Raw genomic sequence first — 72,089 nt, 5'->3', positions numbered from 1 at the left:
TTTTTTTTTTTTTTTTTTCATAGTTTATTTTATAGATGATTCCTTTGCTTACAGGTCGTCGATCACACTACTTACCTGTTTCTCGTACAGCGGCGATATCATTTTCATTCCTTGTGACTGTAAATCGTGATATGTATGAAAGATATAGTTTTGACATGATTTATCATTTCATGTTTCAAGTGTGTAGAGTAATCCATACCTTCCTTCTGCATACATGAGTGAAGCATCGCTAATGTTGCACTTTGTATCAGGTTTTTTGTATTTTCTCGTAAACTCGTAGAGTCTTACGGTTTTAATTGTTTCTTGACGTTAGGTATACCTGTTTATACGAAGTTGTCTTAGAGTTTAATTTTCCTTATACACTTTTGTATTCTTCAGGTTCCGTACATGTACAGAGCTTCTTTCGCCTTTCACACATTCATACATACGTTTATACACACAAAAAATATCTACCACTTAATCTACACATTGCTGGTGAGGCCCTTTTTCGGTACCTTGCACCATTCCTTCAATATTCCAAAATAGTTCAGGGTGTGCTGAGCATCGTCCCTTCTACTAATAATACTTACAACTAAATATTTCTTCCTACATACATAACTGCCTTACGGTCCATTAATGCGCAATCATTCCATATTTTCCTCCTTTACACTTTAGCCTTCGTACATATAACCTCGTGTATAGCTTATATATTCTACAAAGTTGTTTGCTGAGTGCTTTAGGTGTTTCCTAACGTTAATGTGTTTCAAATCCCAGGTATTTGCTTTGAGAGCGATTCAGTTCATTGCTCACGCTGCATAAATCTGTTTATTATTTTCCTATTTTAACGCTTGTGTCATTCTCTTCCTTAGTCACAAAAATTCACACGTTTACCTTATTGTTCATTCTGAAAATCGCTAGCTACTGTGTAATGTAAATATATGCGTTATCTCTTTGCTTTCCTCTCTGCTGCTTTTTCCCTATATGTAATGGTGTGTTGTTCTCGTGTACATAGCCTTTCTTCCGGTTATCTATCTGCAGTATTTATTTTTTTTATTTTTTTTTCTATTTTCTTTCTCCTTCTGTACAAGCTAAGATTTTACTCAATATAATATAATATTATAATATCGTCCATGACCAGTATGTACTTGTATGTTCACTTTTATTACGTAGTACCAGCTTATAATTAAATTTTCTAAGCTACTATTTACAAGACTTGTGTACCCTTTTCTTTCTTGTTTTTGAATGGCTTTCGTCTCTGTGTCTCATAGTAAGCGTGGTCTCAAAACTTTTAAACGTTCCGCGCATCCGCGCTTATGTACCATGACTGGACTGCAGGCGCGGGGAAAACTCTGCATTGTTGGTGAACATTATTCGTGATAGCCGCCATCGTGTAATATGAGTCACGTGTCGTCTGGACTCGACCGCGCATGCGCCTTCGCGCTTTGTATACACTCAGCTGATCGGACAGGGAAGGGGGAAGATTTCTCCCCGGCTCGCTGCCTACAGCGCGGCCAATGACCTTGTCTTGACATGCAGCTATCGCGTGCACATCAGCTGAGCGTTGAATTGCAACTTCGACGCGTGGCTTGTTGCTCGTCTCAAGCGAACAAACCCTGGCCTTCGCGTTAATTTGTCTTCGTTCCTCTCTCTTAAATAACTGAGTTAGACTACAAAAGTACCGTATGGTTTATTTTATAGCGTTAAGACTCACAGTAACACATGTTTCATTAGGTGTAGTTGACTATGAGTTTTTTAGCTGGCATATGCCCCCAGTTGGTTACTACTTTCGATGTTTACTTTACGCTGCCGGAAAACTTCCATACCTAAAATACAATTGACGATTAATTTCTCAGCGATTAAGAATGTACAGTTTATCGTGACATCGCTAATGGTAACAGGTATTTGCGTCTGCCACTTAATACTTTTTGACTTGTTACCTACAGCTGTCAAGATTTTACAATTTTCCATTGGCAACACTGGTACTTTTAATGCTTTCGAAACTTCTTTGAATAAACTGTTAGAAATAATATTCGTAGATGCCCCTGTATCTAAAATTACGTTGGTAATTATAGTTCCTATCTTTGCTGTTATTACAGCCTGCACGAGGTCACTTACCTTGTCCGGTGCTTTCCTCTCTTCTTCACATAGATCATCTTCTACGGTCGCATCCTGATCATATCTTAAAAATAATTCTCTAAGATGTAATGTGTGCTTGTTTGTGCCCCCTGTCGTCAAATCGGTCGGCCGGTGGGGGCTCATTACGACCGATTGTTGTTTACCGGGGGAGACAACGGCGTTGCTTCAGTACTGTCCGTTACCTCTACAAAGTGTACTGAGTGGTTATTCTGTGGCCAATTAGTTTCCGGACCGCTGCGTGCAACATTTTCTTGCGACCGGCCGTCGCTATTCCTCCTTGGTCTGTCATTCCTATTACTGTAACTATTGTAATTTTCATTTGTGTGCCGCCTTTCATCACGCGGGCCTGACCAATCATTCACGTGATTTCTATCATTTCCATACCGCCGTGGACCGTAATCTGTACTATACCTTCGGTCTTCACGTCTCTGTGGCGCCGAATTCCTCCGATTCCCGTAATTCCAGGTTCCATTACTTGGCCTTGTCGGATACGGATGCCAACTGTGTTGGTTTTGTCCATTGCCATTAAAATGATTCCCGTTACCGTTGTTTTGATTGGTTACGGAGTGTTCATTCCGATTACTTGTGCTCGGCTCTTCTTCGTATATTAGATCAATTGAGTCAAGCACGGAAAGAAAGTATTCAAGGTCGTTCTCCGGTATGGTTACCAATTTTTCGCGTAAGTTCGCGGGTAGTTTGTTTTTCAGAATTTTGAGAACATCTACGTGCGGTATTGGATTGTTCCAATAGCGCGTCTTATTCAAGTACTTTTCGAAATACTTTCTCAACCCGCCGTTTTTGAGGTTGAACGGTTGTGGGTTGAATACCTCACGGCGCAGTCTTTCTTGGACCCCAGCAGACCAATATTTCTCCAAGAAAGCCCGTTCAAATTGTTCGTAGGTGACGCACTGTTCAGCCATGTCTGTGGCCCACAAAAGTGCGTCGCCTTGTGTGAAGCCTACTACATATCTAATCTTCTGTGCCTCAGTCCAGTTTCTTGGTAAGACATTTTTAAATGCTCTTACAAATACGACTGGATGAGTTTTTCTGGATTCTGTGGAGAAAACTGGAAACTGTCTATGTTTCAACAGGCTCTCATCGACTAGAATCGTCGAGATGCAAGGCGACACACCTACTGCCTGTTGCAGCACCGCGTTTGGCGAATAGCCATTGTTTGCCTGTGCCGGTGCGTGCACATACGCCGGACTGGGCGCCTGATGTTCTGCGTTATTGACATCGTAATCTGGCACGGGCGAATAAGTGTCGCGCTGCCTGCTGCTTGACGTAGGCAAGTCATTTGAAACATTCAGTCTACCAGCAATTTCCTTGCGTATTCTGTCCTCGGCTACTTTGATTTCATTACCTAATTTTTCAAAAAGTTTTGTTTCCCGGTCAGTTATTGATTCATTTACATTACCGTTTTCTAAAGTTTCATTTATTTTGATAATGTCCGCGTTGATACGTCGAGTCTCCTGTTTCAGAAAACCGACTTCTTCGTTAACTTTATTAACTTGGTCAGGTATTTCTTCACATGCGGACTGTACTCTTGTTAAATTTAATTGAATAGCCTGTACGTTTTCATGTATTTCTTTTTGTACGGTTTGTGTTTGATTGTGTGTTTCTACTATTTCTGACAGTTCCTGTTCCTGTTTGTTTGTAAGATCTGACAATTTCTTTTCTAAGTCATTTGCCAATACATTGTATACACTATTGACGGTTTTGATGACTTTGTCTTCGATCTTTTGATCGATTTCATTGGTGAGTTTATTTAAGCGTTGATCGAAATGTCTGTGCATGTTCGCCAGTTTTGTGTTCGTTGTGTTGTGGCTGACTTCTAGATTCGCCAGTTTTGTGTTCGTTGTGTTGTGGCTGATCTTTAAATCAGATAATTGCTCGCTCACGTTTGACATCAGACTATATAATGCCTCAAGCGTAACTGACGAAGCTTGTGTGTTTGTATTTATGCCATTATTTGTAGCCATTGTTTCTCTACCACGATCTGATTGAATCGAAACCGGGCTAGGTTCACTGATTTCACGCGAAATATTTTCATCTGATCTGGTAATCGATGCTTCATCGACTGTGCACAAGGTTTCATTTGCAAGTGGTTCATTATTGTTAATCCCTGTGGAGTGCAATTGAATCGTATTTACTTCTACATTATGTTGTGCTGAAAAACTAATTGCGTCATCATTTACGTCACTATTGTCAGAATCGGTGACGTGTCCATGAACATTTGTCAAATTAAAGTTCTCCGATTCCATTGTGGAGATAGTATTTTTATCTGTACTTTAATGTTAATCTAAATCTTTAAATTCTCTCGCAGTTGAATTAATAAAAATATCTCGCGATTGTTATTTGTTGCGCGTCGGAAATTTTCAAGATGGCGCACTACGTCTTCTAATTCTGCGATTGTTGAACATAAAAAAGTAATTATCAAAGTGTAATTGTGTGTTGCCACAAACACTACCAGGATTTTAATATGGAAAGGAAAAGGTTCTGCTTTAAGTGGAGCTAAGCCAAGGTGCAGCCACTGCATGCGTTTGCGCTTTCCTACCTTAATTCCGGCTGAGCTGCGTCACTCACGATTACGTTAGTTTTGTAAATCCTTGTCCTTGTTCCTTCTGGTTATTGTGCCATCTGTTTATACAGTTAACATTGTTTCACCTTATTCATCATTTTCCATGTGCGTCATGTAACAGAGAAACAGTAATTAGTACAAGTACATTTGTAGCACAACAATGAAGTACTTACTCTTTGTTCCACCAGCACTGTCCCTGTCAGCGGTCGCCAGTGTGGCGAAATAAATAAAAAAACATTTGTCAAATTATTGTGTTTTTTAACTTTAGAATTTTTGAAAGGCTTTTCTACGGATTGTATTGACCGGCTTGAATGCGGACAAATACAGTGCTGCGTGAAATATGCCTGTAATATAATTTACCATTCCGATTAATTACATTTTGAATTCTACGTCATTGTTGATTTAATCAGAGTTCTCACCTTAGACGTAGAATTAGTCCTTCTGCCACAATATTAATTCATTAGTCGCCATCGGTGTTCTTCTCTTTGTTGACCGTGTGTATCTTCCTAAGTCGGCATCGGTTCACTTCACGAAGACGGTGGAAACCAAGGAATACAATGCTACGTCGCTATAAATAATTTTCGTAACACTTCGATACTTTTCACTATTTTTTATTCACAAGACAATAAGACTTGCTCTGCTCGTCGCACAAACCATAATTACTAACTATATGGCTGCCTTTCCGCAGACACCAAAAATCACGTCCATCCTCCACGAGGCAACAATCGAGAGTGTCCCTTAGCTCCTTCTTGGAGTATGAAACAAAAGAGAATCCAATGTGAACTTTACAAAGATTATAATATACATGCCTCTCAATTTATCTTTGGCGCAGCTTTTAAGATATTGTATGTCTCTGCATAGGAATGTGTCATTACAGTAGGTCCAACATTACACCTCGATGCAAGTCATGCAGCTCAGTAAAATATTCAGTGCTAAATTTTTTTGGCATTTTTCTAAATATTTCCCAGCTTTCAGCAGCGATGGGTTCACTGTCCAGTAAAGAGTAAATAGGCCCTGCATTTCACCTCGACGTAATTCGTGCAATTCTGTAAAACACTCAGTGCTAAATTTTGTTGTAATTTTCTCAAAAGATTCCCCCTAGCTTTTAGCTGTGCTGGCTTCACTTCATGTGTGTATCACTCTGCCTTAATGGTTGATAGGAATACTTAAAATTAGTTGAGATGTAAATAATGTAAATAAGTTTGGAATTCAGTCCTAATAGCTCATTTTACTTTGAAATAGAAGTATTTCATCGTTTGTAATTATGTTATCAGCAATGGTCCTGAAAACTATATTTACGTCTTAATATATACACCGAAAGTCTTAGCACCGTACGTGTAAAAGTGCACTTATACCAGTGTTATCAGAATATCTGTAGTATTGTATTCGCGTATTACTTGAGGGAAAATAGCAGACTATAGCGTTTATACGGGCACTAATCTCTTTCATTGTTAGTTTATTCCGATTTTCTTGATGTGAGATACTGGATGGTAGCGTATTCTTCCTGAAACAACAGTGTCTTCAATTTTCTCAAAGGGGCTACACGAGAGTAACAGCTATCTTCGAGGGTGTAACGGAAGAGAAATAACTTGAATGTGGTTCGATGAACCCTCTATCAGGCACATAATAGTGACTTGCAGAGTACTAATGTAGGTGCACATGAAGATTCCCGCTCTTCGAGCACCTGTGTAACACTCTCATATAAGTAAATACAGATAACCGTTTCTACAATATCCTCTGCATCTCTGTAATTATACTGTCATAATTCTTTGGTGCAGATAAACTTTCATACTGCTTAATGCGAACTGGACATTGTTCCCTGCGAACGAAAATCAATGTTGTAAACTGGCCTGCAGTGCTAGAAACTTCGCGAAAGCGCCACTGGAAAAATATAACAAAATGGTGTGGGCCACCTCTAGTAACTTCCAAGTAGGGATACACAAAGGTGACAAAACATGTGTCTCGATATGAATTTTGACGTGAACACCTAAACATCGATGAGCCATGATAATCGACGAAGGAACATAATTTCTGCTTAATATCGAGCCTAAATAGTCAGTTCATAGAATGGCGTAGAAAGCAGTGTAAAAGTTCGTCTAACATGGTGTCATTAACCAATGAGTAAAATGAAAAAGTCTAGAGCGCTTCTTCTATTTACTGCATAAGTAATATTTTTGGAAGAGGTTCCCTTAAATTGGAGTATGTTCTATTTTAGATAAGTCTATTATAAGATGAAATATTAAAGTATTGCTTCCATAGCTTTCGCTAAGTATAACCAGTTATTTAGTTTCACATGTGTAATGTATGTTGTTCGCGACATAGAAGACTAAGTTATAATAGTAGTGTAATTTTTCTTTGAATTTGCTTATTATCTTTTCCCTGTATTATTTCACGGTATTTATCGAAAACATCAAATATAGATTTCCATTTCTGTTGTGTAATATCAGAATGTTGCTTAGTTTTATTAACCATCACTTCTGCTACACAAGAAAATCTATAAATTGTTAAATTGGCGTAGAACATTATAAAAAATTCTGAAAGTGTATAATCTCCACTCTTGGATGGAACAGCCTTGACACGGCTAAATCATAAATTGTTGCGGTGGGATAACAAAACTCTTCAGTCTTTTCAAAACTGTCAGTCTTGGCTGCATTCCTGGAAATTTTTGGTCAGTATCCTAGTTAGAAATATTACTCACATCGTTACATAAACTGAAAAATATCCCTGAAACTAACAAAAAAAAATGTTGGTATCTTTTTTTCGCCAGCATTGAAGGTGTGTCATGTTTATGATGTCAGGACAGTGTATATAAAGATTGCAGTGCCGATACTGCCATATCACTGTTTAAAATCCAAGAATCGATTTTATGTAAATATCGATGACCGTCGTTCATCGCTATTGAAAATTCCAACACGCTTACCATATGCATCGCGTAATTACATAGGACTCATTGCGTCTCTTACGTGACACAGTTTTTGACGTCCAGTTTCTACGTAAGCAGTTAATATTGAATTTCTTCCTGTCTGTAACCATCCCTGAGTTCTTCCTTCACCCGGAGTGTGAAGATATGGGAACATGCTGAATAGAATAAGTAACGAAGGACTGTACGTATTTAAACGCTTCTACTTCGAAAATAAGTCGAAACCAATAACATTTATTTGACTTTGGCTGTATTTTAAAATTAAATGTCTGCTCAACTTAGGTCGCTGGATAGTTTCTTTGACATTGTGTGATGGTACAACGCGGTTCTGTTACACTGTGACAACGTATTACCAATTCGGAGACGTCAGATTACATTTTATGGTGATCTGTAGTTATTTATGAATTCTAACACGAGACTGCAAAATATTACAGCTTTCACCAACCTACATGAAATAAACTAAAACCTCTCCACAGAACTACAGTCATATATCATTCTCACCTGTCCTCGCCTTCTCACGCATGTTACCCTCATTGTAATGGATAGACATAATCAGCTTGATTCGTTGTATTTACACTTTCGAAGTTTCGAGAACATACCTTCAACGAGGAGTCAAGCAGTATATTGCTCCCTCCTACGTACATCTCGCGAAGAGACCTTGAGGATAAAATCAGAGAGATTAGAGCCCAAACAGAGGCATACAGACAATCTTTTTTTCCAGGAGCAATACGAGGCTGGAATTGGAGGGAGAACCGGTAGAGGTACTCAAGGTAGCCTCCACCACACACCGTCAGGTGGCTTGCGGAGTATGGATGTAGATGTAGATCACTTGATTCACTAGTAAATTGACGCAAACTACAGAGAAGACGTTCCGGTGCTCCTAGGGCAAGGGTGGATTCAGGGTCTGAGCTAAGGTGAGCAAATGGCGGAGGGGGAGGGGTGGCGACAAATCATGTCATTTTTGCGGTGAATGACTTTTTCACGGAACAGTGATTGCTTGCAAAATCCTCCAGAAGTATACAAGACACATTCCATGTCGGACTAACATAGGACTGACGAGAGTGTGTAAAGATATGTTGAAAGTCGCTATCTGTGGAGACTGGAAAGAGAGACAGTACATGTCGCTATAGCCAGCTCAGAAAACTTCAAGAACAGTCTGTGATGGTAGAAACTGTAAATATTCTTCATCCTTCTATGTAGCTATCCCGTAGTGATCGTGCAAATCTTATTAAGAAAATAACAGCTGACACAGAGGTCTTCAAGCGTTCATCCCACTGTCTACGACCCCCTGCCGGGTACTGCACAATCGCTTTCAGAGAATAAAATCTACATCTTACGTAGATGTAGAAAGCGAGTTGATCTCATTGCGTTGTATCGTACTTTGCTTGTACATTGATTCAGATGCGGGACAGGATTGAAGCACTGCTTTTAATAAAACAGTGTTGATCAGCAGTAGTCTCTGGAATTTATATGATATACGTTTTCTCTACGCATCTGTTTAACAAACACACTGCGGAATAATAAAGAAGAAGGAAGAGAGTAACTATGAAAAGAACGAAGTATCTGCTACTTTCTGTTTTGGATACGGAAAAGTTCATGTCTTCTTTCACCTGGTGTGTTTATTTGGATTGTGGGGCGCTGAACTTCATGTGTTATGGTACCGGTTTTCGTACAAGTGTAGTTTGTTGATTGGAAACAGTCAGACACGCGGAAAATAGTGATTCTTCCGCAAATGTTTCACATGATAATGTAATTACTTGGTGGTATTGAAGCATTCTGACTATATGATTTTTTGGTTAGTGATGGTCGATAAGATGTTATTCATATAGTGCCACAGCACTGTTCGAAATTCATACCGAGCGAATAGTGAAAATAATACACAATCGTCTGTAGGAGGAACGTCAAGTCCCCCTCTGGCGGTCTTTATTTAGGGCTTTTTTGCTTCGCTGAAAGCGTGACAAAAGAATGGGGAGATGTTTGAAGGAAGCGGTCGAGTCCTGTTGTCCTGGACTTTAAAATTCTTTAATGTTATAGTGTGTGATAGAGTTGTACAAGCACTTAGTCTCAAAGTTCTCAGTGTTAACGTACTATTTCACCGAAAAGCAAGAAGTACCCCAGCCAAGCAATAGTTTATCTCCTTCTTTTTACTCGACCGTTCTTCTTCTTTCCCTTATTTCAATTTCAGTACTGTAGTTAGTACGGTATTAGCAAAGAATACTGTGGAATGACAGATTTCTTTGTCCTTGATAAAAATGTCGTCGGTTGGAATCTTACAAAGGCAGACGTTTTTCAGAAATTTCTTTTCTTCTGCTTTATCCTCCTTAGACAGGAACACTTACTTTCTGGAAACAGAATGGTGAAGTATTCAGTAAAATTCAACTCAATAAGGCAAGGTACGCATACGTCGTGGAGAAGTCAGCTGCATTTTGTCCTGGTTAAGTAATGTACGAAATACAATGAAGGGCAAAAGAAACTGGTATAGGCATGCGTATTCAAATACAGAGATACAGCGGCAACACGGTCGGAAACGCATTTAGAAGACAAGTGTCTGGCGCAGATGTTAGAACAGTTACTGCTGCTACAATGGCAATTTATCAAGATTTAAGTGACCTTGAACGTGATGTTATAGTCGTCGCGCGAGCGATGGCTCACAGCATTTCCGAGGTAACGATGAAGAGAGGATTTTGCCGGACGACCATTTCACGAGTGTACCGTGAGTATCATGAATCCGGTAAAACAGCAAATTTCCGACATCGCTGCTGCCGGAAAAAGATCCTGCAAGAACTGGACCAACGACGGCTGAAGAGAATCTTTCAAAGTAACAGAAGTGCAACCTTCCCGCAAATTGCTGCCGATTTCAATGCTGGCCCTCAACAACTGTCAGCGTGGGAACCATTCAACGAAACATCATCGATATGGGCTTTCGGAGCCGAATGCCCACTCGTCTACCCTTGATCACTGCACGACACAAAGCTTCACGTCTCGCATTGGCCCGTCAACCCCCGACATTAGACTTTTGATGACTGGAAACATGCTGCCTGGACGGACAAGTCCGATTCAAATTGTATCGAGCGGACGGACGTGTACGGGTATGGAGACAATCTCATGAATCCATGGACCCACCATGTCAGCAGGAGACTGCTGAAGCTCGTGGAGGCTTTTTAATGTTGTGGGGCATGTGCAGTTGGAGTGATATGGGACCCCTGATACCTCTAGGTACGTCTCTGACAGGTGACACGTACGTAAGCATCCTATCTGATCACCTGCATTCATTCACGTACATTATTCATTCCGACGGATTTCAACGATTCCAGCAGGACAATGAGACACCTCATAACGTCCAGAATTGCTACAGAGTGGGTCCAGAAACACTCTCTTGAGTATAAACACTTCCGCTGGCCACCAAACTCCCCAGACATGAACATTATTGAGCACACAAGGCATGCCGCAACGTACTCTTACGGATTTATGGACTGCCCTGTAGGATTTATGTTGTCAGTTCCCTCTAGCAGTATTTCAGACATCAATTGAGTTCACGCCACGTGTTGTTGAGGCACTTCTGCGTGATCGCAGGGACCCTACAAGATATTAGGCAGGTGTACCAGTTTCTTTGGCTCTTAAGTATATATTCCATACCATTTTTCGAGATTTGCATACTCCATAGTGAAATAAAATCAGAAACATTTGCGTAATGTAGTTCGGAATACCGAGATATAATCTGTACCAGGCTATTGTAAAAATTTAGCTTTAATAACGTAAACGTAACTCAAGTTGTGTTTATCATTCACGTTCAAATGAGAGAGATGGTAGAATAAACTCTAATGACGTTTCCGGATAACACGTAATTTACTGTGATTTTTGAAACTTTCTCTTCTCACTTCGTTCCCTTCTCTGTACTCTCGTTTAGCAGCTCGCTTTTAAAATGATAGGATAGTGCGATTACTGTTGTGAGAGTCGAGCGTTGTAGGCGACACAGTTGAGTCAGTTAGTGTGTACGGGGGTTGGTTGTTTATAGTACACTAACATATTACAACGATGTAGCACATCGAATACTCCACATACCCGCAGTTGACGATTATGTTCACCGACTATACAGTATGGCTTTGAGGCTGACAGAGGCGCTTTCCGATACCACGCGTGAGATGCCAATTTATCATGGTGGCTAGGCATTCAAACATTGACTTTGAATAGCCGATGAAAATCACAAAGGGAGCCGCACGGCTCCTATCAGAATATTTACGAACCAATTCTTTTCCAATTTCTTCATGCTAAAAATATTTGAAGGCCAGTGCTTATACCAAAAAGCAGTACTACGCAGTTCTCAAAACCTATCAAAAAATCGACTTTGAAGATTACCATGAACTTACAAGTACAAAAAATTCCTAACTCTTTAGCCGAGATGTCGTCTCTTTTCCCTTCAAAATGACAAGAAAGTAACGGCACCGGTAGTATTCTCGCTGGATGACATTTCTTTACCTTTATTTGCTTTCTATTTTCAATGCTGAATACAACTGTTACCCAATGCTGACTCATAATCTCATATTAAAAATACCATTCTTTCTCTTTTAATTGCCAGTTAAAATTTGGTGCAGAAATGGATAACAGGAAACGGAAAATAAATTTCTTTTTTTTTTAACAGTTACAAACACGTATGAACATAATATTAAAAACAGTGTTACTGATATATACAGTTTTTCCGTTAAGAACTAGTAAATCCCATCGTCTCTGAAGATTCAAACTCCCATGTACAAAACGGCTTAAACGTCTGATTATATTACAAGTAAATTAATGTGTTAAATATTTGTCTTTAAGCATGTAAAAAAGAAAATGTTTAGGAAATGTTTAAAATTATGCTGAAAGTTTGCTGGAAATCACTGAAGTGCTCTTGTTATGATGCATTGGTTGAATGTGTGACAAGTACCTTGCGCTCTATTTGAAGCAAATGTAAGTTTTTTCCCACATCTGTATCTTTATGACGTCACGTCTTCTGAAGTATATTTCGTACAATGATATAATTTTGCACCTACGTTAGCGATGTTTGAAGATACTGCCCGCAAAGTGTGTTGCAAATAAAATAAAGAATAAATAAACTTTCTCGAGGGCATGCAGCTTTACTGTATGGTTAAACGATGATGGCGTCCTCTTGGGTAAAATATTCCGGAGGTAAAATAGCCCCCATTCGGATCTCCGGGCGTGGACTACTCAAGAGGACATCGTTATCATGAGAAAGAAAACTGGCGTTCTACGAATCAGAGCGTGGAATGTCAGATCCCTTAATCGGGCAGGTAGGTTAGAAAATTTAAAAAGGGAAATGGATAGGTTAAAGTTAGATATTGTGGGAATTAGTGAAGTTCGGTGGCAAGAAGAACAAGACTTTTGGTCAGGTGTATATAGGGTTATAAATACAAAATCAAATAGGGGTAATGCCGGAGTAGGTTTAATAATGAATTAAAAAATAGGAGTGCGGGTAAGCTACTACAAACAGCATAGTGAACGCATTATTGTGCCCAAGATAGACACGAAGCCCATGCATACTACAGTAGTACAAGTTTATATACCAACTAGCTCAGCAGATGATGAAGAAATTGGTGAAATAAAGGGGAAGCCGTCTGGTAGAATTTTACACAGAGCATAACTTAATCATAGTAACACTTGGTTCAAGAATCATAAAAGAAGGTTGTGTACATGGAAGAATCCTGGAGATACGAGAAGGTATCAGATAGATTATATAATGGTAAGGCAGAGATTTAGGAACCAGGTTTCAAATTGTATGACATTTCCAGGGGCTAATGTGGACTCTGACCACAATCTATTGGTTATGAACTGTACATTAAAAGTGAAGAAACTGCAAAAAGGTGAGAATTTAAGGAGATGGGACCTGGATAAACTGACTAAACCAGAGGTTGCACAGAGTTTCAGCGAGAGCATAAGAGAACAATTGACTGGAGTGGGGGAAAGAAATACAGTAGAAGAAGAATGGGTAGCGCTGAGGGATGAAGTAGTGAAGGCAGCAGATGATTAAGTAGGTAAAAAGACAAGGGCTAGTAGAAATCCGTGAGTAACAGAAGAAATATTGAATTTAATTGATGAAAGGAGAAAATATAAAAATGCAGTAAATGAAGCAGCCAAAAAGGAGTACAAATGTCTAAAAATGAGATCGACAGGGAGTGCAAAATGGCTAAGCAGGGATGGCTAGAGGACAAATGTAAGGATGTAGAAGCTTATCTCACTAGGGGTAAGATAGGTACTGCCTACAGGTAAATTAAAGAGACCTTTGGAGCAAAGAGAACCACTTATATGAATATCAAGAGCTGTGATGGAAGCCCAGTTCTAAGCAAAGGAGGGAAAGTAGAAAGGTGGAACGAGTACATAGAGGGTCTATACAAGGGCGATGTACTTGAGGAGAATATTATGGAAATGCAAGAGGATGTAAATGAAGATGAAATGGATGATATGATACTGCGTGAAGAGTTTGGCAGAGCACTGAGAGACCTGAGTCGAAACAAGGCCCCGAGTGTAGACAACATTCCATTAGTACTACTGACGGCCTTGGGACAGCCAGTCCTGACAAAACTCTACCATCTGGTGAGAAAGATGTATGAGACACGCGAAATACCCTCAGACTTCAAGAAGAATATAGTAATTCCAATCCTAGAGAAAGCAGGTTTGACAGATGTGAAAATTACCGAACTATAAGTTTAATAAGTCACAGCTGCAAAACACTAACACGAATTCGTTACAGACGAATTGGAAAAACTGGTAGAAGCCAACCTCGGGGAAGATCAGTTTGGATTCCGTACAAATAATGCAACACGGGAGGCAATACTGACCTTACTACTTATCTTAGAGGAAAGATTAAGGAAAGGTAAACCTTCGTTCCTTGCATTTGTAGACTCAGAGAAAGCTTTTGACAATGTTAATTGGAATACTCTCTTTCATATGCTGAAGATGGCAGGGGTAAAATACAGGGAGCGAATGGCTATTCACAATTTGTACAGAAAGCAGATGGCACTTATAAGAGTCGTGGGGTATGAAAGTTAAGCCGTGGTTGGGAAGGGAGTGACACAGGGTAGTAGCCTATCCCCGATGTTATTCAATCTGTATATTGAGCAAGCAGTAAAGGAAACAAAAGAAAAATTCGGAGTAGGAATTAAAATCCGTGGAGAAGAAATAAAAACTTTGAGGTTCGCTGATGACATTGTAATTCTGCCAGACACAGATGAGCAGTAGAACAGAATGGACATCAACAAAAGCAAAACGAGGATAATGGAATGTAGTCGAATGAAGTCGGGTGATGCTGAGGGAATTAGATTAGGAAATGAGACACTTAAAGTAGTAAAGGAGTTTTGCTATTTGAGGAGCAAAATAACTGATGGTAGTCGAAGTAGAGAGGATATAAAATGTAGACTGGCAATGGCAAGGAGAACATTTCTGAAGAAGAGAAATTTGTTAACATCGAGTATAGATTTAAGTGTCAGGAAGTCGTTTCTGAAAGTATTTGTATGGAGTGTAGCCATGTATGGAAGTGAAATATGGACGATAAATAGTTTGGACAAGAAGAGAATAGAAGCATTCGAAATGTGGTGCTACAGAAGAATGCTGAAGATTAGATGGGTAGATCACACAACTAATGAGGAGGCATGGCAAAGAATTGGGGAGAAGAGGAGTTTGTGGCAAAACTTGACAAGAAGAAGGAACCTGTTTGTAGGACATGTTCTGAGGCAACAGGGGATCACAAATTTAGCATTGGTGGGCAGCGTGGAGGGTAAAAGTCGTAGAGGGAGACCATCTAACATTCTGCGTGGTGTCTGTTGTTCTATGTCGTGTCTCCCTACCTCTTTCACGCAACGACGCTCTGAGCGTGTTCTTTAGCGAACTGACTACTTTGAACTTGGGACCTATTGCTGGTAAGCAGACGCCAGACCACACATGACATGTTGAGTTCAGAAGAGTTCAGTGAGACTAGCGATGATATAACCAAATACTTAATGATTTCAGCGTCAGCTCCACTGTACTCCCTGTAAAAGACTCTTAATACTAACTAAATTTAGTGGAAGGGGTTCAAGGCTTTCCTATTTTTAGTTAGCTGGTAAAATAACGTCGAAAAATCAATTAAGTTTACCATTGGAAATTTTATTCTACTCACAAAACATGCTTTATAAATTGCACTATTAATAAAAGGAAATATTTTAATACAGCATGTTAAAAACCAACTGCGGTCAACAAAAATGTGAACGAATATTCCCTGAATGGGTTTCCAAGTTCTACAATGGATCGAAGGATGACATACGCCATATCACATCTATAATCTAGGTTTAAATTAAGTTTCACAAAAGAGAAAACTATCAAAATGGTCTACAGTGACCCTCAATTATCTTTAATTACTTATCTAACTTGTCGTAAATTACAGTGGCTGATGTGGCTTCTCAATAATTATATAAGAGAAAAATCATCGCGTTTCAGATTTTAACTTGCGTAGCAAATGTGAATACCATGAGCTTCAATTGACGATCGACGCTAGTATTACGGAAAAAGGGGACATAACAGATGAGACTTCTGCAGTTCTGACTGAAGCCTTATGCGCTCAAAAATTCGGCATCGCGTGCGTTCATTACCTTGTCGGTGTTCGTCTGGGGGCGGCGGCCGGCGCAGCTCCACGCATGTCCTAACTTCTCCTTACTACAATTTACCGAAGTTGGTTAAAAAAAAAAAACTATCTGGCTGTGTTTTCATCTGACCAATCAGGGTCTCAATGTTAACCTTAAGCTCTGCCTACAAAAATTCTGTGTATCCAATGAGAAACGTTATACTTTTCGTCGTGGGGCAATGTTTTTAAAGTTTGCAACGTAACAGAGACGCGAAAAAGTCTCACGTTAAAACTTGCACCTGGTGTTGCCCTTTTAGTGTTATCGTAAGATCTATACTGTTCTTCTGGAGGGCTCTATCTTTTAACATGGGCTGGGGGGTAGTCCTAGCGGTTACTTTTCGTGGTGGGGCTATGTTTTTAACGTTTGCAACGTAACAGAGACGCGAAAAAGTCTCACGCTAAAACTTGCGGCTGTTGTGGTCCTTTCAGTGTTATCGTAAGATCTATACTGTTCTTCTGGAGGGCTCTAGCTTTTAACATGGGCTGGGGGTGGTCCTGGTGGTTAGCTGGAGACGTGGGTGTCCGTCCCTTATCGTAGGGCCTTCTAGCTTAAACGGTTCTGCTCTCGCCTTCTGTTCTCGTTTCTCCCCTCGGAACTGCGTCTGTCTCACGGTGGGAAGGTATGGCATGCATTTAGGCATTCTTGTGTTAGTCTGTGGTATTCCATTTGCTCACTCGTTACTCGTATTACTTTGGTTAATTTAATGTCATGATTTATTCGGAGCTATGTGACATACTACTGGATTTACTTATCATGTCAGGGTTTTCATGGAAGGTGTTGGATTTGCCTGACACCTTACAACTAAGAGATGAATACACTAAGCAGATTCAGAAGGATGTAGGCTGCAGTATGTACTGGGAGATGAAGAAGCTTGCACATGATAGAATAGCACGGAGAGCTGCATCAAACCAGTCTCAGGACTGAAGACCACAACAACAACAACAAGAAACTGAAGCATCATGCTTGATGTTGAAGTTTTCTGCCCACCATTTCAAGCAAAAGCTACTTTTTCACTCATCTTAACGCTTGTGATGTCACATCTCCTGAGCTATGTTTGCTACAGTGAAATGACTCCGAAGCTGGTATATGTGGATACTGTCTGCGAACTGTGTTGTGAATAGTGTTGTTAGTAAAGTAGTAATCAATTAAAACGTGATGCCCGATGCGGTAGTTTGACTGCATGAAAAGCGAAAAACCTTCTTTTCATAATTTTGTGGGAAGTGTCAGCAAGAAAGAGTTTCCTAAAGGATTGAAATTACTTATAAACGTTGGTCGGAAGTCACCAAGTGCTCTCATTCTCAAGTGCTGGATCAATGACGTCCGTGTATTCTCGCTCCGTCGTTTAACACTGACTCAAGACAAACATACAGTACGTAACTCCAATACCTGCCTTATTGTGTTGAACATTTAACACAGGATTATATCTCTTACGGAGTAGAATATGATCCCACTTTAATTTTTAAAATTCGGTCAATAATTACGCGAAAAGCAGAAAATTGATACTGTACATCACATTATTATGTTACATTTTTAATTTATGTGGAATATTCTCTTCTTCATATGACTAGCTTTTAAATATGAAAAGCTATTATTTTTATTTAAGAAATTATTACTGTTTATTATTGATAAATAAGGCCTCACTTTTATAATAAATACATTTTATATAATAAACGGATTTAGTTATCCAGGATCCTCGCGATTGCTAGTCTATAGTGCTACACACACAACGGCTCTGTTAAAAAGATCGAAATGTGTTATACTCAACAGCAAGCGAAAAACTTCAAAGTCGCTTTCTTCGAATACATTTTAGAAATGCATTGTACTGTTGTAGGAAATTGATGTACAACCACTGAGCTTCAGGTCCTAAAATTGGGAGCTCACTCATTTAGAACACACAGCGTAGCTCGAGGTTATTAGCCTGGAAAAAGTGAGCTTAATTATTCATTTTTAATAAGCGGACTTTTGTTATGTTGCGCAGTTCCGTGAGACAGTTGGGTTCCGACAGAGGAGGTAAGCACACATTCCTGGTTATAAATACGTCTTATGCATATCCTGCAGTATTTCACTAACAAAAACTAGCTGCCACATTCGTATCTTTCGTTTCCAAATAGTAAATAATTCACCTGTATCGCACATACCTTTTTAATTTCAGTACAATCAATACACGACGCATTTTGGTAACTCTACTGCCTGATCATCAAAATTAAAAGCACCTCCAGAAAAAGAAGTACAATATCTCGTCAGATCAGTACTTGCCTGTAAACACATCACTGACAAACATAATTGACAAAACAATGAGGCTCAGACCGCTTCATTGGCTTTCTAACCCACTGGCCGTGTCCTCAAATTCGCTCCCAGTCAGATACTTATCCAACATTACTCTGAAAAGGATTTGTATCACATCTACGTCCCTATAATTTAGTTTTACCACCAGTTAGTTATTTATTTGTTTCATGGTTCTTAATTTCGATCTCTCGACATGACATGGAGCATGTCATTTAGTTTGCAATTGTAATGTCCTTCCTCACTAAGAAACGTGGTAGCATGCTGGCTATTCACATCATTATCCTTCAGATAACTTTTACGCTACTTAATTATATTCTTATCTATGGTGACTGAGTGAGTCTCAACCTTATGAGCTTTCCCTCTCTCTCCCTTTCTGTCCGTCTGACACACCACATACACACACACACACACACACACACACACACACACACACACACACAGGAGAGTACCAAGGACCTGAGGTTGGGCTGGGAAGGAGGAGGAATGATAGAGGAAATTAAGCACAATTTGTTACAAGGATAAACTGTCTACAAATTGTGTTTATCAGTTATCAATCAAACTAATTTTGCAACCTTACACTAGGTTTTTAGAATTTTGTTCTCGTGGAGGATTTGCGGCCTCAATATGTTGTAAAAAAGAAAACATGGTCCAAGCAGGCTGTAATACATTTATTTTCCGTGCGGCTAGCTGATTTCGACTTTTAATCCTTTACAAGCATTTATCACAAGCTTCAAGCATCACATTACTAAAGCGCGAGTACATATGTTAAGGCACAGTTAGCTTTCATGTGCGTGTGCAGCACAAATGTATCACAACCCGATCACACTGTATTGGACGTGAGGTGTGCAACACATGCACGTGGAAGTGATGTGTGCCTTTACATGTGAACAGACAATTTAGTCAAATGTGTTGGTCCACCTGTGAAACGCAATGCAGCAACGGACCTGAGTGACGTGGATTAGACAAAGAAATGGTTCAAATGGCTCTGAGCCCTATGGGACTTAAAATCTGAGACCATCAGTCCCCTAGAACTTAGAACTACTTAAACCTAACTAACCTAAGGACATCACACACATCCATGCCCGAGGCAGGATTCGAACCTCCGACCGTAGCGGTCGCTCGGTTCCAGACTGAAGAGCTTAGAACCGCTCGGCCACTGGACTAGACAAGTCTTGTTAGGCTTCCAGAGGTATGTAGCAGCAGGTGTGTAGGCATAGGTCACACAATTCCTGTAAATTATGAGTTAGTGGTTTATTGGGTTGAATGAGATGCCCGATAGCATACAGACATGTTCCATCGGGTTAAGGGCAGGCGAATCTGGTGGACAAGACATCAACGTGAGTTCACAAACACGTTCGTCAGACCGTTCTGCCAGTTATCCTGCTGGAAGGTGCTACCGCCGTCGTCGTTCACGTAGTACACATCGATTACTGGCATCGATTACTGTCCGAGCGGTCCTAGGCGCTACAGTCTGGAACCGCGTGATAGCTCCAGTCGAAGGTACGAATCCTGCCTCGAGAATGGATGTGTGTGTTGTCCTTACGTATAAGTAGTTCTAAGTTCTAGGGGACTGATGACCTCAGATGTTAAGCCCCATAGTGCTCAGAGCCATTTGAACCACTTGAGCTCCAAAACTGCCTCGGGAAAGGTTTTTGACTGCCCCATTTTGGCACGCACGGTGTACTTTAACCACGGCAGCACATGAACATTAGACAACCTTGGCCGTTTTGAAAACGCGTCCACCCTTTGCCCGAAAGTCAATGATCATGACGTTTTGAACGTCAGATAAATCGCTCGGTTCCCGCACTACGACAACGACTGCACTGTTTCCCGCGCTTCCCCGAAACGCTTTATATACCCTCCACTGCTAGTGCTGACACCTGCCGTCTGCAATTGGCTGTGGTCACATTAATATGACTGGACAATGAATACTTTCCTTGCCGCATCACATACTTGCACTGCCAGCAGGCGTCGTTCTGTCTCACGTTGGGTAGTGGTTAGAATGTTTCGCCTCATCGGTGTATGTGCTCTGTAGATCGATGTGAAATGTCTGGCAGCATACAAGCCATTTATTAGAGCGAGCACGGAGCGTCATTTCCTCCCGTGTTTCTGCAGTACACGTGAAATAATGGAGTCATACACTCTGCGGCAGTGAAATTGCGATTTTCTATAACGCACCTACTTCCAATCGTAGGAGCGCAGTTGAGAATTAATAAAAAAATAATTAATAAAGAGTAATTGAAAATTAAAATTCATGAGCACCTTCCTGCAGTTAAAACGTTGCCGTTGAAATGATAGTTCGAGTTTACATGCGACGAGATCCAAAGTTCCAGACCACGAATGAGTCTCTCCAACTCAACGCTCCACAGTATCCTGGGCAGAGTCGACACATCAATCGTTTCCAGACAGCAACACTCAAGCCAGTGATTCGTTTATTGGCTAGCCTACCCTGCCTCATTCACATGTCATTTTCCTACAACGCTGCTACTTCACGACTAGGTCTTCTTGATACTGAAACAACTGTACTGTAACAGTCAAGATTATGTGGAAATTTATAATTCTAATTATCGAGTATGGGAAATAGCTACATGTAAATTTTACAACTGGAGTCCTATCGGTAATATTCATTAAAAATGATTTTTGTACTTACATTTCAAATAAAAACGTTATTCTGAGATGTGTGAATGTTGTTTGACAGCCCAATATGTATTGTTGAACCGTATTAACTTTCGTCACAACGTTGATATTATCGATATTTATGAAAAACGTTTCGTCTACTCCTAATCTCCGGGGACTGACAATGTAATATATTACCAAAGTTTGGCAGTACAATACCATTTCCAATTCTCTTCGATTGTTTATGTTTACAAATCACTAGTGCGACCAATTCTAGTCCCTTTGTCCGAAAGGTTGCAGAAGAGGTTTTTTTTTATTTCTAAGTTTGCTATTCCAAAACGGAAAAAAATATGGTTTTTGTGTTAGTTGGTATATATGCGACCTTGAAACTATCTTGGCCATGTTTTTGCACAAACTCACTAGGTGGCACGGCAATGCTTAGCAACACTCTGAGTGCTTGGAGCATTAGTTACGGTGACACAATGCATGCTGATTCTGAGCAAAATGAACATTAAGTTTTGCGTTACCCTCGGGAAAACTTCTAGTAAAACGTGGACAATGATCAAGGAAGCACATACAGGCACTTAAAAGAAGTCTTGTTTTGAGTGGCACGAAAGGTTTCGCGAAGGCAGAGATTCAGTGCAAGACGATCTCAGAATTGGTCGCCACCCTGCTGCAAATACCCATGCAAACGCGGAACCTGTAAAGCAGTTATTGCAAAGAGATCCTCATGTAACTGTGCGTGCGGTGTAAGAACAACTTCATTTGAATCATGATGTGTGTCGTAATATACACTCCTGGAAATTGAAATAAGAACACCGTGAATTCATTGTCCCAGGAAGGGAAAACTTTATTGACACATTCCTGGGGTCAGATACATCACATGATCACACTGACAGAACCACAGGCACATAGACACAGGCAACAGAGCATGCACAATGTCGGCACTAGTACAGTGTATATCCACCTTTCGCAGCAATGCAGGCTGCTATTCTCCCATGGAGACGATCGTAGAGATGCTGGATGTAGTCCTGTGGAACGGCTTGCCATGCCATTTCCACCTGGCGCCTCAGTTGGACCAGCGTTCGTGCTGGACGTGCAGACCGCGTGAGACGACGCTTCATCCAGTCCCAAACATGCTCAGTGGGGGACAGATCCGGAGATCTTGCTGGCCAGGGTAGTTGACTTACACCTTCTAGAGCACGTTGGGTGGCACGGGATACATGCGGACGTGCATTGTCCTGTTGGAACAGCAAGTTCCCTTGCCGGTCTAGGAATGGTAGAACGATGGGTTAGATGACGGTTTGGATGTACCGTGCACTATTCAGTATCCCCTCGACGATCACCAGTAGTGTACGGCCAGTGTAGGAGATCGCTCCCCACACCATGATGCCGGGTGTTGGCCCTGTGTGCCTCGGTCGTATGCAGTCCTGATTGTGGCGCTCACCTGCACGGCGCCAAACGCGCATACGACCATCATTGGCACCAAGGCAGAAGCGACTCTCATCGCTGAAGACGACACGTCTCCATTCGTCCCTCCATTCACGCCTGTCGCGACACCACTGGAGGCGGGCTGCACGTTGTTGGGGCGTGAGCGGAAGACGGCCTAACGGTGTGCGGGACCGTAGCCCAGCTTCATGGAGACGATTGCGAATGGTCCTCGCCGATACCCCAGGAGCAACAGTGTCCCTAATTTGCTGGAAAGTGGCGGTACGGTCCCCTACGGCACTGCGTAGAATCCTACGGTCTTGGCATGCATCCGTGCGTCGCTGCGGTCCGGTCCCAGGTCGACGGGCACGTGCACCTTCCGCCGACCACTGGCGACAACATCGATGTACTGTGGAGACCTCACGCCCCACGTGTTGAGCAATTCGGCGGTACGTCCACCCGGCCTCCCGCATGCCCACTATACGCCCTCGCTCAAAGTCCGTCAACTGCACATACGGTTCACGTCCACGCTGTCGCGGCATGCTACCAGTGTTGAAGACTGCGATGGAGCTCCGTATGCCACGGCAAACTGGCTGACACTGACGGCGGCGGTGCACAAATGCTGCGCAGCTAGCGCCATTCGACGGCCAACACGGCGGTTCCTGGTGTGTCCGCTCTGCCGTGCGTGTGATCATTGCTTGTACAGCCCTCTCGCAGTGTCCGGAGCAAGTATGGTGGGTCTGACACACCGGTGTCAATGTGTTCTTTTTTCCGTTTCCAGGAGTGTATTACGTGAAGATTTAGAGAAACGGAAACTTAATGCAAAACTCGTTCCTCACGCACCAGCAGATGGATCAGAAAGAGGAGAGACGAAGAACTTCTGCTGAACTACTGGATGGAGACAGACGTGACCCCACCTCTTTCTGTCAAAGATTATTGTTTTGGATGAAAGCTGATGCTATCAGTATCACCATCACACGATGCGTCAAAGTGCTGAATGGCCGAGTCCTGGGTCACCAGCCACGAGGAAACTCAGACAACCTTCGTGAACGAAGGCAATATTGATAGCATATTTTGATAGTAAAGGATAAGTTCACAATGAGTGTGTTCCTCCATGTCAAGCAGTGATCCATACTCCTTACATCAAAGTTTTTAAACGGCTGCGACAAGCAATTCGACGTCGCCGCCCGGATTTGTGCTAATCTCAGGACTGGTTCTCACTGCTTAACAACGCAAGCCTCCATATTGCTTTATCTGTTACCGAGTACCTGGCCGGACATTCTGTTATCGCCATCCCACATCCGTCATATTCGCCCGGGCTCTCGACTTGCGAGTTTTTCTTTTTTCAGCGAATAAAAAGACGATTGAAAGGAAAGCTTCATCAAGATATCGCAGACATCCAACTGGCTGTGACAAATAAGCTTAGAAGCTCTGCGATTGAAAATTTCTTTGCTTGCTTCCAAGACCTCCAGAAAAAGTGGCTACTGTGTTTCGATACCCAAGAGGACTACTTATGTAAGCCACGAGAAGTGGCCGCGGGGTTTGAGGTGCCATGTCACGGATTGCGTGGCCCCTCCCGCCAGAGTTTCGAGTCCTCCCTCGGGCATGGGTGTGTGTGTTGTTCTTAGTACAAGTTAGTTTAAGTAGTGTGTAAGTCTAGGGTTCGATGACCTCAGCAGTTTTGTCACGCACACACACACACACATACACACACACACACACTCACACACACACACACACACACAAATTATGTTGGAGCTAGGATCAAACTCTTGCTAAGTGCAATTTTCTGTTTTTAAAGAAAACTGCCGTAGAAATTTTCTGCCAAAGGAAGAGAATATTGTTCAAGTGCGTGGGATCCGTATCAGATAGTACTCACAGGGAATGTTGAACATATACAGAGAAAGGCAGCACGAATGACCACAAGTTTGTTTGACACTTGGGAGAGTGTTCCAATGATGTTGAAGAAACTGAACTGACAGACTCTTGAGGTAGACGCAAAGTATCCCGAGGAAGTCTACTAACGAAGTTTCAAAAATTTGGTTTAAATTATTACTCTAGGAATACACAACAACCTGCTACTTATCGCTCACATAGAGATCATGAGGACAAGATTAGAATAATACAGTAGTCGGGAGGTTATTTCCCCTCGATGACGTCGTTGGCTGCAGCGTGGCCAGCAAGTACCGGCCTGGAAGCCAGCCCACCGCACGTTAGCAGCGAGGAGCAGAGGTGTCAGAAATGCCGTTCTGAAGTATGTCAGATGCTTCTCCTGGCGGACTGACTAACTCATGTTATCCGCGTATCACACCGGAGAAGACGGTGTTAAACCATGACATATCTAGGCGCTGCAGTCTGGAACCGCGAGGCCGCTACGGTCGCAGGTTCGAATCCTGCCTCGGGCATGGATGTGTGTGATGTCCTTAGGTTAGTTAGGTTTAAGTAGTTCTAAGTTCTAGGGGACTAATGACCTTAGAAGTTGAGTCCCATAGTGCTCAGAGCCATGACATATAGCGTGGCCGAAGTCGAAGGCACTTGACGGAACTGTGTGGTCATCAGCCACGACGGAGACCCTTAGCAACCAGTGTAAAGCGACAGAGAGACCAAACGGCCCCCACCCAGTCTCGAGGATGTGTACCAGTAGGAAGATTGCCGCCAGCACGAAGTAGTCACCTACCAAGACATCCAGCACTGCACATCGTCCCCAGATCAGGTGGTTGCCTGTTGCTACTTGAGAAGAAGTCCTTGGTGGGTTACTAGATATTTCATCAGACAATGGAGTTGCCTCCACCTCGAACTCGGTAGGTGGTGGAGACAGTGGTGGTCAGCATCACTTAAACCTCGATATGGTCGTATACGGAAATTTGGAAATTTGTGAACTATGGGACCAAACAGCTGAGGTCATCAGTCCCTAGGCTTACGCACTATTTAATATAACTTACGCCAAGGACGACACACACACACACACACACACACACACACACACACACACACACACACACACACACCCATGCCCGAGGGAGAACTCTAACCTCCGACGTGGGGAGCCGCGCAAACCTTGACAAGACGCCTCAGACCGCACGGCTACCACGCGCGGCTGTCGCCGAACATCAGAGAGTGTGGGTCTCATTGCTGGAAGGGGGGAGGGGGGGGGGACTCGGGGATACTTATGAGAGGCGAGTCTGCTGGCCGCCACTTCTGCAACAGCAGCACACCCACCACGGAAGGGACAGCCAGGTGTAGTTGGCAGGTGTCACCATTGGGTGCTGATGACTTCATCCGTTTTGCTTTTCTTGTTTAGCCAGCTGCTGAAGGAGCCTTGCCGTAGCTGTAGTATTACCTAACTTCACCATTCAGAGGCGATGGCGAACTACTTCTGGTTCGTCAGCGTATGGAATAGGCGCTCTTTCGTTCTGAATACACCTTCTCGTGAAACGATATGTGGGCCTTATGCTGACTCTCGCTTGCCTCTGTTTGACGTAATTATGCTCAGTGTGGCCAGAGCAGCTCATCGCACCCGATGGAGTTGTGGTGCTACACCATTTACCTGCATGTGTGTGTGTGTGTGTGTGTGTGTGTGTGTGTGTGTGTGTGTGTTGTTCTTAGTACAAGTTAATTTAAGTAGTGTGTAAGTGTAGGGTCCGATGACCTCAGCAGTTTTGTCACGCACACACACACACACAGACACACACACACACACACTGACAAATTATGTTGGAGCTAGGATAAAACTCTTGATAAGTGCAATTTACTGTTTTTAAAGAAAACTGCCCTAGAACGTTTCTGCCAAAGGAAGAGAATATTGTTCAAGTGTGTGGGACCTGTATCAGATAATACTCACAGGGGATGTTTAAAATAATTACCTCGGCGTCAACAGTTAAATTCTCTGTAATAATCTCGAAATCGAAAACAACGTTTCTCGAGATGATATCGGTAGCCTCATCACAGAGTCTTTGCTCTTCATGGATGATGCCAGTTCTACTGCTAATTCATCAAATGCCTGTAGACTCATACCAAAATAATTAAATAACATACTTCTAGCGTTTCCTATGTGTATTATTAGTGTCGATAAACCCTTCTTTCAGTAGGTAAAAAATAAATGCCATAAAACAAAATACTTTTCCAGGAGACTCGTTAACAGTGTTAATTACTAACAACAATGAATATATATCATTTATTCCCTTTTCATTCTAGTATTAAAACAGCTGTATTTATTACTTTAATTGTAAACGATTTTGAGGCCAGAAGGCACACTACCACACGACACATAACTTTGGAACTGAGGCACAAGAGACATGCAAATATATCACCAAACATGGCACAATTTATCAATACATTCCATCTACCCATCCATTCTTCTATCATATGGAGTGAAAACACAAAGAAAAATGAAATTGTGTAATAAGAAAAACCGTCTTCGGAATACCACGCCGATATTTCATAAAATATGTATTGTGCAGACGAGCTATAATTTCTGTTTGAAGTTTCTCTATATATCGTTACAAATCGGAAAAAGTGAAGAATTCTAAGATATCATACAATCACATTTCAAATGCAAGCAAATACGAACAACAACACCTATTCCAGATAGTAGGAACCCAAGTAGGGCCCATCTTAGTCTTAAAATGTGAACACACTGACTGATGTCTACAAAATCTGAACAGAATAGTAATATCAAGTAGCGGAAAGCGGTGAAACAGGAACTCACTACACACGAGAGGAGAAAGGCGATAGCCTAACTAAAGCAACCGTCTGCAAGTCACTGCGTCTCTAGTAGACATAAAAATTACCGCTACAGCCCGAGAGATCTTGCTTGGCAACCTTGCGGACTGCTGTAATTACCACAGCAGAGTCGGATGCCAGATACGAGGCTGTGCGAGCGGGCGCCAGATGTAGTGCTTGTTTTGCGAGCTAGATTTACGCGCTGCAGCGCTTTCTGAGACAATATTCCGATGGCTTATTAGCGGGGACACAGCTCGAGCTCGTAAAATCTGAGCAGAGGTGCTCCGGTTTTAATGGTCCCTTTCATCGGGTCGTTAAGCACAGGCGGAGTGAACGTGCCCTTGTTAAAAACTGCTCGAGGCCAGAGACCTGTTTTTCTTCGTTCTCTGTCCCAGAAGCAAACGCTGACGGACAAATAAACCAATTTGATGAAATACCTGGTGACGTTTTTATTTCCCTTATTATTTTTATTTTAGGCGCCGTATCCATGCAAATATCGAAATCACTCTCCGTCTAAGGAAATTGAGCCGCGCTGCCAGCGGTTTGGAGGCGCACTGTGTATCGGAGAGCGCTGTGTGCGTATGTATTTTGCGCCATCATGCGTGCGCTGGCGTTCGCGGAGCAGCTAGCAGCCAAAACGCGGAGTGCGGGCGAGCGCCAATCTCGCAGTCGTGCAGCGAATCGGAAATGAGTTTTGCGATCTGCATTCGCCGAGCCGGCACGCTTTTGCGGGACATATAGAGAGAAAGAGGGAGAGGGAGAGACAGAGAAAGAAAGAGAGAGAGAGAGAGAGAGAGAGAGAGAGAGAGTAGAAGGGGCGAGGGAGTGTAGCATAAGCGAGCGAGAGAACCGATCGCGGTGCTCACTGCCCACACATAAGCCACGGCGTTTCAGCCGAAGCGATCCGTTAGGATTATCGAAGACTACAACACAGAGCCGGTGTTCCTGCGGGCCTGTAGAGCAACGCGTTGTGAAATAATTAAAGCTACTACGGCTGGTCTGCCTGGCACAGAGAACAACCGTGGCCCAGGAAGATCCACTTTAACGTGGTTCTAAGGTGCACCACATGCGGCTTCGTTTCTCAGGCGGTCGAACCAACTTGGAAACTCTTGGTAATTGTTTCGTAGACTCCCCTTAGCAGCATTGCCAATCACAGTAAATCGAATCGCAGGTAAGTATTACAATACCATTAATAAGGGTCTCCAATCAGTATTAACTGTTAGCGGTACCTAGACATCAAGCTACAGGTTGCAACTGTAATTAAGAGTGACTAGTACAGCACAGCTCTTTATTTATGTGCTTTGATTCATATGATAGCTACATCCTACCTTTTATGTACTAAAACAGAGCTTTGTAAAAAAAACTCCACTCATTGTTTAGCCAAAAACAATTATAAGTAGCCTAGACATCGAGCGACATATCGTGACATACCTAGAGTTGCGTAAGAAATCTTACATGTACTGTAGTTAATGTGGATTCTACAATATGTTTTACTTGAATAATTGTATTATTTTATTACAATTTTCACTATGTCCATGATGTTAATATAAACAGTTAACGCCTTTATCAATGCCTAGCCCAAATAAAAGTTAACCTAGCCAACGAGTAACACAGTACAGTATACTTAGATATTAGACTTCAAAGACATCAGACTTTTATGGCAGTTATGTTGCATAATATGCTACCAGTATATGATGCCATCATGAATGGACTTTTTGTACTTCATACAATTATCTCTGAATGTCCATTAGCACATACAACCTTGCAAATAAGATGATGTATTATTTCGACGTAGATTAGCTTGACTGCTCATTATATAGCGTCGTAGAACGTTTGGACGTTCCAGTTATATGTTTTGAAGACTGTTCGAAATGGTTCAGATGGCTCTGAGCACTATGGGACTTAACTGCTGAGGTCATCAGTCCCCTAGAACTTAGAACTACTTAAACCTAACTAACCTAAGGACATCACACACATCCATGCCTGAGGCAGGATTCGAACCTGCGACCGTAGTGTCACACGGTTCCAAACTGTAGCGCCTAGAACCGCTCGGCCACCCGGCCGGCTTTGAAGACTGTTTTAAGTGTTGCCTTTACTATAAGAATAATTTTGTAATACTATCTAGTCAATACCACTGAAGTCCCTGATTAGATTGGGCATCGAAAACGAAAGACGAATATACTTGAAAGCATTTTTAATTATTATTTTCACAAGTTATTGTTATTGTACAGCTTTTTTAATTAATACGGTAACATATCCTAGTACTGTTTTACTGTGCCTTGCTTTACGCGAAACCAAATTGTAAATTCTGCCATTGCAGTGCCATCTGGCGAGCTAACGATATACGGTGCTGTTTACTCGACATCGTAGGCTGTGTTCAGCTGTGGTATGAGTATGAACAGTGTTGTCGGGGCCTTAATCTTATGTTTTGTATATAACGTTGTCTTAATTACGACATTCCGACATACAGCGTCTTACAAGATCCTTACACAAACATTTTTGGGGTGACACGATGCAAAGTGCTGATGGTGGAGAATGTGTGAATTGTGAAGCTCAGGCGTGTACGTGTAACTTTTCCTTATGTATGCACTTTGGTTACACCTCTTGTAAAATTATTACCCTCTCAATCTGGTTATGTCCTTACCGATCCAAAGATGGCAACATAGTCTTATAGAAACGAGGCATCTTGGCTGTTTTGAGATTTTCCGGAGTTCACAGTAAGTTTTTCTATTAATTCCACAACCTTTTGAAAAATGTGAAGGTTAATTTAAAAAATAAACTGAAACAAGCAATGCACTGCTTCGTAACTCAGTGCCTCGATCCACAACGCTTCACTGAATTTTACATACGAACTTCTATTATATGTTACGATTTCTTGCCGGCTTTAATAGCCAATATGTTATCAACTGACTTTTAATTATGAAAAATCTTCCCAACAATAACTCGTTTCTGATGAATCTTCAACGTGCCGTTTTCTTAAAACGGCATACTTTCATAACACTTAGGCTATACGATGGTGGTCCAGAAAGGAAGTTCCGATCGGTCACGAAATGGACATCACAGTGAAAACACAATGAAGCTTTGCACAGATGTATTTGGTAGTGTCTCTAGTATGACCGTCGATCGCATCAAGACACTCTTTTCAGTTGCGAGTGCAGTGTGAGCGAGTAAAGGTGCCTAGAACTACGATGTCTCCCGCCAAGTAGGAAGGATCACTGAGAGGCTTCGCCTCAATGCATGCATCCCACCTAACACAACTGCGACGCACGTCCTTTCCCATGGCAATTCTCAGCCCACTCTGCGTGGGCAGTGAAGACGCTCCTGCAGCCTTTACTATGAGAAGCGATCGATCACCCACAACACAGCCCTAAATGACTCGTCATGAGTGTCATCTCTCTTCGCATGAAACGCTGGATACGAAGACAACACTTGTTAGTAGGCTACGCGTTACAGACCAGCGTAAAGAATTATTGGAAAGCACAGGCGCCTGCCTTCTATGATGACGGTATTGGAAATTTGGTATAACGCTCCGACAAATGTCGGAGAGGCGACTATGTAGAGAAATATCTGGAAAGTGTAGCTAACTCTTGCAAATAAAATGTTTCTGATTTTCACTGTGGATTCCATGTAGCGATCAATCGGAACTTACTTTCTGAAAAACCCTCGTAATACGTAAATAACTACATATGAAAATTCTTTGGACACCAAGATAAAGACTATCGCCTTTTTATTATGACAAATTGTACCAATTACGACGCACTTTCGAGAGATCCTCACTGTGCCGATGCTCTGAAACAGCATACATTCGTAAGACTGAAGCTATAATGTAAAATCCACCAAATATGAGTTTCAACTGGAAAAGACGAAATTTATTTTGCTTACTCCAAAGTTCTGCTTGTGACAGGGAACGATCATGCCTGTTATTGGTTCAACGTTTCGCAGCGAATTTCCGAATACCGCAGAACTTATTTCGTGTTTCACGTGCGACAGTGCATTCTTAACGTGAAATAATATCATGTGACGTCACGAAATTCGTACGGACTCACGTCGACGTCAGCTAACTTGAAAATTAAAACTAATCTAAGCCTCTAACACATGTGCATCTTACATGAAATTTACATTCTCTAGACCTAAGTGTATAAGGTACGTTTCTCTGATGTTCATTTTTCCTTGGTAAATCTTTGCTTTCCGCAAAAGTTGAAGGATTTTGTGGCAATGCGTAAGTCTTATCTCTACACAATTTTACTTTACTTACACTCACTATAGTAACTCTAGTTGGCAACTGTAATTTTAGGTTGACTGGCGAAGTCATTTCGATAACTTGGTTAAGTCCATAGCACTAAAAACTTTTTTATTTTGCCCTTTGGGGTATACAAATTAGTTAGCAATAATCATTGTCTATTCTGTACTGTGGCAGTTAACTCGTTTGTTGCCCCACACGTTTCTAATTCACTAAAGCTTTTGTGTTGCCCACTTTACCTTTTGACAAAAATCTTTCAGTGTCTGCGCAGAATTTCCCACTGGTTAACCCTGTGGACCCAGTTTAGGCTGAATTCTGTCAGAAGGTGATAGCATTTTTCGCCCATATATTACCTCATATGGCGAGAGGCCAGTTCCGGCATTAACTTCTGAATAGTATGCGCTGATGACAAAACTTAAATATATGTCCCAATTTGAATGCTGTCAATTTACATAACCGATTGACATTTTGGAGAGAGTACGGTGAATCCGTTCTGTCTGTCCATTCGTTTAAGATTGGAATGGGCTGGTACGTGACCTCTTAATTTTCAGTAAGTGAAAAAACTGTTTCATTAATCCAGATACAAAGTTGGTTCACTGGTACCTAATAATGGTTTCTGGCATGCTAAATTGTAGTAACTGTTTATCACACCCGTTGCTTCTGCATTCGCCTTCTGATCTGGAATGGCTACCAAAAATAAATATCGTGAAAAATGATCTAACATCGTAAGGACACGTTTTAGTTATTAATGTTCTATTAAGAGTTCCTAAATCATCCAATCCTAGCATAGAAAATAGTTTGTAAGTTTCTGGTGCTCTATATCCCTGCGACTCGTTTTCCACCAAAATCTTTCAGCTACAGGTCTATTATTTGCTTTTTTCCCTTCGTGAACTGAAAAGATGTGGTTGTGTGCTTTATGTAATACTTCAATTCTCAGAACATTGCAGGAACTGCACTGTGAGGTCCATACTTTGTAGATCTGCATTGCAAGCCTTCTTGCGACTGACACTGAGGTGGCATTCGTAATAACTGACATGCACTGTCAGCTGATTTTGCCTTTATCCAATCTGCCTGGTTTCATCCTACTACTTGTGAAACTGCTATCTTACTTCTTACGATACCAGCATTCATACGTTTGACTCCCGGCTTATGAATTAATTCATAGTCGAACTCAATTTTAATGCTCATCTCACTAGTCACTATACGGATCTTTTAACCTTAATAACAGTTATGAAGATTTGTAGTCTATAATCATTTTCAATTTACGACCATACAGATAGCAAGGAAAGTAAGAAATTCCCTAAATCGAGCGACCGCTACGGTCGCAGGTTAGAATCCTGCCTCGGGCATGGATGTTTGTGATGTACTTAGGTTAGTTAGGTTTAAGTATTTCTACGTTCTAGGGGACTGATGACCTCAGAAGTTAAGTCCCGTAGTGCTCAGAGCCATTTGAACCATTTTTTTGTTAGACCGTCCACCTTATGCGACCGACGTGGCACCATGTGTGTCTTATTTTTCCAGAAAGTCAAATCTGCATTGCAAGGAACAAGATGTCAGTCCATGAACGCAGTGAAAGCAAAACTGCACACCTCATCAAGTAACTCACAGATGAAGACTTCCGGCAGTTTCCATCAATGGAAAATTCGCATTGGAACGTTATTGGGGCAGAGGACGGGAGTATATTGAGCGTGAGAATACCTAATAATGTATTTTTTAAGAGAAAGTGTTTTATAGCAATAGTCATATTCTAGTCACACATCATATTGGTTTCAATGTCCTACAATTGTAGGTAAAGCCAACTGTGGAAACGAAATCCCATATTTCCACAGCACAGCACTGTAAGTACACCATTTTCTTTTCTTGCATTCGCCCGCATCTCGTGGTCGTGCGGTAGCGTTTTCGCTTCCCACGCCCGGGTTCCCGGGTTCGATTCCCGGCGGGGTCAGGGATTTTCTCTGCCTCGTGATGGCTGGGTGTTGTGTGCTGTCCTTAGGTTAGTTAGGTTTAAGTAGTTCTAAGTTCTAGGGGACTGATGACCATAGATGTTAAGTCCCATAGTGCTCAGAGCCATTTGAACCATATTCTTGCATTCGGTTTTAACAGAAAGCCTGTACATCGTTATTTGTTTTTCAAACAAAAACCACCTTAACGTGCCACAATGTATGGGTGTTTGAAAAAGGATTCCCAAGTCTTATTTATTTAATGGGGAAATTAATGAAAAATTAAATCAGTAAGTGTATATCATGAAAGAGAATACCTTCAAGTTTTGTTTAATGTTAGTAGACGTCAACGTGGGATCCATTTGTTGCCCTGCACACGTCGAGACCATATTCCACTTCTCGCCACGTATTCAACAACATTTCAGGTGTAACTGTCCCAACCGTCATGACGATTCTTTCGTGTAATTGACTGATGTCTCTGACCGTTTCACTGTACAAAACATTTTTTATGTGGCCCCAAAAGATAAAGTCCATTGGAGATAAGTAATCCTGGGCTTCGTGGTGACCAGCCCTGCTTATCCTCCTTCCTGGGAAACGAGTGTCAAGAGCCGCATGCCCATGGTTATTGTAATGGGGTGGGGCGCCGTCTTGTTGGAAAAAGCACAAGCCCCTTTTCTGCCTCAGTATTGTCCACTTGGGGAGGGACATACTCTGTCAACATGTCTCAGTAAATGTCCCCGTTTTTGTTTTTTCTACAAAAATGAAAGGACCTATCACACACAGTCTTCCATCCAACTGCACCAGACATTAACGTTGGGATAATCACGTTGATGCTGAATAACTTCATGTGGATGCTCTGACCCCCCACCCCCGTCCCCCAACTTTGCAGTTATGACGATTAACTGTTCCACTGACATGAAATTTATCCTCAAAAAAATTGACATCAACACCAGTTCTGTGCAGAAAGTAAACAGCAAACTCATTCCTTTCTATTTTATTGGTAGGTTTTATTTCATATAACAGTTGCAATTAGTAGGTGCGCAACTTAAGTTTTTACGCACATCGTCATACACAGTATCTTACACAGTATCTTTAGGCACTCCTGATTATAGACTATGTGTCGCCAATGACTTCTTCGGGCTCCGAACACACGAAACATGGATCTGTTCAACAAGATCTTCAGAAGTTCTCCGTCTACCTGGTAATTTTGTTTTTAAAACACTAACGGTTTTCTTGAAAGACTTTAGCCAACGACGGATAATTTTTGCTGTAGATGGTTCATCACCATGCCGACGTCTAAATTACGTTGCACTGTTATAACTGACTCAGTTTCACTAGCCTAATAACACACTGCGCTTTCTGTTGCGGAGTATACATTGTTGCTGAGTTGCTCTGCACTGTACTGCTCTGTCCGGACTGAACTGAGGGAACAGTGGAAAAAGACAGCACTGGTGCTGTCTCGAGGTCAAGCAGACCTGCCAATTGCAGGGGAGCAAAACTTGGAGAGTTGATGAATCAAACACCACAAACTAGAGTAGTATATGTCACTTTGTACAGATTCATTCTAGGACACATTAAAATCAGGGAGTTCTTTTTCAAACACACTGTATTTTATCTGCCTCAGACAGCGTTTCGCCTTGCTATTTAAAAACTATGTAGCCTATGTTCGTCCGAATGCGTATTAGTATATCGCGTAAAAATTTGAAGTAAATCAGTTAAGAATTTCTCGAGACTATTGTTTACAATGTTTCTCCTATACAGTCTACGTCGTCCGACTGTTAGTTAAAATATCATGGAAAAATTTGAAGAAAATCTATAAATATTTTCCAGATTTTTGCTAACCATATTTCCCCTTTATGTCCGTATGAAAGTTTATTAGAGAATGGTGGACAAACGTGAAGTCAATGGATCAAAGAACTCTTCGGAATTTTTGGAGACATTTTCCTCTTCCGCTTCCTTTCTAGACATCTGTCTGTTGGACAGTAATTTAGGAGCCTAGCGCTTTCTTTTTGAGTTATCGTTGCAACTGTTGCGAATATTTTATGAGAAGTAACTAAATTTGTATCCACAAATAGTCCGAAATAAATATTTCTCATGTAGACGATATCAAAAAAATGTCGCTGTAGTGGACGACTACACGAGAGTTTTTCTAACTGGGTAGACCGAAAAAGCAATCGAATTACTTGCTCATCCCGCTCTAGATCTGCCTTTAATAACTACAAACATTATGGCTGTATCATGGTGGTGTTAAGTATACGAATTATATGTTAATAAACATTAACGTTGGTGATTACGGAAAAAGGCTATGGTGGGACATTTAGGTCTTCACCTTTGTTTCTCCATCTGTCAGACGGAAGGCTAATAATTCCTGATGTGCTCCACCAGTCGATTTTTTGTAATTCTAGGGGATGAACCTTCCCCCTTTCAATCCGTTTGCTGAAACCTTACTGGTGACGTCAGTTACAAGCTGACAATTAATCCTTCAACAGTTGGTTGTATGGAGCACAACTGTTGAATGTGCATTTGGTACGATGTCTTGTAAATGGAGAATACTATCCACAGCTAAATAAACTTCTGTAGACGTGGCTGGCGATTTGTTAAATTCATTTGCTTACTGCATAATTTAGTGAGTGACAACAAAGTTATCTTACATGAAAAACCACTGTACGTCAAATAACTTTGTCATCTAAACAGGATTCTTCCGGAGGATCACATCAAAGGGCTACAAAAAATACTGACGATCTTTTCAACGCTTTGTTTGTCTGCGTACTTGGTAAATTCACGCTACTTACTGTAATCAAATGACCATTGTGAAAATAAACTTTTTCACTTATTTGTCGTTTTCATTTTAACTACCACTTCATTTAAAAATGTTATGATTAACGATTATTACGGTTTATATATCTTTGGTTCGACAATGCAGGGCTGGCAAAATTTAACAAATAAAATTTTCGACTTCCAGTCTGCATAATAGTGAAGTATCTCACACCAGGATTATCGACGTCCATACAGGCGTTCAGATACTAAACTCGGCTCAAAGCGATGCTCTAATATAAAAACTGCCGTGGGAATGCTGTTTACACTATTCGCTGCTATGCTGTATCGTTTATGCCAGTACCGTCGCTCTGGTGGCTCATCGCAGCTCCTACATATACGGAGCCTCCTGTAAGTATACAGTCAAGATAGCTATACTCGTCTCTATTTTCCATAGCGTTAGCATTATGCCAGTTCAGCAGAAAATTGACCTATTGGTTACAGACTGTAACGGCACCACCGACCACCTTAAACGGCAATCGATGCTAACTATAGACCTCTGCAAGGAATTTTTAAGTTGTTGTTGAGCTTGAGATAACCTAATGGAAACAGAGTAATCGAACTGGGATTCGTTTCCGAAACACTCCAGCAAAGTATAACCAACAGTAAACGGTGGGTCAGGGACAGACGTTCTTCCAGTAAGAAAGCAAGTTGCAACATTACATATTAAAACCAGTCGCCAGCCTGATTAGGCATTCTTGTGTCAAGCAAAATGATAAAGCAGAAGGCAATGCTAAGGCTAACCTAACCTTGCTTGACACAGACACTAAAATGTCTCCTTATATCTGTTCATACTACAACACAGTAACCTAATCTTGCAGGTAAATGTGCTACTAACAAACAAACTGCCTATGAGATAGTAAACAATACAATATTCCTCTCACGAACACGTACCTTATATGAACTAGATGTAACATTTTATAAAACCAGTTACCGACACACATGAAGCTAGTAGCAATACTGAAAAGCGAAAAGCTTGAAATGATTCTGAATTTAAATTAGGAGGTTTGCTAGTGATCATAATCTATAACTTCATTGCTCATTGCAGGGTCTCTACGCCCGTGCTTTCACCAACTTGCATTAGAATAAGTAACAAAGTAAATATTTCTCTCTTAAACTCGGTTTGAAGCAACTAAATGGAATGCAAATCTAGTTACACTTGCTGTGAAGGAGCCTTTGCATTGTTTCATTAACTTACTAGCCTTGTACATGAGGACCCTTACATTTTCATTGAATCAAGAACCATGCTCATTAACAAAACTACACCAGCATGCATGAGAAATGGTAACATTAGTAATTAAGTAAAGCAGAACCAACTATAGCCCTTTAAATAACAAATGTACCTTCATAAGCAGTCTTTTGACCTACTCAAAAGTATAATTGGCTGTGCAGATGACAACACAAGATTAAATTCGAGTTCACCCACTTTCTGATAATAAATTAGGACACTTGGAAGTCAGTTCGCTAGGATACGATTCCTGTCCAAGTTTGTGATTTGGGATAATCACGGGTGTAAGACAGAGTTTTTAGCAACACCACAATTATTATTTTAAAATCAAGCAAATTTCACCAAATATCTGGTCCATTTACAGAGTACCAAATATAATCAATTTAGTGGAAGGCTGGCGGCACTGATGGTGCCATTTGTAGTGGCTGTTAACCCGGCGGCGATGCTGTCTTAGCAATACGGTTGGCATCGCCCTGTTACATATATTCTTGGCGTCGGAATTATATTTATAGGGCGAGAAACCATGCCACGATAATGGTAACATCAAATGCAGCACCCAAAGCCTATAAAGAGTGCCCTTAAGCTTTTATGGCCTCAAAAATCCAGGAATATGAGCCACAATGATACACTACTGCTAGCGATGTATTAGGCACGGTACTGCTCAGTCCAGATTAATTACCCGTTACAAAGGAGGAGTTGTCACTTGCGCTCCAACCACACCTTTTCCATTCAGCCAGGCTACTTCCGTAGCTGCGGGGCTTCACCACATCTTTTATATTCAACACTACGTTCCCTAACTATGGACCAAGTCATTTACAGTACATTACATAACAATCATTCTAGTAGTTATTTAAATTCACAAGGATAACTTAAATAATGAAGTTCAAAATTTCACAATACTGAAATATGTATACGTAGTCAAAGAATTTCCATGACAGATACAACATTATTCCTAAGCAACACTACAAATCGTCACAGAAATATCGATACAGATACAAATTGGATCAAAAATAGGCGTTACAAGATGTTCACGAATGCTGATCGTATTGGACATCTTACTTCACCCTTTCTTTTCTTTTGTTTCAAATGAAAGCGTACAATAGGCCGTCACGTGGTCTGTTTTAAGTTTCAGTTAAGAGCCCTGACACATCAGGAACAGCGGGACGGAATCTGTCTGTTCAGTTATTTCTTCCGTATTCACTGATCTGAAGAAAGGAGGGATCACAATCTGAATTTTTCAGCAAGAGTGATTCTACTCTTATTTAAGGCACTCATATACTTCATAATCTTGCCATTATGATTACAATTCGGAGGCTATAATTACAAATGAGGGAAGCGTCACACTAAGCCCTCTGCTTCAGCTAACACTAATGAGTCGGGGAGAAGATCTCGAAATACAAAGAAGTCGTTGCGTGACTCAAACATTTGACGAATTTACAGAGAAATGACTGGTCTGAGCTAGACGAATAACAATAGTCTACAGGCAACCGATCGGCCAACAGCATAGAGACATCCACACATAGTTGACCACACAAAGGGAACAACCGAGCGAGGTGGCGCAGTGGATATACACTGGACTCGCATTCGGGAGGACGACGGTTCAATCCCGCGTCCGGCCATCCTGATTTAGGTTTCCGTGATTTCCCTAAATCGCTCCAGGCAAATGCCGGGATGGTTCCTTTCAAAGGGCACGGCCGACTTCCTTCCCCGTCCTTCCCTAATCCGATGAGACCGATGACCTCGCTGTCTGGTCTCCTTCCCCAACACAACCAACAAAGGGAACGTTGTGAGATAAGTCCCAGCTCACTCGCTATGGGTTGGCGACTAGCTTGCTGTGTAATCGTAACAAAATTGAGAACTGGAGTGAACACAATAAGACATTATCCACACGCCACACAACATGTAGGAGACTGATTCATCCATGTGAGCTGGTTAATAAATGAAACTCGTTTATAGAAACAATCCACGAAAAAAATTTTACTTAATCAGAGAACCTACTCGGCATCATAACCGACGTGAGGCACTAATGCCAAGTGTACGCAGTCACAAAGAGGAAACAGTTAATTATGAACAACTACTTACGCAGCTCATTGAAATTGTTAAAGAACTTCATTAGAATGATTAATATGAAAGACGAAACGGAGTGTGTTCATTTAGAACCAACAGACGAACGAAACACAGCAAAGCACTACGTGCAAACAATCTAAAAGACACATCGGCTTAAATTGGAAAAATCAAGATCGCGAAAACACGGGAATGCTTCATGAACATAATTAAAACAAATGTGGTAGTAGAAAAAACACCGTACGAGCCTGAATGTTAATGCAAAGCATCACAAAAGGCCACCTAATCACAAGTGGTAGCTATCACAACGCCCGCCTTATACTCCAATAAATTAAAAATCTCGGAACGAAAAATGTATTATAGCGTTTGAATAACATCAGCCCAATAAAGACTAGGAAATCGGTAACTATTGCTACTTAGCCTCACGTTGTAACGCCGCACCTCGAGCGAGGCCGACTTGATTTTTCGTAACCGCCGGCTTTCTCTGCCTCGTGATGACTGGGTGTTGTGTGTTCTTCATCATCATTTCATCATCATTGACTCGCAAGTCGTCGAAGTGGCGTCAACTAAAAAGGACTTGCAATACGGCGGCCGAACTTCCCCTCATGGGGCCTCCCGCCCAACAATGCCATACGATCATTTCATTTTTTCCATGCTCCTGCAACGCACCAAACCTTCCGACGACCAGTCTGTCCCATCGGACACCTATTGACCTCTGCTATGCAACTAAAAACGCTTGCCTTTTCTGACCAACGATCTACCTGTCTACGTACAGAACCAATGACTTCCCATTGTATTAAAGCGGAGTGCATGTGGAAGTATTTTAGAGGCTATTTGGTGATTGCCATATTATTTCCACTTCTAAGGACATAAAAGGAAGTGGTAAGTACACCATAGACTTTGATATATCATTTATTTCCTTTATTCATACAATCTTTAACTTTTTCATTAGCAGTTGGCGCATTAATCTTTCATTTAATGAACCGAGCCTGGTCAAGTATTGGCAGATGAGTTTTAACCGTCTGTAGCGACACAAACTGGAGAAGCAACAAGAAGAAGTTTCCACATTGGAAGGCACTAGACTTGATAAATGTAATACGAAACAGTGGTAAACAATCAACAATGACTATTTGCAGAATTCAGTAAGTCATACATGCAACAGTGACAGAAAGGAAAGAAAAGTTCTGGTTGGTCAATTTACCATGAAAATAAACCTTCTGCTATACATACTTTTAAAATGACTAATTCTGCTCCGGTTATTATTAGTTTTCCTCGAAACAGTTTTTCATTTACGTATGGGAAGATGTCTGCAGCTAGACGCCTTGCAATTAGTCATTTGTTTCCAATTGCATTTTTAGAATTTACAACATAAACGCTGACTGCAGAGAGGCCTTTGTCATTGTGTTAACCAATTTATTGCTGTAAGTCTTTCTTTCTACAGCAGTTTCTATTTTTTGGTTTTCTGTTACACGTATGATCTCCTTTAGGCCTTGCCACTTATTTTGAAATAAGTGTGTTCTTACTTATATTGCGTGTTTCCGTAAGAGCGTGCAAAAATGTAACAGGACATAGAGAACGCTCCACCGAACTATTTGAGGTAGGGAACCTGGGATCTGAGAAAGAGGCTGAAGGAGATATAGGAGTAAACTTGTCTACCGCTTTGTCCAGCCTTACTTTTTAATTAAAAGGTGTACAAGTTTACACATACTCTGCTGTTTATTTGCAAGTACATTCTTTGTTTCCTGGAAGGAAACAAGGAGGGCGAGCTTGATTACTATGAAGCCATGATGTAGGTTTTGTTTACTTGTCCATAAGGCGGCTCTGTTGTGTCGTGTTTAGCCGGCCGGAGTTGCCGAGCGGTTGTAGGCGCTTCAGTCTGGAACCGCTCGACCGCTACGGTCGCAGGTTCCAATCATGCCTCGGGAATGGATTGTATTATATCCTTAGGTTAGTTAGGTTTAAGTAGTTCTAAGTTCTAGGGGACTGATGACCTCAGATGTGAAGTCCCATAGTGTTCAGAGCCATTTGAACCATTTGTGTCGTATTTACATTGTACCGTGACAGAAATTGCTATCAGTCAGTGACAGACCTATTCATTCATCAGTGCTATTAAGAGACGAACAGTATAACACGATGGAGCAATACCGGTACAGTTTCGTGGTACTCAATTGACATGCAACTTGTGCATGGGCAAGTACGATGCAATGCTCTCGCTGATGAAAGACTGTACGACGAGTATTTATTTCTCTCGATCGACGAATGCGGGAGACGGGTTCATTGGAAAGAAGAAAAACGGGCCTGGCAACGTGAGGACCACTTGCACACCCGCTTTAGAAGAGGAGATGCTGGAACGTGTTGCAACGGACCACACTACATGTACCTATCGTATTGCACGTGAAATGTGCGCTGCAAATGCTACCGTGTGGCCAGTAATCCACGAACAACAGTTACACCCATATCAACCATAACGAGTCCATGCAGTGCTTGTGACTGACTTTGCACCAAGGATCGCATTGTGACAGTGGTTGCTCCAGCAATGGTTTTATCGACCAGATTTGCTCCAAATCATGCTGTTTACTGACGAGGCTTCATTTGATTGTGATGGTATTTCGAACGGCAGGAACAGCTGTGTGTGGGATGAGGAAAACCCTCACGCTCGTATTGCACGTGAAATGTGCGCTGCAAATACTAGCGTGTGGCCAGTAATCCACGAACAACAGTTACACCCATATCAACCATAACGAGTCCATGCAGTGCTTGTGACTGACTTTGCACCAAGGATCGGATTGTGACAGTGGTTGCTCCAGCAATGGTTTTATCGACCAGATTTGCTCCAAATCATGCTGTTTACTGACGAGACTTCATTTGATTGTGATGGTATTTCGAACGGCAGGAACAGCTGTGTGTGGGATGAGGAAAACCCTCACCCTGTAGTAGATTCACATCGTCAAGTACGTTTTGCTGTGAATATCTGGGCCAGCACTGTAAGCGACAATCTCAATGGGCCATATTTCTACCTGGACATTTGCGTGGCCACCGGCAGCTGAGGTTCGTGCAAAGAATTCTACCAGAGTTGTTGCAGAACGTACCATCGGCTGACCGTGAGAGAACGTAGATAAAACATGACGGTGCACCGCCTCACTTCAGTCTGGATATCCGCAACGCTCACAGTGCTGTATTTCCTGGTCGCTGGATTAGAACAGGACGTCCTATTCCAGGAACTGCAAAGTCTTCTGACCAGAATCCCCTTCGAAAGTCACTTGTGCAGGAGACCCCGGTGGATACGGAGATGGAATTAGTTTCCAGAATTGTAGCTGCCTACGATGTGATTCGAAACACTCCAGGAATATTTGTCAGAGAGCATTATAATCTTGGTCGCCGATGTCATGCATGCATCGAGGCTGATGGTCATCATTTTCAGCAGATTTTGTAAGATACAGTACAAATAGTAAGCTCATTGTGTCACTGATGGTATTTGTAGTTAACTGTAAGTAATGTAAATAAAGCGTACATGGTAATGTTATTTTATTCCTGTTATCTCCTCAAGGTGGTTTCTCCGACTGCAGGTTCCCTATCTCAAAATGTTCAGTGGAGCATAGTCTACGTTCTGTTAAATTTTTGCACGCTGTTACGGAAACTTCCTGTATACATATTTGACGAGTTACCAACGTTAAAGACGACATGTTACAAAACTGGCACGGTTTTGCTATAAGTTAATCTTTTGTTCACTATCAGTTTGAACAGCGATGTGTTGCAGGTGTTATGGAACCACCCGGACATGTTTCCGTGTAGACGGTGTTACAACCGGACACTTGTGACACTATTTCACGGGATAAAAAAAGAGACTCCAAATAACGACTTTTTGCATAAGGGAAGAATGAGGAAGGCCTGGGACTACACAATGAGTAGTATAACTTTTCGAAATCAACCTAGAATCAGGAAGCAGATTGGAAAAGAGATGTCTTTGCTTAGAGATTGCTTGAATGGCTAGCCAGTAAAAACAGATGTAGCTTTACGCCAGCCAAAACCGAATTAGTTTCTGCCAATTGTCGGAATGTGTCTTTATTGCATAGGCAATAGACAAATTTTTGTAAATTTTTCCCTATTATTACAATTTATATCATTATTTTGTGCGGGACATAACAAGCTTCACTGGACTGGAGATAGCATAACATTAAGGAAATATCCTGTAAGGAAAGGGAGAGGGATATGCAATAATGATAGGAGCATCAGACTAACTTTATTCCATTAAGATTGATTATTCGAAAGTTAAGGTCTTTGAATTTATTCAGAGTGAAGTTTAATGCATAATGGAACTTATGGGTGATGATTTGTGATATTAGTCCTTATCTCTTGCTTTAGTGTGAGGCATTGTCTCCATCTTCTTCTCCCCCTTTTTTTATTGAGAATTATTTTTCTTCCACTTATATTTCTACAAATTGATATTTTGATACTTTTTTTTTTTAGAAGAGCTTGCTGTCTGCTATGTTTATTTTTCGCCTGAGTGAATTGAGGGCTTCCTTATAGGAGCAAGGAGAAAAGCCATTTGATCACTGTGACCTCCATTGCTACAGTACAATAAGATGATAGTGTTCGCTGCAGAGATGTCTGACAAAAAAAAAAGATTAGGACTTATTTTTATGGCTTCAGAAACCATTCTTATGAGAATGTAAATAATTTACAGAAACACTTAGGACATAGAAATGAAAACTACTTACTTTCATACATAAATAAATGGGTAAAACATGAATTGATCAACACGTGATACATACTAAAAAAATTATTTCACTACATAATGAGTAATGTGTCTCGTAACAACAAGTGAACTGAATATTTGTAGCAAGTAACGTATAAAGGTAATAAATATCTTTATTGAACTTACCTTTCACAATAAAAATATGAGTTAAATAGCGGAAACCATTTCTAGAAAACGTATCGACACACTACTGTAATAACAACGTGGAAATTCGCACTTAATGCGCTCATACAATGAACCTATGGGCTTCTGATACCTTGTGAACCCAACAAAAGATCGTAGCACCACGCAACAGCTTCGTTTCGGATGAGCCTGTGTGCGGTCTGGTAAAGACATTTTTATCTTTGGTGTTCTGTGGGTGCTGTAACGGACATTACGAAAGCAGAGTATTTACGAGGACGTGTGAAATATTTCAAGAACAATTTGTCAGCAAACTGTTCATGGGATAGTGCGTTTTGTCCATATTTCACAAGTCGAATCGTAAAGACCAACCGAAATCTTGTTTGTAATTCGTAGCAGTCGATGTACTGAATACTTGTCTTGGCTCTGAGCACTATGGGACTTAACATCTATGGTCATCAGTCCCCTAGAACTTAGAACTACATAAACCTAACTAACCTAAGGACATCACATAACACCCAGTCATCACGAGGCAGAGAAAATCCCTGACCCCGCCGGGAATCGAACCCGGGAAATACTTGTCTTGGTAAATAGCGTTGCTTGCCACAGTTAAGTTTATATTTTGCCCTCAAAATATCACTTAGCGAGACATCAAACATAGAGTGTGGAAATTATGGTACAGATCACAGTCAGACGCCGTAGCTTCAGTCTCTATTCCCTATTTTGCACGAAGTTCAGTATCACTCGTTGTGTGGTACGATGTTTGTCTTGATTGGTGTATTTTTGAAAGTATCGATAGCGGTTAGATCACAGCTACAAATTTGCGACAAGTAAGACCAGAGATATGATTGCTGCATATTTCACTCGCGGTAAGTTAATCTGTCCTGTTACATTCTTGCCTATGCACACCCTCTAAATTGCAGCATATCCGGCATAAACTAAACTATTCGTAATAAGCTCGAATACAAATATCGTTGCTGGTCATTTGACTTGCAGCAAATCTTACGTTTCCTTTGTCAGACTGAAATCACAAAATCGAAGAACTCGTTCCTGAGAGAGCTTGCGTATATATGTAAATAACATCGAATATGGCAGAACACTCTTCTGTTGCTGAATAAGAAAGAACCAGAACCTCTTACAAACGCGAAAATAAGGAAAAAATGTTAGCATGTAGTAGGACACAAGCCTGCTTGCTGGGATACCATAACCACATGTCTCCAGATACAAGACCACACTGTTCACATAAAGCTCTCTGCACTAGAATCGTTTATCTTGGGATCTCCTAAAGGCTAAATACGTCTGATGTATCATAAACTGACATTTAATTGTAGAAAATCGTACCAAGAACGACATGTGTTAAATCTTTGATGTGCTGTTGCGTTGAAATGACATAATGTCGTAACATTAAAGTTTTAATGCTGAAACAACAAAAATACGATGATATCCAGTATGGAGCTCCAAAGTTGCAAGTGAAGTGCGTCACGCGCGCAGACTCGAATGCTGTAAATTGCTATTTGTTATTCTTGTTTCGGGCCGAGCTGTCCCTAACAAAACGTTCGCAGTCCCGCCCCGTTGTGCAAGGACCATTCTCACCCTCAGTGCTTGCCGAATATCGCCCACCCCTTTATTCGGAAGGGTTGGTGGCCTTAATTTGTTGTCGCCTGCGAAACTGTGTGACTCGTCAGTTTGCAAGGCTGTCTCAGATTTCGACTTACTTAAAGTCTTATTGGCTGCTCTAGTCACAGACTTGTCGAATTATTGGCGATTATGCCATAAAACGTTAACACGATCTTTCGCAGGCTCGCTATCAGTAGCTTAAAGGTACTGCTCGTGAGTAGGCTTCGGTTGCTGAACTAAAAATAGGACAAAAATTCCCATTCCAGGGGAGAGTGCTTGCAGCAGAATCGACCCACAACTACCGTTGTCCTCTTCTGTGTCATGACGTCTGTGCAGGCACATTCGAAGTTATTTAGTTTGCACATTAGTAGGAAGCAAATATATTGGTGGGACATACGTGGTACATCAATCATGAAAGGGTTAAGTGGCTTGTGGAGGGCTTTTTGTTTGTAGTGTCAAGATCCAACCTTCTATAGTCCCTTCTAATCATTTTTGCCTTTTCTCTCACTCTTTTATCCACTTTTCTGAATACTCTAAGAAACAGGGTTATGATTTCATGACATAAGTGGGGAATTAATAATTATCTTACCTGGAAAATAGCACAGAATAGAAACTCGACTTTTGTAGAGTGTGTTTGTGTCGGAAAACTAAAGAGAAATCTCAATGTGAAGACTGACTTTTGAATGAAGACACCACGTTTCTCTCTCCCCATGAGCGAGTGAGATTTACCACGTAATAAATAGCTACACTTCTGTTGATGAAGTCTTCTCATGTTGTCAGCTGATTCGCACCGTTATGTGGTCGCATCGTTTCGACAAGTTTCTTTAGCAATTATCTTTGTAGAAAGTCGAGGAGAAGGAAATTCGTTGAAACATTGCGACAACAGTGCACCATGACTCGGCTGATAACAGGAGAAGATGTCATCAGTGAAAATCGACAAAGAGCCTACATTCACACACAGCTCCGCTTCTCATTTAAAAATTCGTCAGTGTTTGGTCAATAGGTGGGACAAATGGTTTTGTTTCGCCCGGCAGCCTAATTCACGACATGATCGCCAGCAATAGCCTATTGTGCCACTCCATGAACCGTATCTACTGTTTCATTGTTGATTGCAGCACACTGAACGTGCGTTTGTCCCTTTGTAAGATTAAATGTGCAGAGCGGCTTGTTATTCTCTGCTTCTGTAGTGTTTTGTGTACCTTGTTTATTGTTTACGAAATATGGAGTGTTATCTGTATTTTTTCCTGTTTTGTACAGGTATTTCATTTTTATACGATTGATATTTCAATTTGGGCACAAGGAATCGGCAATAGTTCGCAAGTGTTTCCTATGCTGCGTGTACAAATAGCATACATATCCTACGTATTCATACGTACACACACACACACACACACACACACACACACACACACACACAAACACACACATAAACACACAGTCCATAATGTAATGCAGATATTCGCACACACATCTATGGGTTTCGTAACCGTCTTATTACCCCACTGAAAACTTTATATGGCACACAAATATTGATATTTCATATTCTTCGTAGACATATCCAGTCTTCTTTATAACCAACGGGATGATGCACCTGTCGGAGCAGAAAGAAGGAGAATATGCTCCTTTTTGAAGGACTCATGCAGAAAAGAGGGAAACCAGCTACCTCAGTCCTCGTTCCCACTTTCTCTTCCAAAATTTTGGGTTGCAAACGTATTCGAGCGCTTTTAACATAGAACATCCTCAATTGTTTTAGCCACCTCCCCTTTGTAGTGCAACCTTCACACTCTGCATCTCCCTCTCACTGCCACTGTATATGTATGTTTGTGCCCCAGTGTCTCCCTTTTCTCCCAAGTACACTTTCTCTCCCACTGCCTCTGTCTTCATCCCTTTCACTTGCTCTTCCGTACCACTTCTTCTCTGCCACTAACACCCTCTCTCTGTCCTATTGCCGTTACCTTTAACCCATTCCGTTTCTCCACCATTAAATCTTTCTTTCTCGTTATGGTCTACTGTATTTCTCTTAAAACATTGCCGCCTCTCCACACACGACACCGCGGGTGGTTTGCTCAATGTTTTGACATCTAAAGCGGGAAACTGTAACACTTTGGCATAGGGGATGGGGGAAAGCGGGTGAATTATTTCGTGTTAATGTTCGCCGATTCAGACACCCCCCAGCCTAAGTATGGTCTCCACTCATGTCCCTTTTCCATTTTCCGCCGCGCGGGATTAGCCGAACGGTCTATGGCGCTGCAGTCATGGACTGCGCGGCTGGTCCCGGCGGAGGTTCGAGTACTCCCTTGGACATGGGTGTGTGTGTTTGTCCTTAGGATAATTTAGGTTAAGTAGTGTGTAAGCTTATGGACTGATGATCTTAGCAGTTAAGTCCCATAAGATTTCACACACATTTCAACATTTTTTTTCCCTGTCTCATGTCTGTTTTGCTCCCACTCTTTGTTCTCTGTCCTTCTCTCTCTCTCTCTTTAAATGCCACTGTCACTCACTGACCATCACTATCTTCTGTTTCTTTGTTTCCCAGTGCTGTTGTCTTCATCTATCCACCCCTCGTTGTCTTTCAGTGAGACTTTTTCATTCCCACCAACAATTTCTCCTGTCTCTTTCTCTCCCACTGCCAACTCTCTGCTCTGTTCCATCGTCACTGTTTCACTGCTGCTTTCTTTCAGCAAAAAAAGGAAAAAATGAAAAAGTGAGTGCGAATAAGTTCGTCTGCCAAAATTGTTGATGAGAAAGTCTGAATGACAACTAAGGCAGCTGGTTCCCACTGCTTTTAAAGAGAAGCGTATCTGCCTTTTTGTGCTCCTAAAGGAACATCCCATCATTGGATTCAGAGAACTATCAACCAGATGGCAGCACCTCCAATGGATGAGCGTGTAGGCACCATCTGTGAATGCTGTGCTTGTGCATGTCACTGTGTTCATTGGGTTTAATCGTCGTGAAACTGAAAGCTAAACTGTTTGACCGTAGTTTGACATACGTGAGTACATATGTTACAATATTGCGTTGTCGATTTTTAAGATTTGTCGAAGATGCATTAGATGATAATACTGTGAAGTGTGTCTCGTGCCTTTGTTGCGGAACAAGTGCTAGGATGAAACAACCAGGCGGAAGCCGCAGTGCACATAAACATCGTTGTGGCATCTTCTCCCCCGTCCTTCGGTTAAGATGCCACCTACTAAAGATATTCAATTCCATGAATGTTGTCTAATTACTTATAATATTTTAATTATATAGGTCACATAATTAACCTAAAACAATTCAAATAAACACACCAAATATGGTGTTTTGTGAGACAGGAACATTAGTAATCTGTAGAAGTCGCCAGTTTAGTGTAAATAATGCCTAAAACTTAACATAATTTGATTAACAGCTATATTAGAAACACATTATTAGTTATGTCTTTAATTAGTTATTCATCGTGCCCTAAAACAGATCATGGGGAGAACGTATGAGCTTAAGATTCAACGTGCAGTTTGGTCAGGGGAATATGTGCATAAGGCTTGTGAAGCAGTGAACAGTGGCTCAATGAAAATATGGGATGCGGCAGAAACATTTGGAATACCATAAAAAAACATTAAAGTGGCTTCTTGGGGAATGTAATGTTGTGAAAGACTCGTACAGAACTTCTGGTTAGTGTTGTTTATTCTTTAATAATCGTTTGTGCAGTTTCAAGGAAATCCATGTTACAATATTCTTTACCATTATTTGCAGTATGTCTCGGAATAGAAAATGAGAAACGTCTTGTTGAATACATTCACCGTCTTCAGAAGACAGGTTTACCACCTGCTGGAACAGACATCCAAAGTTTGGCCTTTCCACTTGCCGAAAATAATATCATGATCGACCGCTTCAACAAAGAAACGAAAATCGCAGGTTACGACTAGCTGCGTCATTTCGGAGAAGACATCCTGAGGTAAGGGTACGAAAGACACATAGAATTTCAGTGTTAAGGGGGTTGGAAACTCCTTCATTCTGCTACTGCAAATATGTTATGAGGATGAGTTTATGGGACATCCAAGCAATACTTACAATATGGCTGAGTATCAACTGAATATTGATGCCTTGCAATGAAGGGTTACAGTGATGTGCATCACGTCACGCAGCAGAGATGGGTCAGACCATCAGCGTAGTGGCATGTGTAGATTAGATTAGATTAGATTAATACTAGTTCCATGGATCATGAATACGATATTTCGTAATGATGTGGAACGAGTCAAATTTTCCAATACATGACATAATTAAGTTAATTTAACAACATACTTAAGTTAATATAACAACTTTTTCATTTTTTTGTGTTTTTTATTTTTATTTTTTTTATTTTTTATTTTTTTTTAAATTTTTTGTTTTTGTTTTTTAATTTATATCTAAAAATTCCTCTATGGAGTAGAAGGAGCTGTCATTCAGAAATTCTTTTAATTTCTTCTTAAATAATTGTTGGTTATCTGTCAGACTTTTGATACTATTTGGTAAGTGACCAAAGACTTTAGTGCCAGTATAATTCACCCCTTTCTGTGCCAAAGTTAGATTTAATCTTGAATAGTGAAGATCGTCCTTTCTCCTAGTATTGTAGTTATGCACACTGCTATTACTTTTGAATTGGGTTTGGTTGTTAATAACAAATTTCATAAGAGAGTATATACACTGAGAAGCTATATATCCCTAGATCCTTAAACAAATGTCTGCAGGATGATCTTGGGTGGACTCCAGCTATTATTCTGATTACACGCTTTTGTGCAATAAATACTTTATTCCTCAGTGATGAATTACCCCAAAATATGATGCCATATGAAAGCAACGAGTGAAAATAGGCGTAGTAAGCTAATTGACTAAGATGTTTATCACCAAAATTTGCAATGACCCTTATTGCATAAGTAGCTGAACTCAAATGTTTCAGCAGATCATCAATGTGTTTCTTCCAATTTAATCTCTCATAAATGGACACACCTAAAAGTTTGGAATATTCTACCTTAACTATATGCTTCTGATTAAGGTCTATATTTATTAATGGCGTCATACCATTCACTGTACGGAACTGTATGTACTGTGTCTTATCAAAATTCAGTGAGAGTCCATTTACAAGGAACCACTTAGTAATTTTCTGAAAGACAGTATTGACAGTTTCATCAGTTAATTCTTGTTTGTCAGGTGTGATTACTATACTTGTATCATCAGCAAAGAGAACTAACTTTGCCTCTTCATGAATATAGAATGGCAAGTCATTAATATATATTAAGAACAACAAAGGACCCAAGACTGACCCTTGTGGAACCCCATTCTTGATAGTTCCCCAGTTTGAGGAATGTGCTGATCTTTGCATATTATGAGAACTACTTATTTCAACTTTCTGCACTCTTCCAGTTAGGTACGAATTAAACCATTTGTGCACTGTCCCACTCATGCCACAATACTTGAGCTTGTCTAGCAGAATTTCATGATTTACGCAATCAAAAGCCTTTGAGAGATCACAAAAAATCCCAATGGGTGGTGTTCGGTTATTCAGATCATTCAAAATTTGATTGGTGAAAGCATATATGGCATTTTCTGTCGAAAAACCTTTCTGGAAACCAAACTGACATTTTGTTAGTACTTCACAGATATGTGAAGCTACTCTTGAATACATTACTTTCTCAAAAATTTTTGATGAAGCTGTTAGATGGGAGATGGGACGGTAATTGTTGACATCAGATCTATCCCCCTTTTTATGCAAAGGTATAACAATAGCATATTTCAGTCTATCAGGGAAAATGCCCTGTTCCAGAGAGCTATTAAATAGGTGGCTGAGAATCTTACTTATCTGTTGAGAACAAGCTTTTAGTATTTTGCTGGAAATGCCATCAATTCCATGTGAGTTTTTGCTTTTAAGCAAGTTTATTATTTTCCTAATTTCAGAGGGAGAAGTGGGTGAGATTTCAATTGTATCAAATTGCATAGGTTTGGCCTCTTCCATTAACAGCCTAGCATCTTCTAATGAACACCTGGATCCTACTATATCCACAACATTTAGAAAATGATTATTAAAAATATTTTCAACTTCTGACTTTTTGTTCGTAAAGTTTTAATTCAATTTGATGGTAATACTGTCTTCCTGTGCTCTTGGTTGACCTGTTTCTCTTTTAATAATATTCCAAATTGTTTTAATTTTATTATCAGAGTTGCTGATTCCAGACATGATACACATACTTCTGGATTTTTAATAACTTTTCTTAATATAACACAGTAATTTTTATAATGTTTGATAGTTTCTGGGTCACTACTCTTTCTTGCTGTCAGATACATTTCCCTTTTCCGGTTACAAGATATTTTTATACCCTTAGTAAGCCATGGTTTGCTACAAGGTTTCTTACGAGTATATTTAACTATTTTCTTGGGGAAGCAGTTTTCAAATGCATTTACAAAAATGTCATGAAATAAATTACATTTTAAATTGGCATCAGGTTCACAGTACACCTCATCCCAGTCTAACTGCTGTAGGCTTTCCCTGAAATTTGCAATTGTTAAATCGTTGACTGAATGTACTACTTTGGAGGACTGTTTAGTATTGCTGAATGGAGCTATGTGCACCACGATCAGAAAGACCATTCTCAACAGGCTGAGCATTTATCTGGTTAAACTTATCTTGGTCTATAAAGAAGTTATCTACCAGTAAGCTGCTATCCTTTACCACCCGAGTAGGAAAATCAATAATGGGTGTAAAATTGAAAGAACTGAGTAATACTTCAAGGTCATTTTTCCTATTACCCTCTTTCAGAGAATCTACATTGAAGTCCCCACAAATAATAATTTGCTTCCTCCTGTCTGACAGATAGCACAACAAGGAGTCCAAATTTTTCAGAAATAGATTAAAATTTCCTGATGGGGATCTATATACAGTTACAATTATAAATGTGCCTTTATTTAATTTAAGCTCACAGGAACATGCTTCTATATGTTTCTCTACACAAACCTTTTTTGTTTCTATACTTTTTGCACAATGATAACTTTTGACATATATGGCAACTCCTCCTTTCTCCATATTTTCTCTCATTACATATGCAGAGAGCTTATATCTACCTACATTTACCTTATCCATATCAGTAACAATGTGATGCTCAGCTTCTAAATCTTCTGAACAAACCAGAAGTTCATCTATTTTATTCTTTAAACTCGCAATATTTTGATGAAATATACTTACATTATTTTTAGTTATACTTTTACGTGAACCTTTCCTTATTCTAACATTTGCAGTACTCTCCTGTCTGAGTTTCTCATTGTGCTTAGGCCTAGTTGCTATACCAGTGGTCACATAGTGTTCAGAGAGGCAGATTATGTCAACTGGGTTGGGTGACTAATTCATCAATGCAATTATCTAGGACTGAGATACAACTTGGTGGAGATAAAATTTCTGGTGATTGGTGAAAATTTATAATTGACAGCTGTGATTGGTGATCCAATGTGCTAGAATTGTGCTGTTTAATTTCTTTCCTAAACTGAAGATTTGTTTCAATCCTGACCTCCCGTAGAACTTGACATCTTTCTGTCTTACCTATCCTAAAAAATGTGCTGCTCAAACACCTGTAACCACTGGTATTTTACCATTCATGGCATTGCCTCCCCCCCTTGAATTTCCTGCTATTACCCCAGCCAGTTTCCCCTTCCCTTTCCTGTTGAGATGTAGGCCGTGCCTGGTATAGTCCCACCTACTGAGAAAATCAACAGGAACCACACCAATATGAGCCCCCGCACCCGACCCAAGCAGCCGTGCCAACTCCAAATTAACTCTCCCAACAGAAGAGTTCAAATGAGGCCGGTCATGGCGTCTCAGGACAGATACAAATTCAACATTGGTGTGTCTCGATGCCGACGCAATCTTTACCAGGTCACACTCTATACTGTACCCAGGATCTCTGTCGATGCTGTTCCCTGGCCCTCCCACAATAACCACGGCGTCTTCCCTGGTAAATCCTTTACAGAGTGAACCTAAATCCTCTGTCACCTGATCCAGACTAGCACTTGGTCTGAAAAAATTTGTGACCTGGTATTCTGGTCCTAATTCCTCCTGCAGAAGTTGGCCTACACCTCTGGCATGAGAACTGCCTAACAACAAAACTTTCTTCCTTTTCGATGGCTTTCCTACATTCTTTTTCAATTTCTTATTGAAAGTTTGTTGTGTCCTGTCTACACCTACCTCTGCTTGAGGCTCATCAGTTTCTAACTGAAGCAACAGGTCAAACTTATTTTTGACATTCATCACAAAACTGTCAAACTTAGTTCTAGGCCTGTTCCTTCTGCTACCTGTTGCCACTGTCCAGATCTTCCCTAGCCTGATCTAGCTCAGCCTGAAGGGCAGCAGTTTTCCCCTCCTGTTCCACTATCTTCCTATCTCTGCTGCAAATCCTACATAACTACTGATGAGCCTGATCCACTTTCCCGACACCCACGCCACTGCATTACCTCAATGAAAAAAACTACTGCATCCATCACACCAGATACCTGAACTAACAATTCTACAGCAAGTCAGGCACTTCTCACTCATGGCAAAAATAATGCTTTAGCTAGAATAAATCAATTAAATTACCGAAAATCAAAAAAGATGTTACAAGAATTAAGCCTATTCACAAATGTATATAAGCAAGTTTCTGATTTAAAATTCCGCTGTTTTTCTGAGATCTGTATTAAAACAATGAAGGCATACGCTAGTTATTTTATATTTCACTCGATGGAATGAAAAAAAGGATTAAACGAGATACTTTAACTTTGATTCTCCAAAAACGTTACGAGAATTAGGCCTATAAACAAATGTATATAAACAAGTTTCTGATATAAAGTTACGCTGTTTTTCTTAAATCTGTATTAAAACAATGAAGTTATACGCTATTTACGGTATTTTACTTATTTGTTACCGAGAAATTAGTTAAATTACCGTGAAACAAGAAACAAACACGTTTACAAAATTTAAGCCTAAGCGCGACTTCGCGAAGTTACGATTTTTTCGTGTTTCCTGAAAAAATATGGAAAGAAAAGTCAAACCTTTAACGGCAAGACTAAATGATACACTAATGCATGTATTGAATTTGTTGTCGGCGTTAAACGAAATTATATTCCTGTCTAAATCACTTAACTTTCTGGAAATGGTTTCTGGCGTCACTTACTCGGCGGCCATCTTGGAACACAGATGTGCAATGCGGATGTGAGATTTTTGTCTCCATTCTGCATTTTTAAAGGTCAAAGAAAGAAGATGGGATGCCACCGGGTTGCGTCGTTCAGCTGAACAAAGAATCAGCCTATCTCAACTCAGACGTCTTCTTTCACTGCCTAAGGACCCACTTCGTCCTACGGAGACTGGAAAGTTTTCCTTATTTTAGATAGTCACAAATCACGTGTTTCTGATGTTTCTGTGCTGTATTTCACATCCAAACATGAAGTGATACTGATCTGTCTCCCAAGTCGTACGACTCAGTATCTGCAGCCCCTGGACCGGCCGTTTTTCAAGCCGTTGAAGACATTTTGGTAGCAGGCGCTAAAGAAGTGGATCCATTCTAACCTGGGTCGCACACTCACCAGACATCATTGAGCTCTGCGTGGAGTAGGGCAACCATTTCTGGAAATGACAGGGTGGGGTTTTCTGCAAGCGGAATTTATCCATATAAGCCACAAAAAATTCCAGAGCATCTGTTTACTATTTCTAACAGTATGAAAGGGAATCTGACTGACAACTAAGAACTCAATAATCCTCCGGCAGTAGCTACAACAAGCAGCTGCGATGCCACAGCTTCCTGGGCGGCAGACACCGGACTAGAAGAAAGAAGAAAATTGCAGAAGTCCTTACAACGGCGGATAAACTGGGGGTTTTGAGACGAAAGGCTGCCTGCACGACAAAGATAGGAAGAAAAAATCGCAGAAGAGGAAGAGGAAGGACAGTTGACGTTTAGCGTCCTCCGCACCAGAGAAGGACGACGATATTTGTGCTGTGTGTAACACCTGTTTTTCTGACGAAAAGGGGCCAAATGCCAATGACTTCAATGTATAACATTCAAGAAACGGCTATATGAAATTTAGAGGAGAGACAATGTGTACTGCAGCAAATGCTATATAGAAAACAACAATACGAATATATTGTTCTGTGTTTTCCCCCTCAGCGATTTATAATAGATATTGTGCAGTGTACATTTCATGTCGAAATAAATTATGTAATTTTCGTCGATCACAATGTTATTCTAAGATGTGTTGCGTATTCACGACATTAACTGGCATCTTCCCCGCATGGTGGGGGACATGCCAGTTTTGTTGTCTTCCACGTAAATGTGTATTTCTCTGCTTGATATTTCATTAGCCTTAGTTATACATCTGTGATTAATAGTTTAAAACCCAACCAGGGTGTTGATATTTTTGGTGTTTTTGTCCATCACTTGCTTTTGCTAGTAGGCCGATGTAAATGTTAGGTGTTGTATTTATCTCGGGTTCCCTTATGTAATGAATTCTTTATGTCAGTAAAGTTTTGATAATTTATTTATATACTTCGACACATTTACATACTTCGATAGCTATAGACAACAAAGAGGTACACGTAAAATGTTAAAATAAAGTCATGTCCCGTCCAATGCAGTTTCGCTTTCCTCTACTTTACATAAAAATGTACAACTTCTTTTAGGTTACATCTATAGCATACCACAAAATGCATTTTCTGATTTGCAAGTAGAAAGAATTTTGTAAGACAAAATAAATTCTTGTAATCTGCTTATGCCACCAGGTGGAACAGTGGTATAATTTCCAGGTAAAGACAGTCTGCATAAGCGTCACGCACCCATTATAGTGCGTCATACAGTTGTATTGACAAAAAATTGGCGATCTGAAACATAATGTGGTGACCTCAGTATCCTTTCAATGATACCAGAACCCTTGCCTTCTGTTCACTACGTCAGTTGAAACTACATTTATGCCTCAGACCAGGTATTATTACATGCATATTTTACGTGCGTAACTACGATAAGTTTCAACCTCTGGATCTCGCTAACGCATCACGATAACGAAACAAATTTGAAGTTCCCCGAGAATGTCATCTCAAGAACAAAGGGAAAAAATTCGTTGATACGTCACGAATAGAAATTATAATAGTGGCCATCACCACAAACCTTACTACTGATACGCAAAAATAATGGTTTTTCAGGGTTCTCTCAGGAACCGCCCTTGAGCAAATGGTGTTCTTACAAGCTGCCCAAGGTCCATCCTAGACCACACCTAATGATAACTGATGATAATGATAACTGATGTGGTGAATTTACCTGCTCTGGAGGTAGGGTGTAATGTTTAAATTTAGAATCTGTGCTGTGGGGTACCATAGAAATGATCGCTAGTCGAAGGGCTGTCCAGAACACTTGACTTCTTTTCTCTGTGATCAAAAACAACCCGAGATATGTCAGAAAGAACTGACATGACGCATTCACTTAATTGATTTTCCTTGGTGGCCAATGAATCAACAACATTCAGTGCGGATGCACATTAACGTTCGATCTCCAGTGGGAATTTAAAATTAGCGAGAGTGGAGGGTATGGAGGGGGACTGCGGTCAAATGGCGCAAGGTGGGAGTGTGGGTCAACCGGGGAGTGTGCTGGGATAGTCCGCGCAATTGTGGTAAACACTGTGCCCATGTACCGCAATGATTAATAGAACAGCCTCGAAAGCAAGTGATCCCGTCTTCGAGTCCTGGTCCAGTACACACTCTAACTCGTCGCCTCTGATTCCGTGTAAAGCCCCGATGCAGCTGATATCATTAGTTGCTTCCTTTTCCTCTGCTTTCTACCCCTCCACCTCCCTTTTACACGATACAGCATAGTGTTGACTACGAAAGGATTGAAAATTCCTGCTGCAAATTCAAATGATTTCTCTCTGTCATTGACAATGGTGCAATGAAACATAAGCTGCTTGCTTTTGCTCTCTAACCTGAAATGAATGGTCTCAATTTCTGTGTTGATTATTTGAAAAATGCGTGATCCGTTTACTGTATGTCTGAGTGGTTTTCGCACAGATCGATACACACAGAGTTCTTTTGCTGACCTCCACGTCTACCTGACTTCATCCTAACTTGTATAACTTCTGGTAGAGCCATGATGTACTCGTAGACAAGTGTACTGATTTCAGTTGATCTGTTTTTACCGTCTGTCTCATTCCACAAATAAAAAGTGCCACCATGATCCTAAAGGAATTTTTATGCGGAACTTTTAAAATTTTAACGACAAAGCACACACTTTCTCCGATTACGTAAGGAATCATGGAGTGAACATGGTTGCTAATGATTGCAATACTAATTGGATATCTAAAATTTGCCCTGCATGTCTGACATAATGAAAATCGTTGCGCCTCATGGGGTTGCCGCCCGGTCTCAGGCGCCTTGTCACGGTCCGCGCGGCTCCAACCGTTGGAAGATCGAGTCCTCCCTCAGGCATTGGTGTGTGTGTTGTCCTCAGCGTAAGCTAGTTTAAGTTAGGTTAAGTAGTACGTAAGCTTAGGGACCGATGGTCTCAGCATTTTGGTCCCATAAGACCTTACCACAAATGTCCAATTTCCAAAATCGTTGCCTTCCAGAATAACGAACAAGCAGTTTTTTATCTATGACATTGAACAATAGTCACAGTTACTTAGTTTATTCCATAAAATGCACGAGAAATGGTTTGACAGTCGTTGATAGTGATAATTTAATTCTTTAGCAAGTCTGGACGAGGGATGTGGAATGTGATGCAATGAACGCAAATCTGTGCAAACAATTATTCTTGCAAATTGGGTAGGGTTCTTTTTGGGGAAGGAGACCAGGCAGCGAGGTCATCAGTCTCATAGGATTAGTGAAGGACGGGGAAGGAAATCGGTCGTGCCCTTTCAAAGGAACCATCCCGGTATTTGCCTGGAGCGATTTAGGGAAATCACGGAAAACCAAAGTCAGGATGGCCGGAAGCGGGATTGAACCGTCGTCCTCCGAATGCGAGTCCAGTGTGCTAGACACTGCGCCACCTCGCTCGGTTTCTCGAAAGTCATACTGTCACTGCCAAAGACTAGTGTTTAAAAATAGAGAGCGCTACAGACGAGTGCGTATTTGTATATCTGGCCAAAGTTGAAAGCATTTGAATTTTTAACTGCAAACAATTATCGAGAAGGAAGAATGGAGTTAACTTAATCTCGGTAAAAACGACTCAACTCTCGATACAGTTCGCCTCACTGTTGCGGAAATATCTCACCATGTTAATCTAATACTTTACGCTGGAAGCTGCTGAAATCGGTGTTGAATCAGTTATTGGTTCTTACCAACAACTTGCATCTGCATTTAAGTACAAGTTAACCAGCTAAGTGCCAAAGTGAATTCTGCCTGGCAAGCATTCATAAAGATGCTGGAATCAGAAGACTGCCAGAGATGGCGCCTAGATGAAGAGTCACTTTCGGCCGTCTGCTTCCGACAAGGAAGATTCGAGACTCTGCGTTTTTTTGGCGTCACATAACTATGATTGCTGAACGATAAGTATTCTGACTGCTGAGAAGCGAGAAATTGTTTTAAGAGACGCTGATTTTCTTCCCTTAGTCTCATTTCATGCGGATAACTAGGAAGAAAAGTCGTAATACTTGGCACTGTAAAATTGTCCCCACCCTCTCCCTCTCTCTGTCTATGTTCGTGTGTCAGCTCTCTGTTATCACAGCTGTTGTCCTCACTGCTACTTCTAAATTATGTGTGTTATACAACAGATGCCGTTTTCTCGTTTCATTAAACATTTTCTCTTACAGGGGCTGAGCTCAGTGACGGTGTCTCACACTCTTCAAAGCCGTTATAAACAGTCCTGAACCCTTTTCCACTCTCAGCTGTGCGTGCCTTCAGTTTAGCTACGTTTTTAATTGGAGCACTGAACAAAACATCTTTCAGATAACCCCACAGTCAGGAGTTACACGGACTAATATTAGGTGCTGGACGGCAAGGCTGCAAGGAAATGAGGCTGATAATCCTAGCATTTCCGAAATGCCTCTGCAGCAGCCGCTTACTGTCTACACAATGTGCAGAGGAACGCCGTCTTGCATAAAAAAGGTCCTACCCACACATCCACGCTGTTGAATGCTTCGAAAGACGGAGGTGCGCAAGACTCTCATATCGTTTACCTGTTTACGATACAGGTAACAGGAACCGCGGTACTCATCTCCTCGAGAAAATACGGCTCTACGATAAACGATGCCGTCAACCTGCACCACAGTCACCTTCGCAGAATGAAATGATACCGGTTGTTGTTCGAGCGGATTTTTCGTTGGCAATGTTCTGCAGTTCTGCATACTGACATGTCCTTGGAGATGGAAATTGGCTTCGTGTGTCCATATAATATTCCATGGCTATTTATTTTCCACTTCCATGCGAACAAAAATTCGAGAGTGAAAGTTTTGAAACGTCCCCTTTGAACAATTATACATGACTGTGCTTAAACTGACACACAATATTTTTAGCGCAACGGAATCTGACTTTCAATAATCCCTACAAAAGAATGGCCCTGACTAACATTAAACTATACCTTTCACAAATCACTTACCTTACAAAAATCTTCGTTACTCGAACTACTGCAATACAGCGAGCGCCACTACTGCCAGCTAAATAAAAGATTCAAACTACTGAAGGCACTAACTACTAATAGGCACAGTTAACAAAGGAAAGATATTGATAGAGAACAAACAATGTGTTTAAAATTAATAGTGTTCAAAAGTCATTATATATATAGCAGTTCATGACATCCAGTCTTACAAATGTATTGTCTGATGGACACACGACCAGATCATCGGCTCTCAGATTTCCGCCATTTCTTTCCCCACATCCACCACTGCTGGCGGCTCACCTCCAACTGCGCAACGCTACTCGCTGTTAACATCCAGCTGCCCAACACTACAATAGCAGACAACAATGCAAACTAGCCACAGACTACACACAGCACAGCCGGTGATTTTCATACAGTGCGCTACGTGGCGTTAACCAATAAGAAAACCTAAACAGCCTACTTACAGTTTGTCATGTTGGCAGGTCAGGAGGAAGTACCTCCTGAACACGGGTTTTTTTCTATGAATAGCGATGCAGGATATTTCGTCGGACTTTATGGATAGTGGCTTCAAGCATTTCCAACGTTCGGGCTACTTCCCGTGCACCGCATATTTGCACACCACCACTCGACCCCTCCTGTAGCACTGTGGCCGCATCTTCGACAGACGTCGGATCAACTGCTTTCCTCACTCTTCCACACTGCGTTTCAGAAGAATCATTTCGAATTTTGTAATCGTTTACTCCAGACCCTTAGCAGGCAACGGAGCAATGCCGTTTTCATACCCTTGAGTGTGCGGTAACTCTGCAGGGCTACTGACGCAGTCACCGTTCTTGTAAAAGGACCTTACAAGCATCGCGCGATTCTTCATGCAGGCGGTCTTGTTTAGCGTCTCGGGCGCAGACTGAGGAACAGCCGTGTGCCTCAAGTCTGACGCTCACAGTGACGTCTGCGTCCGCCCCTCGTAGCTCTAGTCTGGCTTCAGCTGTAGCTGCGGTCGCACGCTCCTCAAGTTTGCTCCGTGGACGTTCAGTGTTTACGCCAGTGTTTTCGTGTTTCGTGATTGTTTATTGGCGTTTTGTACGTGAATTAAGTGTTATAAATTGAGCTATAGGTCTTCGCTCGTGTCGTCTTTCTACGTAGTGCCGTTGGGATTTCGGCGTTGTCCGAAATTTCTTCGCTGCAGAACACCATGGTAAACTCCGTGAGAGAAAACACTGTGATTTTCACCTTCGACAAGTACACCAGTCGAGTATAGCCCTCTGCACTTGAAATACACGGCTGGATTACCGAGGTAATTGGCCTTCAGTCTGAATCTGTTCATACCATGCAGCTAGACTCTGATGAATACTGCATTTTTGTAAAGTTTAACGATTCCGCGAGTGTAGACCGCTTTCTGACAAAATTTGGTTATGAAACGGAATCTATACACCGTGATGGTACTAAAAGTGCTGTAAAACTCAGGAATTCCGAGTCTGTAATTAGAAATGTTAGGGTTTTGAATATTCCCATAGAAGTAGACAACTCGAAAATTAAAGATGTCCTTTCAAAGTATGGGGTTGTCAGGAGAATAGTCAACGAAAGGTGGGCTTCGCATTTCAAGCTGCAGTGCTTTAACGGCATTCGCTCCGTGGAGATGGAAGTGAAGGCAAACATTCCCTTCTACATCTTTGTTGACGGGCGCAAGGCACATGTTATTTACTCAGGGCAAACCCCTACATGTCATGTATGTAACGAGTCTGGTCACCTCTGACAGGACTGCCCTCGCCGTGCTTTTGTGCTAAAAAATAACTTCACGCAACGCCGGAAATTAACACCCAACGGTTTGTTGCCAGTCAGTAACACAACAGAGCCGGCGGCTGTAGTGGATCCTGTTACTACCTCTGAAAATGTTGCACTTAATATTAATGAATTTCCGTCTTTAAAACCTGCATTAACTGCTGAAATTCCGTCCCGTGACAGCGAGTTTCCCACTAAAAAGCGTCCTCTAGAGGACACTAAAAAAATGTTGATGAGGATTCTTCCTGTGAAACACCCGTTGCCAGGAAGTCCGGAAGATCTTTTGGAAGTGGAAAAAGGAGATGAAATGCAGGTCGATGTGGCTCCCACTTCCGCATAAGGAATTATACCGCCACGAACAGATAGTGACGCTGCTGGTAGTGACCTTTCACAGAAATGTGACCCTGAGCCTGAGGTCACAGCTGCAATACTCGCATCTAGTGCACAGCCCATACAGTGCGAACAGTACGAGGAAGTACCAAGTAAACAACCTGCAGACTCTGAAGCGCAACACCGCGCCGAAGGAGGAAATTAACAAACATCACCGCCTCGCCAGCAAGACAACACAACAGACACCACGACGGAACCAAATATTGACGACTCGCAAGCCACTGCCGTTGCCCCATTCAGACACCGCCGGCGGCTGCGACCGACACCGGGTCTTGCTGTCACGCGTCATCAAGCGAAAGCCACACCAGAGAAGAAAGACATCAAGAAAAAGAATATTAAATATGAAGTCATCAGGTCCAACACTGACGAGGAGAAAGAGAAAGACCACAGTGACTTATAGCAATGCATTGTCAGGATTTCAGGATAACTTTCTTTTCAAGTAGTTGGTTTAAAAGCTGTAAAAAATTTTCTAGGAAGTTAGTACATGTAATGGGCACACACCTTGTAAAGATCGTGACTTGTGGAGAAGCACGCTGCTGCTGTAATCATACCGACCCTCATCCCAAATAGCATCTTCTGGTATGTCTCTGATGCAAGCTTATAGCATTACTACTATTAACATTAATAAAATACAGTCACCCTTGAAACTGGGACCACTGAAAGAAATCTTGTACCAGTCTGGGACAGATATCGCGTTCCTACAGGAAGTTGCGATAGTGGAATTTCGGATCCCAGGCGTTTTTGAAATTGTTAATGTTTCTACGGAAGCCAATATCGGTACAGCCATTCTTATAAGGGAAGGCATTCCGGTGACTGAAATCGAACGACTAGCATCAGGAAGAGCCGTAGGCATAAAAATTTTTGATGTGACAGTGCTTAACCTTTACGCCCCATCGGGATATTCCCATAAATTGGATCGTGAGAAGTTTTATCAAGATGAACTTATTTATTTATTGAGGAAAGATCCGTGTTCTCTTATACTAGGTGGAGGTTTTAACTGTGTTTTAAACCAGAAAGATCAACAAACCAATTTCAACTACTCGCCACAGTTACTAAAGTTAGTAAGTGATCTACACCTTAAGGATGTGTGGGAACTTCAGTACCCGACGTCAGTCGAGTTCACATATATAACCAGCCACTCCCGCAGGAGACTAGATAGAATTTACGTGTCACCGAATTTGCAAAATTGTTTATTACACGTTGAAACTGTTTCCGTGTATTTTAGCGATCACAGTACACTTTTAACTTTCTTTAATTTAAGTGAACAGCCAACCCGTCGATTCAGAGACCAATGGAATTTGAATATCTCTGTTTTAACTGACGAAGAACTGGAACAGGAAATAAGAGTAGCGTGGACTATGTGCCTCCGCACAGCAGACAAGCACCCAACAGTCATTGACTGGTGGACTAGGAGGGCTAAACCAAGGCTGCGGAAAGCTGTCATGCACTATAGTGTAGCGAGGCACAGGAAGTTGAGGAATACAATGGAGTTTTATTATAAAGTTTTAAAAGACTTATATCAACAGGCCCATGATGACGTAATTCGTCTGAATGATATCAAAAAAATAAAAACCAGGTTATTAAGCATTAAACGGCAACAGATGGAGGGACTAAAAATTAAATCGAAAGCCACATCAGTAGTAGCAGATGAAACAGCTTCTCTGTATCACTTGCTGCGGCATGCTAAAAACAGACGTCAAATTTTTATTGATGAAGTCCAGACGCATACTGGTACAAGGCTCACATGCCAGAAAGAAATATTGGACGAAGTCCACAGGCACTATGGCAACTTCTATGCCCCTACCATAGTGGCCGATGCAGCTCTCGAGGACTTTCTCACTATTTTAGGTCCACAATTGTCGGGAACAGAAAACGCAGACATCCTGTCACATTTTATTAAAGATGAAGGGCATGAGGCAGTGCATAACTCACCTCTCAAAAAATCTCCGGGGCTTGATGGCCTCCCTGTGGAGTTTTATGCCCGCTACTGGTCTATAATTGGTGACACGATCACTTCCATGGCGAATGAGGTCCTGAACGGAAAAGCGGTCCCTGCAGAGTTTAAGGAAAGTAAAATAGTACTGATTCCTAAGAGTAAACGCAAAGCCAACTTAAACAATTTTCGGACTCTTTCGCTACCAAATTTTGATTACAAAATAATTTCGCGTATTATCAACAAAAGACTCTCTGCCTCATCCAACAAAGTATTAAGTCATCATAAGTCTTGTTCTCCAACCAGAACGATATTCGAAAGACTATCTGCATACAGAGACGTCATTGCAATTACCTCAGTGACATGTATAAAATGTGCTTTAAACTTTATAGATTTCAACAAAGCTTTTGACCGCGTTAGTCATAGATACCTCTTTGCGACGCTGTCAAGAATGGCTGTCCACCCTCAGATTGTCAACATGCTAAGAAATATTGCAACAGGTATAAACGCGAAAATAGCAATCAATGGCCAAACATCTAAACCCTTACAGATAAGGCAAGGGGTTCCACAGGGCAGTCCCTTTTCTATGTTTTTATTTTCCGTATCTTTAGAGCCCTTCCTCCGCACTGTCCACGCAAGATTAACAGGCATAACATTGAGTGGTGAGAAAACTCTCATACGAGCTTATGCTGATGACGTGGGTGTTGTAATAAGGAATAAGGAGGAGACAGTTACACTGGAAAGAGAAATCCTAAAGTATTGTCTAGCGTCGGGAGCGACAACACATGAAAACAAAAGTCAAATATTGAATCTAAGGGGCCTAGATCACCTTCGACTGGCATGGGCAAAACAAGACAACAAACATGAAACTTTGGGAATAACTTTAATGGCATGTCCCATGCGGATGGCTGCTTTTAATTGGACGGAAACTAGGAGGAAAGTTCATGGTGCTGTAATGGAGAACATCCATCGAACTATGGACATGGTGCAAAAAGTCAGATTCATCAACTCCTGCGTTTTGTCTAAAGCGTATTTCATTGCGCAGGTATTTCCAATCCCTAAACTAGTAGCGAAAGGGATCATGTCCACTGTTACCAATTATTTATGGCGAGGAGACATATTCAGGGTTGGTGCGACTACCGTTATACTGGGTGTCAGAAACCGGGGCCTCGGTTTGGTGGATATTCGAAATAAAGCGTCTGCTCTGTTCCTCTAACGACTTTCCATATACTCAGAGAACTTCCCCAATGTACAACCGCTAAGCTCTTTGAGGCTGTGACACCTCATAGCCTGCAAGCGCCGATTGATGTGCGAAGGATTAATGCCCGTCTACAGTATGTGAGGAACTTTTTCCTCGAAGCAAGTTACCTTAGTGACGAAATCAGACGCAACACATGTATCATAGCGCGCGCCATCATACTTGAAAGGAAGTTAAATGAAGGCAGAAACAAAATTGAAAAGAAATTCCATAATTGTGACTGGAAAGCTGTATGGCGGAACATCAACATTGCCGGGCTGTCTACAGACGCTATTTCCGCATGGCACAAAACAGTTCACAATGTCATCAACACCAACGAGCGACTATATGGGATCGGTTTAAACCAGACACACCTTTGTGGAAAATGCAGTCTGGTGGATACACTCATCCACAGATTCACCCGTGGCGGCAATGTGCATAACTGGAATTGGATCAGGCAACAAATCGCCTTTCTCACCAGATCCTCTACGCAATATATAACGCCATCGCTCCTGAGACCGGACATGACGAACTTTCCGAAATTAAAAACCAACGCCATTAGCTGGTTACTGGGAAAATATGTTATTTATGTCATCAACGAACTTGGGTCGGACAACGAGATACAATTCCGCGTTTACATGAAGTGTGAATACGCAAAAATCAGCACATATCGTAACCACAAGAAGCACTACGGCAACACGCTGAAGATCATTTTTGAAAGAATGGGTGTCGGTTAAATGTGTGGAACCATTGCAACTCCTTGAACGAGAAGGAACAGAAGATAATCAAAAGTCACTTGTGTTCTAATTATTATTTATTATTACCATGCTTATGAAACTTCGACTTCCAAAGTATTCGTGTGATTTAAGAAGAATTGTTAAGTTTTATCAGTGTTCAGTTTCTACTCAGAGAAGAGGTTTCCTTGTCTTTCTTACTTCGGAGAATGGGAGTTTTGTGTTAAGATTTCTGCACACTTAGTGCTATGACCAAACAAGGGACATGAAAAAAGGGGTGGGAGGGTTTTGGGCCGCGATGCACTGGCGTTGTCGTGAAGAGACCCCACTGTTAGTGTGGCGTGCACCACGCCCTGACCTTCGTAAAAAAAATAAAAAAATGGCATAGAGGTAGAGTTTTAACTTTGTAATCCAAAGGTCGTGAGTTCAAATCCTGTTCAATCCCTGTTTTTTTAAACGTTAAAAAAGTATCTGAGTGGTCAGCGCGACAGAATGTCAGTCCTAAGGGTGCGGGTTCGATTCCCCCGCTGGGTCGGAGATTTTCTTCGCTTCAGGGAATGGGTGTTATGTTGTCCTAATCATCATCATTTCATCCTCATCGACGCTCAAGTTGCCATAGTAGCGTCAAATCGAAAGACTTGCACCCGGCGAACGGTCTAACCCCCCCCCCCCCCCCCCCCCCCCCCCCGGGAGGCCCTAATCACACGAGATTTACGTTTTATTTTTGTGCAGCACTCCGTGAAGAATGGGCTGCGATTCCCCAAGAAACTTTTAAAAAAAAGAAATAAAAAGCGGTCAGCAGTACGGCATGTCATATCTAACACCCCGGGTTCGATTCCCGGCTGGGTCGGAGATTTTCTCCGCCCAGGGACTGTGTGTTATATTGTACTTATCACCATCTTTTCATCGACACTCAAGTCGCCGAAGTGGCGTCAACTCGAAAGAATTGCACCAGGCGAATGGTTTCCTGACGGGAGGCCCTAGCCACACGGCATTTCCATTTCCAGTGCCATCTGATAGTCGAATGTTCGTTTAAGATTTTTTTGACCCATGACGTTTCCGCGTGGGTGAGTGCTGTTCAAATCTGACGTCATTCTGAGCAGTTCTTCTACAGCGCTTTGCAGCTAGAACTTTAATTATGGACGCCGTCTATATAACACATTCATGTTTGCTCAACGCACTGATTACTCTTAACAGAACACCAAAACCACTTGCGTGGAACATCTGCTGTTGTAGCGTTACAAAGTACGCCAATTTTAGATTTTTGTGAAAATCAAACTTTTGCATTTTTAATTACATTAACAAGGCAGCTCATTAGAAATTTTTCCATACCAAATAACACGAAAAATCGAACTCGTCGATGAACATAAGTCAGAATCGACATTTTCGCACGTTAGTGGTTTTGACGTAAGTGGAACTGTATAACCGTTTTGTATAACGGTACTTCGAGCGTAAGGGCAATATTTCCTCAGTTGTTTTGGATTTACACTCAAACAATAACAAACCTACTAAACCGGTGACTATAATCTAACTCGTATGCAGAGAGGATATAGTGTGTAGCTACGCGCTGGTGACTAACGCTTAAAAAACACTTTTTCTCTTAGGTCTTCCTTGTAAATGATTCTTTTAGAATCAGGCAGGAAAGAACAAACAGTTGGGTAGTAATGTGGAACACACCGACACAGGAAAAGGAAAAGCAAAGAAAAAGTAACTTAGCCAGATCACAATATTTAAGTGATCCTTTTGGGAGGAACTGTTTTCACAAGGTATACGTGTGTATAACATATTTCGACCAACAGAAAATATTTCAATGAAAACAGTTTCCAATCCCTAAGGTTGCCCTATGTAGACTTAGAGAAAGCTTTTGACAATGTTGACTGGAATACTCTCTTTCAAATTCTAAAGGTGGCAGGGGTAAAATACAGGGAGCGAAAGGCTATTTACAATTTGTACAGAAACCAGATGGCAGTTATAAGAGTCGAGGGACATGAAAGGGAAGCAGTGGTTGGGAAGGGAGTAAGACAGGGTTGTAGCCTCTCCCCGATGTTATTCAATCTCTATATCGAGCAAGCAGTAAAGGAAACAAAAGAAAAATTCGGAGTAGGTATTAAAATCCATGGAGAAGAAATAAAAACCTTGAGGTTTGCCGATGACATTGTAATTCTGTCAGAGACAGCAAAGGACCTGGAAGTTCAGTTGAACGGAATGGACAGTGTCTTGAAAGGAGGATATAAGATGAACATCAACAAAAGCAAAACGAGGATAATGGAATGTAGTCGAATTAAGTCGGGTGATGCTGAGGGAATTAGATTAGGAAATGAGACACTTGAAGTAGTAAAGGAGTTTTGCTATTTGGGGAGCAAAATAACTGATGATGGTCGAAGTAGAGAGGATATAAAATGTAGACTGGCAATGGCAAGGAAAGCGTTTCTGAAGAAGAGAAATTTGTTAACATCGAGTATAGATTTAAGTGTCAGGAAGTCATTTCTGAAAGTATTTGTATGGAGTGTAGCCATGTATGGAAGTGAAACATGGACGGTAAATAGTTTGGACAAGAAGAGAATAGAAGCTTTCAAAATGTGGTGCTACAGAAGAATCCTGAAGATTAGATGGGTAGATCACATAACTAATGAGGAAGTATTGAATAGGATTGCGGAGAAGAGAAGTTTGTGGCACAACTTGACCAGAAGAAGGGATCGGTTAGTAGGACATGTTCTGAGGCATCAAGGGATCACCAATTTAGTATTGGAGGGCAGCGTGGAGGGTAAAAATCGTAGGGGGAGACCAAGAGATGAATACACTAAGCAGATTCAGAAGGATGTAGGTTGCAGTAGGTACTGGGAGATGAAGAAGCTTGCACAGGATAGAGTAGCATGGAGAGCTGCATCAAACCAGTCTCAGGACTGAAGACCACAACAACAACAACAACAACAACAACAACAAGGTTGCCCTGTTACTTATTGAAATACTAAATTGACCGCACGAACCGACGTCGGTTCTTTGCCTCACTCTTTAGCTTCTTCCAGTGATATCTGTTGCTGGTCAACTTGTCGTGGGCTTTCAGGCTGACCAGTCTTTCTTGACTCCATTCTTCCACCTCAGTTTTGGTCTACCTGGAGGCCAGTTCCATCGCAGGTTTTCTTCTAGCACTGCCTTCACCATGCTTTCTTCTCCTTTCATTACATGTCCCTTCCATTCTGTTCCTGTGCTCTGTATTACAGCTGTCACTTATGGTTCATCAAACAACTTGTGGATTTCTGTGCTTTGACTTCTTCTAAAAATTCCATTCTCTGACACAGATCTAAAGATTTTTCTTAACATCTGGTTACCGTAGATACTAATTTTTTTTACCATCGTCTTCTTCAGTGTCGATGTTCCAGCTGGTCACACAGTTGTCTCGTAAATAAGGAGTTTTGTTGTTTTTGTTAGTAATTTGCTGCTCTATAGTTATCTGCCAATGTTATGTGGATCATTATCTCCTCTACGTTGGTAGTTGCACTGAAAATATTTTCTGGATACTTGAAGGATCTGGTACTCTTAAATTCCGTATCTTCTATTGTCACTGACTCCTCCGTTTCCTAAGCATTGTCTCTTGATGGAATCATACACTATTTCATCTTCATTGATCCTCAGATCAATTTTTGTGCGGCCACAATTAGAACTTCAGTGGTGCTTATTACAACATCATCCTCCTCCGCTAAAACAACTAAATCATAGGCAACGCCAACCTTCCCACTTGACTAACTAAATTTTTACCTCTACCAATTGATGACGCTCGTGTTAGGTCCTTTTCTAACATCAAGTTAAATATCCTGGCAAGATGCAGTATCCCGGTTCCACACCCGTGTCGCCGGCCAGTGTGGCCGTGCGGTTCATTTGAACCATTTGAACCACACCCGTGTCCGCTACGGAAACATTCAGAGACGCTGTTTTCAACCCTCAATCAACATTTATTATTATCGTTGCATACTCTAGTCCGCTTGATCAGTTTAATAGTATCTCCATTAAGCTTTTTTGTTTAAAAGTGAGCAGTATACCTTCATATCAAATTCCTACATATCTTTTATTACTTGTCTGAGAAGGAATGTTTAGGCAGTCGGTTAACCACCTTTCCGAAATCAACGTGGTGCTCTTCCAGGTTTCCCTCTCTACTGTATATTGTTATGGCTGTAGTAATAGGACGCGTCCTAAAATCTTGTGTGCGCTATATAGTAACAATATACCCCGCAATTCTCAGAATTTGTTCTTTTTCGTTTTTTCTTTGTCTACATTCCTTGGGCATCTTTTCATGTGTCCGGAAGTGCAGAACAATTCAATACAGTGCTTCTCTACCTCGTCTCAGCAGTTCTGTTACCATACCACTGGTTCCTAGGGTTTTCTTGTTCATACATTGTTTTAGGAATTCATCTACTTCCCTCACTGTAAACTCCTCCACTTTCGAAACTTCCTGGCAGATTAAAACTGTGTGCCGGACCGAGACTCGTAATCGGGAACTTTGCCTTTCGCGAGCAAGTGCTCTAACATCTGAGCTACCCAAGCACGACTCACGACCTGTCCATACAGACTTAATTCGGACATTACCTCGTCTCCTACCTCCCAAACTTCACAGAAGCTCTCCTGCGAACCTTGCAAGACTAGCACATCTAGAAGAAAGGAGATCGCGGACAGTTCGAGTCTCGGACTACACACAGTTTTAATCTGCCAGAAAGTTTCATATCAGCGCACACTCCGCTGTAGAGCGAAAATTTCAGCACGCCCATTCCTCCACTTTTGATTGGGGTTCTTCATGGGTCTTAATTTCCTCAGGCACCTCTTCTCCTACGAGGATATTCAATAATTCTTGGAAATAGTCCTTGTATGAGCTCATGCCCTGTTCTTGGCCGGCCTCCAAGTCATCGCCACTGTTTCCTATCGGTGTAGTTTTTTTTGTACCAAGTCTGGAAATATCTTGTTTCCTGCTATGCGCGGTGGTATTAATGTAATAAACAAATAAATAAAAATAAAAAAACCAAAGAAAGGGAAAATAAATAAAGAATGTTCCTTGTATTTGTACTCCACGTTATCCACGCTTTCCTTGGTTCCTGGAGGGTGGGAACGGTACATGGTGGCCAGGCCTGCCGGCCGGAGTGGCCGTGCGGTTCTAGGCGCTGAAGTCTGGAACCGAGCGACCGCTAAGTCGCAGGTTCGAATCCTGCCTCGGGCATGGATGTGTGTGATGTCCTTAGGTTAATTAGGTTTAATTAGTTCTAAGTTCTAGGCGACTGATGACCTCAGAAGTTAAGTCGCATAGTGCTCAGAGCCATTTGGCCAGGCCTCGGGTTGCGACCTTTGCTGACTTAGCCCCCTTCCCTCCCTTTTGGCGCCGGAAAAGTTCCTTTCAAAAA

This window comes from Schistocerca cancellata, chromosome 5, assembly GCF_023864275.1.
Source record: "Schistocerca cancellata isolate TAMUIC-IGC-003103 chromosome 5, iqSchCanc2.1, whole genome shotgun sequence".
Classification (NCBI taxonomy): domain Eukaryota; kingdom Metazoa; phylum Arthropoda; class Insecta; order Orthoptera; family Acrididae; genus Schistocerca; species Schistocerca cancellata.
Note: the sequence above shows the minus strand (reverse complement) of the source record.